Genomic DNA, 72,089 nt, shown 5'->3' with positions numbered 1-72,089 from the left:
CCACTGGATTTCCTCTCCTCTGGGCAAGCAGACATTTGATAAATTATTTCAGAGATATTGTTTTCCATATTGACTGCCTATTTGTACTAGCCCATGTCAGTAAACCCTGAGCCCAAGTGGGCACACATCAATATACCTTCATGTGTTTTCTGAGGCTATGGTAACGGAGTACCAGCAATTTGGTGGCATTCATGGCAGGAATGTATTCTTTCACAGTTTTGGAGAAGTCTGAAATGTGGCAAGGCTGTACTTGCTGGAAGGGCTCCAGGGGAGAATTCAGTCCTTGCCTCTCCCAGCTCCCAGTGGCTGCCAGCTTTCCTGTACCTGTGGCCACATCACCCCAATCTCTGCTCTCCTCTTCAGACCATCGTCACCTCGCCTTCTCCTCTCTGTGTCTTCCATTGGCTCTCACACATGTGGACACAGGCCCACCCTGATAATCCAAGGTTGTTGCTTCATCTCAAAATCCTTAATTTTTTTTTTTTTTTTGGTCTTTTTGCCTTTTTAGGGCTGCACCCGCCGCACATAGAGGTTCCCAGGCTAGAGGTCCAATCAGAGCTGTAGCTGCCGGCCTACGTCACAGCCACAGCCACGCTGGATCCGAGCCACGTCTGCAACCTACACCACAGCTCACGGCAACGCCAGATCCTTGACCCACTGAGCGAGGCCAGGGATCGAACCTGCATCCTCATGGATGCTAGTCAGGTTCGCTAACCACTGAACCATGACGGGAACACCCCCAAATCCTTAATTTAACCGCATCAGGAAAGATCCCATTTCCAAATTAGGTAAGAGTTACAAATTCCAAGGATCAGGTCTAGGTATCTTTGGGTGACCATTCGTCAACCTACTAAAACACTGGATGAGTTAGTCCCTTTCTCTCTCACACTAGAGTTATCACTGTCTAGAAAAGTCCAGCTACAGAGACCCTTAGGATAAAAGGAGGAAAATGATCTAGGGGGAGTTCCCATCATGTCTCAGTGGTTAACGGATTCGACTAGGAACCATGAGGTTGTGGGTTCAAACTCTGACCTCGCTCAGTGGGTTAAGGATCCGGCGTTGCCGTGAGCTGTGGTGTAGGTCACAGATTCGGCGTTGCCATGAGCTGTGGTGTATGTAGGTCGAAGACGCGGCTTGGATGCCACGTTGCTGTAGCTGTGGTGTAAGCCAGCGGCTACAGCTCTGATTAGACCCTACCCTGGGAACCTCCATATGTTGAGGGAGTGGCCCTAGAAAGGGCAAAAAGACAAAAAAAAAAAAAAAAGAAAAAGAAAATGATCTAGGAAAGTTCATTGAGAGAAGAAGAAAGTGGGAATTCTTTGTAGTCTATGGGAGAGGTTTATATAAACTCAATGCAACTGAAGTCCTGGGAGAGAAATACATTTTGAATTCCTCAGCACACCTCACACATTCAATGTCAGCCAGTGTATGAGATTTTCATTTCTAAAATATCCCCCAGAGGGAGGAAAAAAAGGGAGTTCCCTTTGTGGCTCAGTGGCTTAAGAACCCAACATAGTGTCCGTGAGGATGCAGCTTCAGTCCCTGGCCTTGCTCAGTGGGTTAATGATCTGGCATTGCCACAAGCAGAGGTGTAGGTAACAGATGTGGCTCAGACCCAGGTATTGCTGGGGCTGTGGCATAGGCTGGCAGCTGCAGCTCCAATAATTCAACCCCTAGCCTGGGAATTTCCAAGTGCCACAGGTGCGGCCATAAAAAGAAAAATAAATAAATAAAAATTTAAAAATCGCCCTGGATGTTAATTAAACTAATCATGGTGGTCATTTTGTAATATATGTACATATCAAATCATAATGTCATACCCTTCAAAATAATATAATGAGGTATGTCAATTACATCTCAATTTTTGCAAACATCACCATACAAGATACTTCAAGATTTTAAATGATTTTGGAGTTCCCGTCATGGCACAGCAGAAACGAATCTGACTAGGAACCACGAGGTTTCGGGTTCGATCCCTGGCCTCGCTCAGAGGGTTAAGGATCCGGCATTGCCGTGAGCTGTGGTGTACATTGCAGATGCAGCTCAGATCCTGCGTAAGCTGGTAGCTGTAGCTCTGATTGGACCCCTAGCCTGGGAACTTCCATATGCCACGGTTGAGGCCTTAAAAAGCAAAAAAAAAAAAAAAAGAAAGATTTTAAATGATGTCATCATCTCATTTTTATCCTATCACTTTATGTTGGCTTTGGAAACATTTATATTTTGGCTTTGTCTAGATGTGAACATTTTCAGGAAGACAAATCATTATGTCATGTTGACTAAAAATAAGCATAAAAAGGTTTACTTTCCTCTTTAAAAGGTCTAAAAGAGGATATTTTTAGTATGTACCAAATTCTGTTAGGCGCTAAGGAAAATAAAATCAAAATTTAAAGTGAAAACATTCTGTGATTGGAGCACTCTCAAGCCTTGATCTATGCTTTGAAGTTGGTTCTTTGACCTTGGGTGAACCACAGAAGCCTCTGAGTCTTTGTTTCTTGGTCCGTAAAGTCAGAGAGCTTGATTTTTTTTTTTTCATTTACTTAAATTTTTAATTGTGGTATAAAAAAGCACATAACATAAAATGGACCATCTCAACCACTTTTTAAAAGTTTTCTCATGTTAACTACATTCGTATTTTTATACAGCAGATCTTCAGAACTTGTTCATCTTAGAAATCTGAAATTCTGTATCCATTGAACAATCCCACCCCTTTCACCCCTCCTTTCAGCTCCTGGCAACCACCATTCCATTTCTGTTTTTAAGAGTCTGAGTACTTTAGATGCCTTATATTATTGGAATCATACAGTATTTACCCTTTTGCGACTGGCTTTTCTCACTTAATATAATATCTTCGAGGTTCATCCATGTTGTAGCATGGGTCAGGATTTCCTTCTTTTTTATGGCTGAATAATATTCCATTGTACGTATAGACCACATTTCGTTTATCCATTCATCTGTCAATGGAAAACTTAGGTCACTTCCACCTCTTGGTTATTATAAATAACATTGCAATGAACATGAGCGTGCAAATTCCTTTTTGAGATCCTGCTTAGGTTGGATATAAACCCAAAAGTAAGATTGTTGGATTGTTTTTAATTTTTTGAGAACTCTCCATACTGTTTTCCTTTGTGGTGCCACCATTTTACATTCCTATAGACAGAGAACTAGGATTTCAATTTTTCTGCATCCTTACCAACACTCGTTAGTTTCTGGGGTTTTGTTGTTATTGTTTTGTTGTTGTTGTTGTTGTTGCTATTTCTTGGGCCGCTCCCGCGGCATATGGAGGTTCCCAGGCTAGGGGTTGAATCGGAGCTGTAGCCACCGGCCTACACCAGAGCCACAGCAACGCAGGATCCGAGCCGCCTCTGCAACCTACACCTCAGCTCACGGCAACGCCGGATCATTAACCCACTGAGCAAGCGCAGGGACTGAACCCACAACCTCATGGTTCCTAGTCGGATTCGTTAACCACTGCGCCACGACGGGAACTCCTGTTATTGTTTTTTTAATAGTGGCCATCCTAATGGGTGTGGGATGATATTTCTTTGTGGTTTTGATTTAAGAGGGCCTGATTTTTCAAAAGTAATTATCATCACAACAAAGTTTTTGAGAATGCGCATGAAACGCTTGGCACAATACCTGGAATACAGCACTTGCTCAGTGAGCGGTGGTTGTTGATAATATCGTCTTCTGTCATGGTCCAGGCATTGTGCTGGAGGCTCAAGAGTCATAAACAGGAAGACCTGAGGCCCTTACTCTGAAGAAGCTAGGACATGGTACATAGAGAGTATACTGGGGTTCCAAAACCAAAAAAGAGAAATCCGAATACTTTGGAGATGCAACAAAATAGCTACATTAAAGACAAAATTAATTAGGCGTTCCTGATGTGGCACAGCGGGTTAAGAATGCAACTGCAGTGGCTCAGGTTGCTTCGGAGGAGTGGATTTACTTCCTGGGCCGGCAAAGTGGGGAAAGGATCCAGATTACCACAGCAGTGGTGTAGGCTGCAGGTTTAGCTCAGATTCATTCCCTGGCCCAGAACCTTCCATATGCCGAGAGTGCAGCCATTAAAACAAAAAAACAAAACAAAACAAAAAAAAGGACAAAATTGATTAAAGTAAAAACTTTAAGAGTAAAATGTGAACTATTATTAAGACAATCCACCAGTTCCCTGGTGGTTCAGTGGGTTAAGGATCTGGCAATGTTACTACTGCGGCTCTCTTCCACCTCCGGCTCGGGAACTTCCGCATGCCATGGGAACAGCCAGGAAAAAAAAAAAAAAAAGTCCAAGAAAAAGGAAGTCTTCTAATATACATACCTGCAAGTTAAAATGGCAGAATTAAATTTTTATATGCAGTGTAGGATTCATCTTTTTTTTTTTTTTTTGTCTTTTTAGGGCTGCACCCACATCATGTGGAAGTTCCCAGACTACGGGTCAAATTGGAGCAGTAGCTGCTGGCCTATGACCTACACTATAGCTCATGGCAATGCCAGATCCTTAACTCACTGAGACAGGCCAGGGATAGAACCCATGTCCTCATGGATACTAATTGGGTTTGTTAACCACTGAGCCACGACGGTAACTTCAAGATTCATCTTGAGTATAATGTATAGGTCAAATTAGAGGTTAATGTCTATAGCCAAAATAAGTTAGCAAATTCAATAATTTTATTTAAGTTTAAATTTTTTTTGGCTTTTCTGTCTTTTTAGGGCCTCACCCACGGCATATGAAGGTTCCCAGGCTAGGGGTTTAATCAGAGCTGCAGCTGCCAGCCTACACCACAGCCACAGCAATGCCAGATCTGAGCCTCACCTGCAACCTACACCACAGCTCACGGCAACGCCAGATCCTTAACCCACTGAGCAAGGCCAGGGATCAAACCTGCAACCTCATGGTTCCTAGTCGGATTCGTTTCCACTGTGCCATGACTGGAACTCCTATTTAAGTTTAAATTGTTATCCTTAAGTTTAATACTTTCTTGGCTCCAGGTAAGATACCTTTACTTGGAAAAAAAAAAGAAATATATATATATATATATATAATATCAGAAATATAGCAAGTGGTCAAATATTATGTACTCTAAGATCATACATATATAAATATATAAATATAAATACACACACACACACACACACATTTTATGGCCACACCCATGACATATGGAAGTCCAAGATCATATTTTTAAAGCTAATAGTAAATGAGCAAATAGGTCATTTGCTACACTCAACACATTAGTTACTTATGAAACTTTAAAATATTAACCAGGGGAGTTCCCATCGTGGCTCAGTGGTTAATGAATCCGACTAGGAACCATGAGGTTGCGGGTTTGATCCCTGGCCTTGTTCAGTGGGTTAAGGATCTGGCGTTGCCATGAGCTGTGGTGTAGGTTGCAGACGAGGCTCAGATCCCGCGTTTCTGTGGCTGTGGCTGTGGCTGATTAGACCCCTAGCCTGGGAACCTCCATATGCTGTGGGAAGCAGCCCAAGAAATGGCAAAAAGACAAAAAAAAAAAAATATATATATATATATATATATATATATAGACCAGGAGTTACTTTTTAATTTAGAAAACAATAATAAAGATACTGAAAAATAGGAGTTCCCATCTTGGCAAGCAGAAGGGAATCTGAGTAGGAACCATGAAGTTGTGGGTTTAATCCCTGGCCTTGCTCAGTGGGTTAACGATCCGGCGTTGCTGTGAGCTGTGGTGTAGGCCAGTAGCTACATCCCCAATTAGACCTCTAGCCTGGGAACCTCCATATACTTTGGGTGCAGCCCTAAAAAGACAAAAAGGCAAAAAAAAAAGATATTGAAAAATAAAAAAATTATTTCCTGGGAAAAAAACAGATAATATTTATATGCAAAACATGAAAAACAATTTAAAGACAAATCTACAGTAAAACTGATCCAGAAAATAATGAATGAAAGAAAATTAGATATAAAAAGTAATTATTATTAAGTTACTATAGAATTTTTAAAATAGTAAGATAATACAGTTAACAAATTTGTGCCAATAAGTTAAAGAACATATAAAATGAATAATTAAAAATATATATACACAAAGTTGATTTAAGAGGAAATAGAAAATTTGAGCAGACTACTAACCAGTTTAACTGGTAATAAATTATATCTGCCTCCACCAAAGTCCCAGGTTAAGGCAATTTTACAGGTGAGTTTTATGAAATCCTCGAAATTTATTTTATGTAAGTTCCATCAGAGAATAGAAAAAGAGAATGCTACATTATTTTTGGGGGTGTAAGACAAATTACAGACTAATCTTACGTCTAATTGTGGATTCAAAGATCCTAAATAAAATAAAAGCAACTTAAATGCCACTCTGCTTAAAGAAGTAATATATTATGACTATGTAGGCTTTATCCCAGGATTGCAAGTTATCAATAGAAAATCAGAAAATGCTATCAATAGAATTCACATCAACAAAGTGAATTGGGGAGTTCCCATCGTGGCTCAGTGATTAACAAATCTGACTAGGAACCATGAGGTTGTGGGTTCAATCCCTGGCCTTCCTCAGTGGGTTAGGGATCCGGCATTGCCGTGAGCTGTGGTGTAGGTCGAAGACGCGGCTTGGATCTTGCCGTGAGCTGTGGCTGTGGTGTAGGCCGGTGGCTACAGCTCCTATTCGACCCCTAGCCTGGGAACTTCCCTATGCTGTGGGAGCGGCCCTAAAAAGACAAAAAGACAAAAAAAAAGAGCTGCTTTAAAAAAAAAAAGTGAATTGGAAGAACTATTGGTCATGTTAGTAGAAAAGGTATATGATAAAATTTAACACTGATTCAGACTAAAATTTACAGCCAACTGGGAATATAAGGGAATGGCCTTAACGTGAAAAACCTAGAGCAAATTTCTTGTTTAATGGCAAAATTTAAGAAGCATTAACTTTTTTGTTTGTTTGTTTTTTGCCTTTTCTAGGGCCGTTCCCAAGGCATATGGAGGTTCCCAGGCTAGGGGTCTAATCGGAGCTGTAGCCGCCAGCCTACACCACAGTCACAGCCACGCGGGATCTAAGCCGTGTCTGCGACCTACACCACAGCTCACGGCAATGCCGAATCCTTAACCCACTGAGCAAGGCCAGGGATCATACCCGCAACCTTGTGGTTCCTAGTCGGATTCGTTAACCACTGAGCCACGACGGGAATTCCAAGAAGCATTAACTTTTCAACAAGACAAACATGTTCATTATAACTACATCTATTCCAAATTGTATTAGTGTCCTAACCAATGAAACAAGAAAGTAATTAGGAAGCATAGACTGCCACAGGAGAAAAATGGTACTATCATTTGTAGATAACATGATTTGCTAGATGGAAAATCTAAGGAAATCTGTAGAGTTAGTAGGAAAATGTAGAAGGTTTGCTGAATACAAAATCAGTGTCTAAAACAACAGTAATATTTCTAAACCCCAAAGCAACTATCAAGTGCAATTGTATAAACTATAGCGTTCATAATAGCAAAAAAATTATAAGAAAAAATACTAAACATTATTAAAGACAAAAAGAAAAGACACATATTAAATCTCCACTTGTGATATTTGAGAATTCTAGAAGTCTTTTTCTTTTTGGCCACACACATGGCATATGGTTTTAAGAAAACAATTCTACTACAAATACCATAATTCATCAATTATATACATATTTTTTCAAGCATCTCTAAGATTTGGATGTGTCTTACAACAACAGTTTCTTTCTTTCTTTTTTTTTTGCTTTTTAGGGCCGCACCCGTGGCATATGGAGGTTCCCAAGCTAGGGATCAAACCAGAGCTACAGCTGCTGGCTTACACCACAGTCACAGCAACGCAGGATCCCGACACAACTCACGGCAAACCCAGACCCTCAACCCACTGAGCGAGGCCAGGGATCGAACCCATAACCTCATGGTTCCTAGTCGGATTCTTTTCCGCTATACCACGACGGGAACTCCCTTACAACAGCTTCTCACATAGTGTTCCCCAGGAGAGACTGTGATGCAGCTGTCATTGCCTGAGCATGAGTAAACTTTTGTTTGTAGCCGTTCATATTCTTGTCACTTCAATTGAGATATGTGCATTTTTGAGTTTAATGGCTGTTTAAAATGTCCTAAAATGGTAATATTATTATGTAGCCTTAAAACGAAAATTTACTGTGCATGCAAAAAGGCACAGAAACCGAGCAGGGGGCATGAATCTGATATCAAGGAAGCAAACCTCTTTTATTAGAAGAATGACTGAAATTGCATATTTTCTTGCAAAGAACAATCAAAGACCTAAGAAAAGGGGATACTCACAAGTAGGTGAAGCTGAATTATGTGTTGATACTATGGCTGGAAAGAACATTTCAGAGACAGCAGCAGATGGACTATTCTTAGAACAAATACCGCATTACCAGTGTCCTTGATGGCCCAGAAACGATCATTGTGTGAAAAATGCAGATATTTAAATTTTATAGTGATTCAGAAAAGTCAGACTCTGAATGCCAAAAAGTTTTAGGGCTATCTTAGCCAATTTATTTCACTTATATTTTCATTTTTATGGACTCACAAGAAAAAGCAGACAAGAAAAGTATGCATCTAAGTCGAAGGGAGCTTTCTCAATAAATATAAAATAAAAAGTCTAAGTAATATGAAAGCATTATGACATAGTTTAATAGGCAGCAATGTTTTAATAGTGGCATGTAAAATAATGATGAGTCTTACAATCTATGGCATGGCAGAATATATGAAATCTACATATATGATGCAATTTTAACCAAAACTAAACATGAATTTACTGGGAATTTGACAACTCAATTCTAAAACTTATATGAAAGATTAGAGGTGAAAGATAGACTGTATTGGAAGACAGACCGCAGAGGGCTTTGTGGCTCAAGGTAAGGGATTTAGACATTTTTCCAGGTGTGAAGAAAACTGATCGATGCTTTTTAAGCAAGTGAGTGCTCATTTACAACCAAAGAAAATTACAATAAAGAGAATAAATTCTCCTGCCTGCAATGAATCAATTCTACAGAATACCCCCGATCTCCTGAAGAAAAAGGTGAGATTTGCCCTACCAAATATTAAGATTTACTACAAAGCTCTAGTAAAATAAACCAGTGTGTTCGTAGAGAGGTGAATAGATAGATTGAACATAGTAAACATTTAGAAACAGACCTCCAAACAATTATGGAAACTTGATATATGACAGAGGTATCATTATAAACCAAAAGTGAAAGACTGGGCTGATACTGGGGCAAGTGGGACAAATGGAAATAAAAAACCCAATTTGATCCTTAAACAAAAATGAATTCCAGGTGAATTAAAGGCTTAAATGCAAGAAGAACACTTTTGAAACTTTCAAAAGAAAACATAAGGTTTCTTCCTATCTGCAAAAGGGAAACGGACTCACAAACATAAAGAACACGTTTGTGGCCGCTAAGAGGCAGGAGGAAGGGAGTGGGATGGACTGGGAGTTTGGGCTTAGTAGATGCAAATTATTACATTTAGGATGGATAAGCAATGAGGTCCTACGGTACAGCACAGGGAACTATATCCAGTTTCTTGGAATAGAACATGATGGAAGATAATATAAGAAAGAGAATGCGTATATGTGTGTAACCGGGCCACTTTGCTGCACAGCAAAAATTGACACAACATTGTAAATCAACTGTACTTTAAAAAAAAAAAAAGGAAAAAAAGGAAAATGCAAGTTTTCTTTATTAACACATAAAAATAAATACAAACTGGGAGTTCCTGTCGTGGCTCAGTGGTTAACAAATCCAACTAGGAGCGCTGAGGTTGCCGGTTCGATCCTTGGCCTCGCTTGGTGGGTTGAGAATCAGGTGTTGCTGTGAGCTGTGGTGTAGGCCTGTGGCTACAGCTCCGATTAGACCCCTAGCCTGGGAACCTCTATATGCCGCGGGTGCGGCCCTAGAAAATATAAAAAGACCAAAAAAAATTTTTTAATTAAAAAAAAAAACCAAAAAACTGGAGTTCCCTGGTAGCCTAGCAGTTAAGGGATTTGGCATGGTCACTGTTGTGGCACAGGTTCAATCCCTGACCTGGGAACTTCCTAATGCTGAAGCCCCCCCACCCCCCCAAAAAAAGTCAAAGAAAAGATCAATAAATTTGACCTGTGTTTTATTAAAATAAAAATGTATACAAAAGGAGTCCACAAAGTGAAAAAACAAGTCAGAAACTAAGTAAAAGTTTTGACCATTTTTATAAGTGACTTTCAGTATGCAGATATACAAAGAATTCCTATAAATCCAACAAAAAAATAAGAATAAAAAAGAGCAACAGGCTTTTCACAGAAGAGGAAACTTGAAGTGTCAATAAACATGTGGAAGGGTATGAGAAGATGCTTAGTAAGTAAACTAAAATGAGATATCATATTCTTACCTATGAGGTTGATGAAAGTTAAACAACCCGACAACACCAAGTAAGGTCATGATAAAACAGGAATTCTCATTCATTGCTAATGAGTCTATAAATGAATACACTCACTTTAGCAATTTCTGCTTGAATATGTACATGCCCTCTGACCTTACCGAATCCCTTCATTGATAGAAACCTAAAGAAATACCCATTCACGATACAAGAAAAAATCCACAAGGATGTACATTTCTCATATTAGGTAAAATCGGAAACCTCGATTAACTTATCAGTCTCTCTTAAACCGTCAGATATCTGACTTTATGTAGAGTATTAGAACCTTACATTTTTCTCCCCTACAGGGAGACACATATATGTGTCTTTTACATGTTATAAATCCCACAACATACTTTTTTTTGTCTTTTGGTGGCCCCATGGTATATGGCGCTCCCGGGCCAGGGATCAGATCTGTTCTGCAGTTGTGACCTACGTGGCACCTGTGGCAATGCCGGATCCTTAACCCATTGTGCGGTGCCAGGATCAAACCCATGTCCCAGAGCTCCAGAGATGTCGCCAATCCATTGCACTGCAGTGGGAACTCCATATTGTTTTTATTTTTGCTTTAAACAATCAAGTATATATATATATATATATATATATATATATATATATATATTTTTTTTTTGTCTTTCTCTCTTTGCTAGGACCGCACCTGCGGCATATGGAGGTTCCCAGGCTAGGGGTCCAATCGAAGCTGTAGCCGCCAACCTATGCCAGGGCCACAGCAACACGGTATCCAAACCGTGTCTGTGACCTACACCATAGCTCATGGCAACACTGGATCCTTAACCCACTGAGCAAGGCCAGGGGTCGTACCTGCATCCTAATGGATGCCAGTCAGGTTCGTTAACCATTGAGCCACGATGGGAACTCCCGACAATCAAGTATCTTTTAAAGTTATTTAGATAATAAGAAAACAGTCTTTTATGTTTACCACTGTGATAGGCAGAATATTGGCCCTCCAAATATGTCTAAGTCCTAATCTCCAGAACTTGGGAATCTGTTACCTTCCATCGTGAAAGAGACCTTATAGCTATGACTAAGAATAAGAACCTTGAGGAGTTCCCGTCGTGGCTCAGCGGAAACAAATCTGACTAGTATCCATGAGGATGCAGGTTCGATCCCCAGCCCTGCCCAGTGGGTTAAGGATCTGGCATTGCCCTGAGCTGTGGTGTAGGTCACAGATGCAGCTCCGATCCCACATGGCCGTAGCTGTGGTGTAGGAGGGCAGCTGCAACTCCAATTCAACCCCTAGCCTGGAAACCTCCATATGCCGTGGTTGTGGCCCTAAAAAGACAAAAAAAAAAAAAAAAAGGATAAGAACCTTAAGATAGGAAAATTATCCTTGATTATTAGGTGGGTTCGATCTATTCACAGGCGTCTCAGAAGCAGAAGAGGGAAGCAAGAGTGAGAGAAATGTAGATGTAGAGGGGATTCTGTGCAAGGACCAGAGAACTCCAAGAGCTAAGGGAGTCCCTTGCTACTGTCAGCAAAGAAATGGATTCTTCCCTAGAGCCTGCAGAAAGGAATGCAGCCCAGCCAATGCTTTGATTTTAGCTCAGGGAGACACGAGTCAGACTTCTGATACACAGAGCTGTTAAATAACACATTTCTATTGTTTTAAGTCGAGTATATGGTAATTTGTTACAGCAACGATGGAAAATTAATACATCCCCGTCTGTGTGTGTGTGTGTGTGTGTGTGTGTGTGTGTAATCTATGTGTTTGTATATATATATGGGGTTTTTTTTAATGGCTGAACCCAAGGTATATATAAGTTCCCAGGCCAGGGATTGAATCCAGCCACAGCAGTGACCTACAAGGCAGCTGCAGCAACGTGGCATCAGCACCCCCACAGTCACATTCCTAACCCACCCAGCCACAGTAGGAACTCTACGTATACATTGTATTTATAGGGTTCTTCACTCTTTTGTGTAGATCCGAATTTTCATCTAGTATTATTGATTTCCCTTTTGCCTAAAGGACTTTCTTCAACATTTCTTGTAGTGCAAATCTGCCGGTAGTGAATTCTTTCAGGTTTTGTATGTTCAACAAAGGCTTTATTTTGCCTTAGCTTTTGACCGATATTCTCAATTGATATAATATTCCAGTACTTTAAAGATGTTCCTCCATTGTCTTCTATCTAATATATAACCAACCCCTGCCACGACAGATAAATAGGTAAAAATATTTGTGATCTTGAATAAAGGAAAGCTTTCAGAGATACAGCACTGAAAGCACAATTCAAAATCGAAAAAAAAAGATGATATACTGTACTTCATCAAAATTAAGAAGTTCTGCTCTTCAAAATACATTGTTAAGAGGATGAAAATACAAGACAGACTGGGAGAAAATATTTGGAAATCACATATCCGATAAGGACTTGTATTCCAAATATATAAAGAACTCTCAAACCCAATAGTAAGGAGACAAACGAACCAACTAAAGAATAGGCAAAAGCTGTGAACAGACATTTCACGACAAAAAAAAGCCCATATAGCTAGCAAATAAGCACATGAAGAGATGCTCAAAATCGTTAGGCATTAGAGAAATGCAACATCACAATGAGGAACCACTATTACATGTTAAATTGTGTAAAACACACAAAAACCCCCCAAACTGTCCATACCAAGTTTTGACAAGGTTGTGGAACACTGCTGATGGGAATGTTGAATTATAAAAATGCTTGGAGGCGTTCGCGTTGTGGCTCAGCAGTAAAAACCCGACTAGCATCCATGAGGATGCGGGTTCCATCCCTGGCCTCACACAGTGGGTTGCGAATCCAGCATTGCCATGAGCTGTGGCGTAGCTTGTAGACGTGGCTCGGATCTGGCGCTGCTGTGGCTGTGGTGTATGCCAGCAGCTGCAACTCTGATTTGACCCTCTATGTTGTGGGTGTGGTCCTAAAGAGACAAAATAAAACAAAACTGCTTAGAAAACACTTTGGTAATTTTTTTTTTTTTGGTTATGCCTGTGGCATGCGCAAGTTTCCGGGCCAGGAGTTGAACCTGAGTCACAGTAGTGACGATGCCAAATCCTTAACCACTAGGCCGCTGGGGAAGTCTAGCGTTTTTAAATAAAATTAAACCTATGCCTACCATAGGACCCAATAACACCGTTCTTAGGTATCAAAGCTTATGTTCACCCAAAGACTTGTGCATCGATATCAAAGCCCAAAGCTAGAAACAACCATCAGTGAACATGTGAATGGATAAACAAATGGTAGTATAACCATGCAATGGAATACTTGTTAGTGATAAAAAGACATGAATTACAAGCAACATGAACGAACCGCAAGATAACTATACTGAGTGAAAGAAGCAAAACCCAAAAAAAAAGTATGTACTGTATAATTCCATTTATATAAATTCTAGAAAATGCAAACTAATCAACAGTGATATCAAGCAGATCAGTGATTGATTGACTGGGGCTGGAGGCAGGGTTAGAGAGATGGTTACTCATCAGATTGGTTTCCACTGCGCCACAACGCGAACTCCAAGGGTTAGAGAGATGGAAGGATAACAAAGGAGCACAAGGAAGCGTTCCGTGATGACGGATGTGTTCATTATTACCTGTCACGATATAGAAATGTTTCTTTTGGGGGGGGTTGTCTTTTTTTTTTTTTTTTGGCTTTTTAGGGCTGCACGCACAGCATGTGGAAGTTCCCAGGCTAAGGGTCGAATCAGAGCTACAGCTACCAGCCTACACCACAGCCACAGTGACTCGGGATCCGAGCCGTGTCTGTGACCTACACCACAGCTCAGGGAAACTCCAGATCCTTAACCCACTGAGCAAGGCCAGGGATGGACCCCGCAACCTCATGGTTCCTAGTCGGGTTCATTAACCATTCAGCCACGACGGCAACTCCAGCTATGGTTTTATGAGTACCATGCTTATCAGTGAAAACATCCACTTACATACTTTACATAACACCATCATATGTGATATATATACATATGTGAGATATAGGTTAATTATATCTCAAAAAAGTAGTTAATTATAAAGCCAAACAATTATACCATTTCATTCCCATTAGTTTGACAAAGATAAATAGCAAATGTTGGTGAGAATTTGGAAAAAATAAACTTTTACACTAGTAGTGGGAAGATAAAATGGTATGAACATTTTCTAGGACAATTCCACAACATATAGTAAAATTTTAAATGTTAGTATTTTATTTTCTTATGTATGTATGTATGTATGTATTATGGCTGCATCTGTGGCACATGGAAGATCCTGTTCCAGGGACTGGATCTGAGCCACAGCTGTGGCAACGCCAGATCCTTTCACCCACAGCAGCGGCCCAGCAAGCAATCCAGCACCTCTGAAGTGACCCAGGCCACTGCAGTCAGACGCTTAACCCACTGTGCCACAGTGGAAACTCCAAAATGTTATTATTTTAAGATTCAAAAATTCGACTTCTAGAAGTACAACCTAGACCTGCTCACACAGGACATGCAGTAGTATGCTGGTCAATACATAACCACGGGCTGTCTGGAGGAATAAAAAGTCCTGTTTCTAACACCGCAGATTTCTCTGGGGTAAATACACTGTGATTGATTTCTAGCTCTTGACATTAGTGGCTGCAGAGTTCAGAAGGGACACATAAACCAATGAAATGTCCATCAATAACGGAATGAATAAGCAGAAGTAGTGTCCTTGTACAGTGAAGCATAAAGATGAATCTTAAACATATAATCTTTGTTTGTTTGTTTTTTTGTTTGTTTGCTTTTTAGGGCCGCACCTGCAGCATATGGAGGTTCCCAGGCTAGGGGTTGAATCGGAGCTACAGCGGCCAGCCTACACCACAGCCACAGCCATGCCAGATCTGAGCCGCGTCTGCGACCTCCACCACAGCTCACGGCAATGCCGGATCCTTAACCCACTGAGCGAGGCCAGGCATCGAACCCGCAACCTCATGGTTCCTAGTCGGATTCGTTTCTGCTGCACCATGACAGGAACTCCTCAAACATATAATCTTGAGAGAAAGATGCCAGTTGTTACACTGTACCGTTTATGTAAATCTAAAAATTCATGAAACAATAATGTCTTAGACCTTTCAGAATACGATAGACTGAATGGCTTATAAACAACGGATATTTATTTCCCACAGTTCTGGAGGCTCAGAAGTCCAAGATCAAGGCAGGGTAGATTTGGCGTCTAGCAAAATCCTACTTTACATTAGGGGTTAGGATTTCAACATATGAATCTTTGGAGGACGTAAACATTCAGTCTATAGCAAATAGAATACATTACACAGTAAGCATATGTGTGGGACAGTTACTTGAACACAGGATCAAGGACATAGCCCAAATTCACAAAGGCGCCTACACTTGGGGTGGGAGCAGATAGGATAAGAATGGCAGGTTAGTTATTTATTGCTATATGACATGATCAAACAACACGTTTTTTGTTTATTGTCTCCCAGTTTCTGTGGGTCAGAAGTCTGGGCACGATTTAGCTGGGTCCTCTACTCGGGGCCTCACAAGCTGCAATCAAGGTGCTTGCTTGCAGGGTCTGAATTGGACAGTTGACTCTGGAAGCATGCCCTCCCCACTCACCTTCCCCGTGGTGTTGACAGCATTTCTACGTGTGTGGCTGTAGGATTTGTGGCAGCTTGCTTCTTCAAATCTAGCAAAGGGAAGGAGTTCCCGATGCGGCTCAGCAGGTTATGAACCCTACTAGTATCCATGAGGATGTGGGTTTGATCCCTGGTCTCACTCAGGGGGTTAAGGATCCGGCATTGCTGTGAGCTGTGGTGTAAGTCGCAGATGCGGCTTGGATCCCATGTTGCTGTGGCTGTGGTGTAGGCCAGTGGCTACAGCTCTGATTCGACCCCTAGCTGGAGAACTTCCATATGCCATGGGTGCAGCCCTAAAAAGCAAAAATAAAATAAAATAAAATCCAGCAATGGGAGAAAGAGAGACAAGTGCAGAGAGATGGCTGCAAAATGGAATTACATGAAACAATGTCATCACGGGAGGGACGTCTCATCCCATTTGCCATAGGATGCCAGTCACAGGTCCCACCCCACCTCAGAGGCAGGGATGTGTGTAAGAGGTGTGATCACGGAGGCCCATCCTAGAGTCTGCCACAACTGGGGTGAAAAACAGAGACCTTCAACTTTCTCTGCAAAGATTCACTTCTTTTATTAAAAAAAATAAATTTGAAACACAAGAAGAAAACTGAACAGTAATATACAGTGTGCAAGCCACAGGAAGCAAAGAAATCAAATATCATAGGAATGAAAGAGTAGGAGAGCATCTAATAGAAAATGTAAACCTTTTATGTGGGCTAATTAAAAAAAAAGTCTTCCATCATAAGCTATTGCTATTTAGGAAGTGATCTTGTACAATGATAGAAGGTTCACAGTTTAATTTTCTAGCTTATTAATAAGCTAGAAAAACATTTCTGCTTACATGGCTCAGACTCTAATCCCTTCAGGGCAGAGTCCATCTCTGTTTTTGTCTTTGTTTTAATTTGGCTGGAGAGTCACATTTAGCCATCTTTCAGTAGGTGACCCCGTAAAGCACGCTTTATTTTGGATGGGTTTCTATAATTCCTTCCAGCTTCTGGATTCCCAGCTCTTGCAGCTGCTGCCTGATTTGTAGTTATAGCTCTGTGTAGGTTTATTGGCATAAAATATAGAATCAATGTTACATGTATTTTGTCGTTGTAGTTGAGCTTTAATTTCATTTTTTCTTTGGATAGGAATGAAATTCTTCATCCTAATCAACAAAGGGTTACAATTGCCTTCTCAGGAGCCAAATACAGCGTTCTTTTAATTTGTTTACAATCTGAAACTCACAATGACAAAATGGATCTTTGTATTTTCTATGTTTATTGAATCTGTTGTCACTATGCAGTCTGCGTTTATTGAAAACACCAAGCATCGTGTTGCATTAGAAGCAAAACAGGATGACACACAATGTACGTTCTGATTTAAAATTCTACTGTTGTTCAATTTGCCTTCATTAGTATGTTAGTATAATCTTGTCTTTTTAGAGAAAATAAATAAATTTTTACCTGTCCATATTTGAATTGGTTCTTATATAAATTGGATTAGACATAGAAATATAAAAGGCATCACACCACATTATAGTTAGAATATAGCTCCACTGCCCCGAAAGGAAAATTAATAAATTTATACTTCTCTGATAAAGGAAGACAACTGTGGACTGGACCAGCTAGGAGTTTCAGCAAACATCTACTTAATTAAGTACAGTATTTTCTACTGCATTAGAGGAAGGCCAGAAGGGACAAGCCAAAGGAAACACAACCTTCCTTGTAGGGAAGGCTGCTGTTACAGACTGAAGTTCGCTTGTGACACAGCAGGTTGGGGATCCCGCAGTGTCACTGATGTGGCTTGAGTCACTACTGTGGTGCAGGTTCAGTCCCTGGCCCAGGAAATTCCACCTGCTATGGGTATGACCAAAAGAAAAAAGATAATATTTGCTCACGGTATAATACTCTTTGGCCACAGAAAGTGTTATGATCAATGGCCTATTTTGCAATCATTTAACACATCAATCTGGAGAGTCAGAGTTCCCACTGCGGCTCCACAGGGTAAGGACCTGATGTTGTCTCTCAGGATGTGGATTTTTTTTTTTTTTGTCTTTTGTCATATGGAGGTTCCCAGGCTAGGGGTCGAATTGGAGCTGTAGCCGCCGGCCTACACTACAGCCACAGCAACTCGGGATCCAAGCCATGACTGTGACCTACACCACAGCTCACGGCAACACTGTATCCTTAATCCACTGAGTGAGGCCTGGGATCGAACCTGTGTCCTCATGGATGATAGTTGACCTCATTAACCCCTGAGCCACGACAAGAACTCCCAGGATGCTGATTTGATACCTGGTCTTGCTCAATGCATTAACGATCCAGTGTTGCCGCAAGCTGTGGTGTAGGTGGCAGATGTGGCTTGGATCTGGTGTTACCATGGCTGTGGTGTAGGCTGCAGCTGCAGCTCTGATTTGACTCCTAGCTTGGGAACCTCCATGTGCCATTGGTTCAGCCCTAAAAAGACAAACAAAAATTAAAAATTTTAAAAATAAAATGTCATAAATATAATCTACACGTTCCAATTTAATTTTTACTGTGAGGCTGTAAATGCCAGTACAAAGGATGCTGCTAGTGATGATTTCCAACAAGTAGTTGCAAAAGAAAAGTTTGAACTGGAAGTATTGGAAGATTGGGCAGTATCTCAAAATTGGATTTTATTGATCCCATGATCCGTTTAACCCCTGGCCTCAACCAGAGCACAATCTATTACTCAACTTGATTAAATAATGGAAAAGAAGACATTGAAACTCTGTCATTTTCAAATCAGCGTGACCTCCCTGTAAATGTACTGTATTTATTCAAAACAAGCATAAAATAATGCTTCCTATTATGTAAATAATGAATTTTATACCTCAAGAGCGAAAAGACCAACCTTAAAGAGACATCATTCAAAGTTGCCCTTCTTCTGCTGGGTGGCACTAGGAACTATGTCTAGTCACTTACAATGGAGCAGGATAATGTGAGAAAAAAAGAATGTATACATGTAAGCGTAACTGGATCACCATGCTGTACAGTAGAAAATGAATAGAACACTGTAAACCAGCTATCATGGAAAAAATAAAAATCATTATAAAAAATAAAAATAAACAAACAAACAAAACAACCTTGCCCTTCTTGTGGCCAACACGCACAGGAATCGCATTACTTCTGGAAGCTCGTAAGAGCAAATTCAAAATTGGTGATATATATGATGCTCAAAGAAAAAGCAAATTTGAGACTACTGGCAAAACTAATATCATGTACCAGGTTGCTATTTTGCTTGAAAGTGAGGTGAAACCACTGAAGTGTCAAGTATGACTCAGTGCTGAGCGAATATGTAGCCCACACAGGAAGAGAAAGGGCTGGCTGACAGCCTGCTCGGGTTCTAGCTGAGAAGTCACCCTATCAGAGGAGGGAGGTTTTGTGCACTCGTGGTTACTGGATAAGCCACGATGTAGCCTGGCAAAGCGAGAGGTGTGCCTGGAGCAGGTGCAGCCTGATGCCAATCCACACCCTGCTGTATTTCCAGAAAATAATCCCCAGGAAGCCACCAAAGCCCCTGACTTTGGTTGTGTGTTTGTAAAAAAATCGAAAGATCTGCATGTGATTAAGTTATGGGTTTTTTTGGTTTTTTTGTTTGTTTTTTGTTTTTGTTTTTGTTTTTCCCATCCTGTGGGAAAAAACGAGCAGCATGGAAAAAAACCAGAAGCCTGCTTTCCCAGGCGGAATTACACTCCCTTGTGAGGGGAAAATTCCCCACATGAGTTTGGGAAAGAAGGAAGGTGATTACCAAAAAAAAGTCTTTGGCACATTGATAATGTCAATCAAAGGCTATTCTGATGACGTCAAACGGCTCGTACACGTAGTGTACTTTGCTCAAATAATCAGGGTCCTAAATAGACAGAACTTGTCACTTGAAAGCCTGTGCTTAAATCATTCATTCTACAGCTGCATGTGAGTAGGGAGCGCTAGCACCGTGCCCGGGTGGATGGTCTGTCTCAAATTCCCAGTCTTTGAGTAAACAGCGTGTATAGATGAACTCCCTACATTTCCAAAATGTAGGCCAGTGTAAACATTTTTTTCCCCTCAAATCGTAAAACAAAGAATATCAGTTTTCTATATACCAGTAACACACAAAAGAGCATGCTCAAGGGTCACCGGGATTTATATAGTCACAGGCATGTACATACCGAAATGGATCTAGCCTAAATGACAATGTGACTATATTAAGAGAATGACCATAGGGGGGTGTGGAAGTCGTGCCTGCGTGAAAGAGGTAAATCCTCTTCTACTATAGAGGGTAGTTAAGAGATAGGGCCTGAAACCACAACATCAAGAATCTTTGGGAGTTCCCGTCATGGCGCAGTGGTTAACAAATCTGACTAGGAACCATGAGGTTGCGGGTTCGATCCCTGGCCTTGCTCAGTGGGTTAACGATCTGGCGTTGCCGTGAGCTGTGGTGTAGGTCGCAGACGTGGCTTGGATCCCACATTGCTGTGGCTCTGGCGTAGACTGGCAGCTACAGCTCTGATTTGACTCCTAGCCTGGGAACCTCCATATGCTGCGGGAGCGGCCCAAGAAATGGCAAAAAGACAAAAAAAAAAAAAAGAATCTTTGGAGAGGAGTTCCTGTTGTCAGCAAGTTGAGAGCAGACATGTCAGTGAGGATGCGGGTTCGATCGCTGGCCTCGTTCAGTGGGTTAAGGATCCGGCATTGCTGCAACCTGTGATGTAGGTGGAAGATGCAGCTCGTGGCTGTGGCATAGACCAGCAGCTGCAGCTCAGATTCGACTCCTGGCCCTGGAGCATCTACCCGCCACAGGTGCAGCCCGAGGAAAAGAAAAAAAAAAAAAGAAAGAATATTTGGAGTTCCCGCCATGGCTCAGTGGTTAACAAATCTGTCTAGGAACCATGAGGTTGCGGGTTCGATCCTTGGCCTAGATTAGTGGGTTATGCCTCTGGCGTTGCCGTGAGCTGTGGTGTAGGTCACAAACACAGCTTGGATCTGATGTGGCTGTGGCTGTGGTGTGGGCCAGCAATTGTAGCTCGGATTGGACCCCTAGCCTGGGAACCTCCATATGCCGCAGATGTGGTCCAAGAAAAGACAAAAAAAAAAAAACCCAAAACTCAGAATATTTGGAGATATTGAGGTAAATTCTTAAACCATCAGTTAAAAGAGTTAAAAATTGTTGCCTCTGGAGATATGAGGATTGCTGTTCTTTACAACGATCTTTATGTAACTATTAAATTATAGGAATGTAAGCTTTGCTTTAAAATTTTTTTAAAAAGCAATGTCACAGCAAATTTGAAAAATAGAGAAAATCATAAATAAGATAAAAATCCCACTTCACCCAATCATTTAAATCCCATACAATAGCTTCAAAATGGTATTAAAACAACTTTAAAATTGCTTTCAAACAGCTTTTTAAAATCAGCAGATTGGTATGTTTATCTTTTTCATTTTTCAATGATAACAAGAATGATAACTTGCATGGCAACATTTGAAATTTTTTTAATACAAAAAGAATCATAAAGCTGCCTCATCATCAAAGTACAGTTTATCTGTTAAAAAGAAGCGCTAAGTATCCTCTTATGTGAAAGTAAAACATAACAGCACCGTTAGTTTTTTTAATGCTTGCAATGATTTTTTTAAATTAATTAATATTTCTTTATTTTTGGCCATGCCCGAGGCATACATAAGTTCCTGGGCCAGCAATCAAACCCATGCCACAGCAGTGACCCAAGCCACAGCAGTGACAATGCCAGATCCTTATCCACTAGGCCACCAGGGAACTCCTTGCAATGATTTTAAAAATTCATCAATACTAGAATGAGCATGAGACAATAGAAGTGAACTCTACTAACTGCATCTTGCAGAACTGAGGGATCTGTGTTTCTTCCAATATGATTTTTCAACTGGGAGAATAAACATGTACAGCTCTGTTCCTCCCCACCCCTCCCCGCCTCCCCACCTCCATTTGCAGAATGTTTGGATCCAACCAAAAGTGAAACAAAGACTCTGAGTTTGTTTCACTTTTGTCTTTAGGCAAACCTCCTTAATAGCTGGTTTTCCAAGTGTAGATAACAATGGCTTGAAATACACAAACACAGGAATGAACCCACCAATTTGGGGAAGGATTCAAATTCAGAGGAAGTGAATTGGCTGCCTGCCATGGTTGGGGTGTGATCCCATTTAGCACCTAGCCTTGGAGATACGGCCAGGTGGTTATGGCACAGCAGACTGCCGAAAAGACTGGTCCTTTTCTGTTTCGTCTTACGTTTGTGTGTGTTTTTGTTTGTTCTGTTGTTGTTTGTTTGTTTTTGGCCATGCTCATGGCATGCAAAAGTTCCCAGGCCAGGGATCAAACCCATGCCACAGCAGTAACCCCAGCCACAGCAGTGACAACCCCAGATCCTTAACCTGCTATGCCACCAGGGAACTCCTTATATGTTTGTTTTTCATGGTCGGATGTTCCAGATGATTCTCCATTGAATGCAGGGTCTCAAAACTTTTGCAAGACATGTGCTCTCAAAACACCCTCAAAGAACAGACCCACTTGTACCATTCCATGAACTATCAGAATGAACTAGAGATTCTGGAGTGAGAAATGTTATTTTGAAATCTGCTTCTGAGCAGGAAGACTTCCATCAGGGAATGGGGCTTTTGGCAGTCTTCCCATCTCCTGACATGTTCAGGGCTGACTGCGCCGTCACATGCTTGCTTTTAGTCCCCTCAGGAAGTGTGTTGAGTTATAGAGAAAACCAGCCAGAAAAGCTAAAGCCGCAGAAGGAGTTTTCCTGGGACCCACAAACAAGCTTTGGGCAGCAGCCTCTGGTTAGCCCGGCGCACGGCAGCCAATTTTGTCTGTGACTTAAAGGATTCGCATCTGATGGAGCATTTTTTCCTTACTCCACCATCCCGGCGTCATGTGAAAAGCGTTCTCTGCTGTACACGCCTTAACAATAGCGTGTTTACTGATCTGGGAAGAGTTCGGCTTTCATTTGCCTTTTGTTAAATAATTGGGTGACATGATGACGAAACTTGTCCTCTTTCTGTGCCTTTCTTTGACCAATGAACCATTCCTCTCTTGCTGGAAGCCTTTCTGGTTACAAGAAAGGATGGTTTTTCCCAGTCGCCTTTCTCTGGTCCCGGGCCATTAGAACCTGACATTTTTGGAAGGAGGTTTGAGTCGGTGTGAGGTTTAATTTCTCCAGCAAGGCTATCTACTCCAGACAGAACCAGGGAAATTCAGCTGTACGTTTTATTTCATTTATTTCCTTGGGCAATTGGCTCTCGTCAACCCCTGTTCTCCTCCTACGGAGATTTAATTTTCCGTCCTGGGATCCCGTCACTTGCAAAAGAGCTAGATAACATTGTTAGAGAGGAAAACCATAGGTCCAAAATGGCATCACTTGTGCTCAAGTCCATGAAACCGAACCTGGATTTAATACCTAAACTAATTGCACTTTCCACCTTCCCCACCAATGTAATCTTAATCAACCAGTCCGTAATTTTCTGGTCCTCACCAATGAGGTAGTCCGCCAGCTGGGCCCTCTCCATCTCCCAGAGGAAAAAGAGGCAGTCTGCAGGATAAAACCCTTGCCATTCCCCCCTCCCCAAAGAAGTCCCGGCCTAAAAATAATCCTTTCTTTTCTTTTGCTAATAGCTCCCTTGCCCCACCCTTCTTACTATGAAAACCTCCCATTTTGAACAATCCCTCTGAGCATGCTCCTAATTGCTAGGAGGGAAGAATCATTAAACAAAGCCAATTAGATCTTCCAATGTACTTGGTTCGATTTTGGTTGTTGTTTTTTTTTTTTTTTCCCCACACTATTCTTAGCAATGCCGCCAGTACTGTTTACAAGTATCATTGTTTTAATATAAACATGAGAGGTACAAATAATCAGCATCATTTGTCATTCCTGCCCTTCGCATAAAGGAAAAACAGTAAACATGGTTGGCATGAATTATTTAACTAAATGATCCTTTACTCAATTTCAACTTTGTAGGAATAGTTCTCTAACTGGAGAGTGGATAACTTGACCATAGGGTGACTTCCCCATATTTAGGTTTCTACCATATTGATGGGTCTCTTGGTGTTAGTAACTTCAGAAGGTCAGAAGATTTGAATTTTTTGCTTTGGCCATATATCTTACATAGTTGAAACTCAAAAACAATATAAAAAATGTACCTAATGAGAAGTGTCACTCTCCATATCTAGCTACCCTTTTCCACACTCTCACCACTTTTATTACATATGTAATAAGATACCACCAGCAGAATGTACCACCTCAGACTATGCCTCTTTAGCCTACGGATTATTTTAATCTGATTATTTTTGGGAAACTGCAGACACAGAAGCAGCTCTGAAAACAAAGCAGAATTCACCCTTTTGTAAAGGAAATTTACATTTAGGAGGAATATCTCCATGTGTAAGGGTGTCTCACTCTCTGTACCTAGAAGAGAAGGATGACTATGAAATTACAAGAAACTCAATGGAGGAGTTCCCATTGTGGCACAGTGGTTAACGAATCCAACTAGGAACCATGAGGTGGTGGGTTCGATCCCTGGCCTTGCTCAGTGGGTTAAGGATCCAGCGTTGTCATGAGCTGTGGTGTAGGTTGCAGACATGGCTTGGATCCGGCATTGCTGTGGCTGTGGTGTAGGCCAGCAGCTACAGCTCTGATTCGACCCCTAGCCTGGGAACTTCCATATGCCGTGGGAGCGGCCCTAGAAAAGGCAAAAAGACAAACAAAAACAAAAACAAGACAACAAAAAATAAACTTCTACTTTTCTCTTAATCTTTTTATCATGGGGGGGTTGTCACCCAAGAACCTAGAAAGCTAGAGAAAAATTATTCACACACATACCCCTACAGTTGTGGCAACCCAGGTGGGACTCACCAAGATATCCTACTTGCTCCAGAGCCTGCAGATGGAGTCCAAGAAAACTGGAAAATGCCAGGGAAGGGTAAGAATTCTTACAATAGTCAGCTCTCTCTCTAGTGCCCAGTCAAGAGAGGAAGGTAAACATTTGCCTTCCTCTCCAAATTCAGGTTAGCAGGAGAACTACATTTGTAAGAATTAATCCTTTGGATTTTGATTCTGGTTGATGTTTAGTTTGGGGGTACCCATTCGTTATGGAGTCTTTCCCTCTCGGGAGCAGCCATGTCTCTCCTGTTAGTCTCATTGGATGTTCTGAGAATTTGGCTTGGCTTTCTGCCTGCCCGGGGCATGGAGATTTTTGGTTCTGTGTCTCTAAGTGGCTCGACGGTCAGGTTGGGTGTTCTGAAAAGTTGGCCAGACAGAAGGTGGGGTGCACCACCTTTGCAGCTAGCATGTTACTGACTTGCTAGCTCTCGGGGGTTTGGTAATCTTTGGGAATGGCCCTAGATCTTGGGAGGGTGGGTATCTTTTCCACTCTCACTGGGGGATACCTCTTGCATGGGTGAGCCACACAAAGCTAATTGGTTTCAGGGTTGAGTCATTTTGATGGGATGGAGTAGTTGTCCAAGTCCCAATAAGGGACCAGAGATAGAGCTGGAAACCTAGGGGCCTTCGGGAGATCACTGTAAGTTCATGACTGCTCCAGCGGGCCATCAGAACAAGGCAGGCTTTCTGGACTAGTGGAGGCATGAGCTATGCCTCAGGTCATTGGGTAGGGGGTGGGGGGAGGCCTGCATTCAGGGTCAGACCAAGGGCAGGGGTTTGCGGACCACCCTTCTGCTGATTTGAATAAGCACCAAGCCAGTCCTAGTCTGACCTTATGGGGTCAAATACTCTCTTACCAGATACCAAGGAGCAGCTACTACGGAAGAAGGAGGAAGAGGTGGTCTTTTCCCAGCCCCACTCCCCTTGGTTGATAAAACTGTAGCTCACCTGATCCTGGGGGCAGAGCCTCCTTGCTGCCCGCTTGCATCTCTCGCAAGCGTCCTATCCTAATAAATCTATTTCTTGCCTATCCCTTGTCTCTGGATGAATTCCTTCTGCACAGAGACATAAAGAACCTGAACCTCAGTAACTCCAGACACCAGGTGAGTGATTCTAATTTAAAACTGTGGATTCAAGACCCAATCTGGGTTTTGGCCAGGTTCGAGTCCCAGCATGTGGGTTCAATTCCCAATCTGGGTTCTGGATAGGTTCAAGCCATTAATGCTGTCCCTTTCAACTTGATAGTTATGCCTTTGGTTTAAAAGAAAAAGGGAAAAAAAGAAAAAAAAAGGGAAAAGAAATTGTTCAGTAAATATCCTAGTACTGCTAGAGATATTTAATGTTTGTCCTGATGGAAGTGTGATAAGATGTTTGGTAGGTTTTTGGTTTCTGTTTTTTTTTTAAATAGCTCTAGGGTCAGAAGTTGGCCATATTGGAAACTGATACTCAGAGTTTGATAGGAACCGTTTTTTGGTGTTTTTTTTTTTAGACCTTCTACCCTAGGATAAGAATCTTTTGATTTCCATCCTAGTTGGAAGTCTCCCTGATGTAAAGAAGCAAATTGAAGAGAATGTAGTAGTATCAGTCCCTTATATCGCTCAGATTGCAATCCAATTCTTCTTTGAGGAATTAAAAACAACTCTTTCTGTCTTACAAATTGAGTCTCTCCAAGAACAGAAATGCAGCTCTTAAAGCCCATCTTAAAGCCCCTTTCTACCAAACCCCCAAACCTCCCCTATTCATCTGAAAATGCTTGTAGATACTGTGAAAGATCTGGACTTTGGAAACAAAATCTTTCTTGGCAAAAACGAACACCCTTCTTCTGTGCCTTTGAGATGTAAATATTCTACCTGGTTTTATCAGGGAACTCAGAGCCGTCTCTTTGAAACGGAAACTCAGGGAGGCAATTCTTATGGGAAGGGGGAGAAAAAAGGAGCTGTTTGGATATCAGGGAATGAAAAAAAACTTAATGTAGTTTTTTTAACCATTAATGTAGTAAAAAACTTTAACCATCTGAGTAGGTAAACTCAACTTAAGCCATCTGCCATAAACACAATTTGGATCCAACTCTTCTTTTATAAACGAGTGACTTTTGGATTATTGGACATGTCCAATGGCTAAAAGTTTACAGCAAGAACTATATGATCTCTGTTTGCATCTGTCTTTATGTTTCTGTGTGTCTTTATGGGTGTATGTGATTTCCCCCCTCTGGATGGTATTGCCAAAATTACTTTGTAAAGAGCTTTGCTTTACGGCTTAAAGAAAAAGAAGCACTTATATAAATCAAGTACGCCTAAAGCTCTCAAAAATACAGAAACTGGAGTTCCCATCGTGGCGCAGTGGTTGGCGAATCCGACAAGGAACCATGAGGTTGCGGGTTCGATCCCTGCCCTTGCTCAGTGGGTTGAGGATCCGGCGTTGCCGTGAGCTGTGGTGTAGGTTGCAGATGCGGCTCAGATCCCGCGTTGCTGTGGCTCTGGCGTAGGCCGGTGGCTACAGCTCCGATTCAACCCCTAGCCTGGGAACCTCCATATGCCACGGGAGTGGCCCAAGAAATGGCAAAAAAAAAAGACAAAAAAAACCAGAAACTAACCCCAATTTTTTTTTTTAAAGTTTAGGTGATTTAGGACAATCTCAGGTAAATAAATGCTGGTTTAAGTTTGTCAGTCCAATTAAAATAGGCATGTCTTCAGATGTATCAGCATTTAATATAATGCAAACACAGAACTTTGATTCTACCTGAATTTACTAGTAAAATAATTTCATTTTATCCCTGTTACAGAATTTATTAGCAAGAAACAAAAAACCTTAAGATGCTAGTTACCTGTTCGATGTCTCATGAAATTTTCATGAGTGATCTAAATATAATTGTGAAGAACAAGTGAATTAGAGGTAAGATAAATGTTTATAAAGAATTTAATAATAATTATGCTTTACGTCTACTTCAAAATAATTTCTAGGAGTTCCTGCTGTGGTGCAGCGGGATAGGCATCTGGTGTTGCCTCTGCAGTGGCTTGGGCTGCTGCTGAGCTACAGGTTCCATCCCTGGCCCAGTGAAGTGGGTTAAGGATCTGGCATTGCTGCAGCTGTGGCATGGGTTGCAGCTGCTGGTCCAGGAAAGTCCATATGCCAAAGGTGTGGCTAAAAAAAAAATGTTTAATCTTTTTGGTAACTTGAAATGGTACTGAGGCAGAATGCTAACTCAGGTAGTCAGTGGAGGAGCATGGGCTTCGATGCTTTCTTTGATATGGCTATTGATTCACACGTGGGGCTTAAGGGCTCCAGAGAGTAACATCCCCACAGGCCTTGTTTAATATAGGGATGGACATTAATCTCTGACCCCCTGTGACTCAGTTTACAGGAAGAAAGGGGCAAAGAAACCATGAGACCTACGGGACATTTCACCCCTAAGACCCTATTGGATAAGAACTGATATAGATAACTGAGCAAGGCCAATGGGAGAAAACTACATCTTTCGGGACCCCATGTTGCTACCCCCCCATCTTTAAGGGATTAAAAATCCCCATAAGACAATAGAGAAGGGGGCTCTTCTCCCCCCTCCCAGCTGTCCCGGGAGCTATTTGCTTTCCTGTAATAAAGACTTTGCTTGTTTGCTGCCTGTGTGTTCCCGAAGTTCATTCTTCAGCTGCGTGAACAAGAACCCAGATTCCAGTAACATCTTTCCGGTATCAGTACTAAGTTAAGTTAAATGATGGCTGTTCATTGAGTTTATAGATTATTTCCATATAAGATGAAATATCGAAACATCATTATTGTTCAATGATGTTGAACATGTTTATTTACTTTTGGCTTTTTACAAAGGAACTAAAGATAATTTGAGTCTGTAAACGTGTTTTGTAACTAATTGAAAAATTTACGGAGTTCCCGACGTGGCACAGTGGAAACGAATCCCACTAGGAACCATAAGGTTGCGGGTTGGATCCCTGGCCTCGCTCAGTCGGTTAAGGATCCAGCGTTGCCCTGAGCTGTGGCATAGGTCGAAGACACGGCTCGGGTCTGGCATTGCTGTGGCTGTGGCGTAGGCTGGCAGCTGTAGCTCCGATTAGACCCCTAACCTGGAAATCTCCATATGCTGCAGGTGCAGCCCTAAAAAGACAAAAGATCAAAAAAAAAAAATTTACTAGGAGGAAAACATGCTTCTAAAAATTATGAAATGTATTTGTAAATTTGCCAATCTATAGAATGCTGGTATAACAGACAGTTCACAAGTGCTTACTTAGTTTTCATTAGCAATTAAGTTTTCTAAAGGTTAAGAACTAATTAGCATTTGTAATTAAAACTACTAGAAATAAAGGCATAACTTATTTTATTGTGCTTCACTGTTATGGCTTCTTCTTCTTTTTTTTTTTTTTGTCTTTTTGAGGCTGCATGTGGAGGTTCCCAGGCTAGGGGTCCAAGTGGAGCTGCAGCTGCTGGCCTACACCACAGCCAGATCTGAGCCACATCTGTGACCTACACCACAGTTCATGTCAATGCCAGGTCCTTAACCCACTGAGCGAGGCCAGGGATCAAGCCCACATCTTCATGGATACTAGTTGGGTTCGTTAACCACTGACCCACAACGGGAACTCTTTGTTTTTGTTTTTGTTTTTTTTTTTGCAAATTGAAATTTTTTGGCAATCCTGCATCGGGCAAGTGTATTGGTGCCATTTTTCCAACAACATTTCCTCACTTCATATCTGAGTCAATATTTCAATCTTCTTCATTATTATTATGTTTCTTAGGGTGATCTGCGAACAATGATCTTTGATGTTACTATTGTAATTGTTCTGGGAGCCACAAATCAACAATGAACTTAATCCATAATCATTGTGTATGTTCTGACTGTTCCATTAAATGGCTGTTCCACATTTTAAGTGAAAGGAAGAGTCATACCTTTCTCACTTTTTTTTTTTTTTGTCTGTCTTTTGTCTTTTTTAGGGCCGCACCTGCGGCATATGTAGGTTCCCAGGCCAGGGGTCTAATCAGAGCTATAGCTGCCGGCCTATGCCAGAACCACAGCAATGTCAGATCCAAGCCTTGTCTGCGATCTACCCCACAGCTCATGGCAACGCTGGATCCTTAACCCACTGAGCGAGGCCGGGGATCGAACCCGCAACCTCATGGTTCCTAGTCGGATTCGTTTCCGCTGCGCCACAACGGGAACTCCCCTTTCTCACTTTAAATCAAAAGCTAGAAATGCTTAAGCTTAGTGAGGAAGGCATGTCAAAAGCTCAGATAGGCTGAAAGCTAGGCTTCTTGCACCAAACAGCTAGCCACGTTGCGAATGCAAAGGAAAGGTCCTTGAAGGAAATGAAAAGTGCTATTCCTGTTAACATGCAAATGACAGGACAGCTACGCAGGCTTATCACTGATAGGAGAATGCTTGGGTGGTCTGAAGAGAAGCTGAAACCAGCCACAACATTCTGGTAAGCCAAAGCCTGACCCGGAGAAGGCTCTACCTCTCTTCACCCCCTACAGAGCTGACAAGGGATAAGAAAGCTGCCGAAGAAAAGTGTGAAGCCAGCAGAGGTTGGTTCATGAAGTTTAAGGAATGAAGCCATCCCCATAATATAAAAGTGTAAGGTGAGAAACCAAGCGCTGATGCAAAAGATGCAGCAAGTTATTCAGAAAATCCAGCTAAAATAATTCGTAAAGGTGGCTGCAGTAAACAACAGATTTTCAATGTATAAGAAGCAGCTTTATTTTGGAAGAGGATGCCGTCTAGGACTTTCATAGCTTGAGAGGAGAAGTCACGTATATCCATACAATGGAATATTACTCAGCCATGCAAAGAAATGAACTTTTGACATGTGATACGAAGTGGATAAACCTAGAAAACATTATGCTGAGGGAAATAAGGCAGATACGAAAGGTCAAATACTGTATGACTCCGCTTATGAGGTATCCAGAATAGGCAAATTCATACAGATAGAAAGTAGAATAGAGGTGACCAGGGGCTGTGGGGCGGAAGAATGAGAAATTATTGCTTGATGATTACAGAGTTTCTGTGTCGGGAGATGAAACCGTTTTGGAAACACATCATGATGATAACTGTACAACCTTGTGAAGCTAATTAATGCCATTGAATTATACCCTTCCCTCCCCTTTTATTTTTGGCCGTGCCCATGGCCTGCAGAAGTTTCCCGGCCAGGGATCAAACCTGCACTATAGCAGTGACCCGAGGCACAGTGATGAAAATGCCAGATCCCCAAACCACTGAGCCACCAGGGAACTCCTGACTTATACTCTTAAAATGGCTAAAATGGAAATTTTAATTTATATATATATATTTACCACAATTTAAAAAATGAATAATGTAATATACTAAAAACACTGAATTGTAAAATTTACATGGGTAATTTGTATGATATATGAATTACATCTCAATAAAACTGTTTTTGCAAAAAATCAGCACATCGTTCTGCATCTTGCTGTTTTACTTTAACAACACATCTTAGGCAACTTTCCAAATCAGAACATAGATAAATCCCTTCTTATTTTTTTCTCTTTTTTTAACTTTTTAAAATTATTTTTTAATAGTTATTTCCCCATACAATTTTTTTTTCTCTGAACAGCATGGTGACCCAGTTACACACACATGTGCACATTCTATTTTCTCCCATTATCATGCTCCATCATAAGCGACTAGACAGAGTTCCCAGTGCTACACAGCAGGAGCTCATTGCTTATCCATTCCAAAGGCAACAGTCTGATCTATGAACCCCGAGCTCCCAGTCCATCCCACTCTCTCCCCCACCCTTGGCAACCACAAGTCTATTCTGCAAGTCCATGATTTTTTCTGTGGAAAGATTCATGTGTGCCTTATATTACATTCCAGATATAAGTGATATCATCCTTATTTTTTTAAATTTACTTATTTATTACAGCTGCAGTTGTATGGATCTACTGTGGTTCATTAAGCAGTCCCTTAATGCTGGACACTTGGGTTGCTTCCAATCTTTTGCGTTGCCAGACAGTGCTACAATGAGTAACCTTGCACACTTGTGAAAATATCAGGTGAACATATCAAGTCTGTTGTCACACTTACGGATTTTAGTTAATTTGTTAAGTAAGAATTATTAACTGGAATCTAATATACAGCACAAATGAACCTTTCCACAGAAAAGAAAATCATGGACTTGGAGAATAGACTTGTGGTTGTTGGGGGGGAATGTGGAGGGATAGGGAGGGAGCTTTTGGAGTGGATTTACAATGAGATCCTGCTGGGTAGCATTGAGAACTATGTCTAGATACTTAGATCGCAACACTACAATGGGAGGAAAAATTATGTATACATGTATGTGTAACTTGGTCCCCATGCTATACAGTGGGAAAAAAAAAGAATTACTATGTTCAATTATTATAATTGGGATTGAGAGATTTTTGTGTGTTTTAGGGCCATTTGTATTTTTTCTGTGAATTGTTTATATGTCTCTTGCTGTTCTATTAGGGTGGTTGGTCTTTTTTTAAGTTCTCTTTTTTTGTTTTTTTGCTTTTTAGGGCTACACCCAAGGCATATGGAGGTTCTCAGGCTAGGGGTCGAATTGGAGTTACAGCCACCATTCTACACCACAGCTCACGGCAACACCGGATCCTTAACCCAAGGATCGAGGCCAGGGATTGAACCCACAACCTCATGGTTCCTAGTTGGATTCCTTAACCACTGAGGCATGATGGGAACCCCTAAGTTCTCTTTTTAAGGAGCTTTTATATATTAGGGAGGTTAGTCCTTTGCCTTTGATAAGAATTGCAAACGTTCTCAGTTTGGAATTTGTTGACTTGGCTTGTGTTTTTTATGCTTAGGTTTTAAGTTTCATGAAATCAAACTCATGGGTTTTTTGAGTCATTGATAAAAGGTCATCCCTGCTGCAGTTATAAAGGAATTTGCCCAGTTTTCTTCAATGAGTTTTAATATTTTAATTCCTAAATCTGGGTATTTGAGCTATTTAGAATTTATATGGGTACATGTTGTTAAGGTCTGAATTCAGTTGTACATTTCTCCAGATGGCTGATATCAGCCTTGGGTAATTCAACAACAATTTTAAAAATAAAGTTCATATTAACCTGACTTGAGATTCCACTTTTATCATGTACTCCATTCTGGTATATATTGTTTTTATTTCTAGACGTTCTATTCCAGTCCCTTTGTCTGTCTGTTCATGTACCGGTATCACACTGTTTTAATGGGTAGCTTTGAAAAAAACTATATTTTCACATGTGGTCAGGGTACTTCTCTTTTTTTCCAGAGTTTTCCTGGCTATCTTTGCTTATTTTTCCATCCAGCAGTCATCTATCACTACTGTAGGCAAGCAGAACCCCAAGCAAACCTATGGGGTCTTCTCGGGACAGACCCCTTCTTCATATCCTCTTTTTTAGCTGTTCTCCTAAGTACCTGGATAACAGTATCTGATGCACATTTCCCAAGTTGTTTTACAGATGCAAACCCCCCACCAAATGAAGACGTTAACTGCCTGACGACCATGAGCACACAGCTCCCTGACCTATAGGCACCCAACGATTCATGTTAACCCCTGTGACCACACCCTGTGACCTCGCTATCAACCAATCAGAGAAGTGCGTATGAGCTGATGTTATAGCCTGGGATTCCTCTGCCCTCACCGGGCCTTTAAAAATGCTTTGCTGAGGAGTTCTCGTTGTGGTACAACAGAAACGAATCCGACTAGGAACCATGAGGTTGCGGGTTCGATCCCTGGCCTTGCTCAGTGGGTTAAGGATCCAGCGTTGCCGTGAGCTATGGTGTAGGTCGCAGACACAGCTTAGACCCCGAGTTTCCTCTGTGAGTTAGTCCGGCAGCTGTAGCTCCGATTCGACCCTTAGCCTGGGAACCTCCATATACCACGGGAGTGGCCCTAAAAAAGCAAAAAAAAAAAAAAGTGCTTTGCTGAAACCCATTGAGGAGTTTGGGCATTTTTTTTTTTTTTTCCATTTTTGGCCACCCCTTGGCATATGGAGCTCCCGGGCCAGGAATCAGCTCCAAGCAATAGTTGAGACTTAAGCTGTAGCTGTGGCAACACCAGATCCTTAACCCACTGTGCCAGGCTGGGGATGGAACCCTCACCCCAGAGCTCACAAAATGCCGCTGATCCCATTGCGCCACAGCAGGAGCTCTGAGTTTGGACTTTCTGAGCATTAGCTGTGCTAGACCCTTTGTATGGTGCCTTACAATAATCAGCTACACTTGCCTTCACCAAAACCTGGTGTCAGTAGATTGGCTTTACTGTGCGGGGGCAAGCCGACTCAAGTTTGGTTCAGTAACAATACCTTATAAACTGTTGAGTTCAGCAGAACACAGAGATAAATGCCAGTGGGCTAGAATCAAGTCTGTAACATAATCCATTTCAGTTTATCAAGTCTTAATGCATTTTTAGCAGAAACTGAATCAATCATTTGCAATAAAACCGTAAATACACTTGGGTAAACAATATTTTTCACTTAAGCACTTTCCTGTTATTACAGTCTTTTTAAACGTAACATTCAGTCATTTCCATAACTAATCATCTGCTGTTGGACGCCTTCCACTTTCCTCTATTGTTTCTATTCCTTTTCATTATGAAAAACCAAACCAAACCAAACAACAACTCTGTAGTGAACATCGGTAAGAATAAGAACTCTTTATATTGTCTTTGGCACTGATTTTTAGTGAAGTGGCCTCTTTAAGATTGTGGATCCACATTATCAAAACTTGTACCTGTTTACACTCCCGCCAGCTCGTGCACAAAACATCACCTTTGCCACATTTTTCTCATCAGCAACTGATACTCTCAGTACTTGGAAAGGTCACTGAGACCATTTTAAGTGTGTGAATGTGGGGTGAGTGGGCTCCATTGTGTTGGGATTAGTTTTAGCCAGGGGGGAGGGTTATCTTGTCCAGGGAGTGTGAATTGTTCGTTTGTTATTTTGTCTGCCTTTTGTTTTTCTCAATTCTGACGAAATTGTTTTTAACAAATGAGGTTTTCAACGACAATGAGGAAAGATGGCGACGAGGAAGGACTAGTTTCATTACAGTTTCATTATGGATGAAATAGAAAATGTTCTCTGTTTCAAGTAAGTTACTCATAAACTTTTGGAACCCTACCCATTGAAAAGCTGGAGACTACCTGAATTATGTTTTGGTACAGCCGTAGATAAGATATCGGTGTTCACAATGAAAATGTTTATTAGGACTAACTGAAAAAAAAAAAAAACCGCATCACTATTCACTATTCAAAATGGGAATTAAAAAATCACCCTCTTGAACCCACCAGGAGGATCCATAGCTCCGTTTAAACTCTGTGTACACAATTCACACGTTCAGCTGTTCATCACCGAGCCAACAAAATGACAGCTTTTTCAATACTGGGAAAGAAAAAACCTCACACTAGAAAAATATGTTATACAACCAACTTCCTTGGGCAAGGGCGTACTGCAAGAAAAAGGGGAGAGCATTAAAACGTTCATTCTAGCCCTCAAGTCCTTCAGAGAAATGACTGCCTTTTAATTCATTTTTGGACAGGTTTCAGATACGTTTTGGATACAGAGATCTCTTCTTGGGCATCATAAGAGCAGTGCTTTGTTTCCATTTTCTCCCTCATTTCTCCATAATCATTTAATTCGAAATACCATTGCTTTGATAGGAAAGCTGCTTCTTCCTGTAGTTGGTAGCTACTGCTAGAAGCATGTGACAGTGTCATTTGGACGTCATTGGCCCAGTCAACCCTCTTCCAATTTGTAATTTTTTTCCTTTCTTCTCCTTTCTGTTCTTTCAGTGGCCCATCACTTGCAATTTCTCTTATTTGTTAGCACCTCATGAGGCATAGATGGGCAATGAGGAGGAAGGCGTGTATGAACTCAAATCTGTTAACTCTTGGAAGAAAATATTTCAGTGGGGACTTCTGAAGTTACGTCCCTTAAAGTGATTTTGTTTCCAAAAAGAGTCATCTTCCACAAAGTGATCACAAACATCTCCAGGCAGTCTTAGAATTGCATTTTGAGTGGCACAATCAGAGGAGCTTGAGAGAATCAACCTTTGCATTTAGAGCACCAGGATTTGAAAAGCCAAGTGCAATTATGTAAGTCAATATTTTAAGGAAAGCAACTTCTACCAGAATTTCTTGTTTTTTCCTTCATATTCATATTCTCGGAATAGGAATACTGATAGGGCTGTGTTAATTGTACAACGAATGGCGGTGCAAAGCAAATTCAAAACAAGTTTGGGGTTGAGTTAGTGACTGGGTGATTAACACAGCTTTTCATTCAACCGAAACCCGTAGGGCTTCTGGGAGAAGAACTTGACCTCGTTCCTCTGTCAGATTCAAATAATAAAAATGATGCTCAAAAATTATGTCCTCTTGAATAACGCGTGTCAGGTCAGTTCCTAGGCCTTCCTCTTCCTCCCTTGGGTTCCTGGCAGGAAACGTGTGGAGAAGGGGAGGATGAAAAGGTTCCAATTCCCAGCAGCAGCGCGTTAGAAAAATTTTCCATCTGTTAGCCCTTGACTCAGAAAAGTGTGGCTTGAAACGGGGTTTCTCTTACCTCTTTTCAAAAGCCTCTTTCTGGTACAGCGCTACAAACGGCAAGCTGCTTTTCGACGTAACCGCCCTGTGACACCCCCTCCCCTCCAGACCTGAGGCCCTTTAAAACAAAATAACAAGATTCTTGTTCTGGAAATTCTAGAGGGGGAGGGGTGGGAAACCAGGTTTGTAGACGGCAACGGACTACAACTCCCACAAGCCCTCGCGGGCTGCTAGCCGCGCCCCCTCCCCTCCCCTCCCCCCTCCCCGCACCCCCTGAGCCTGACGCTTGCGCAGAAGGCCCTGCGCTTGGAGGAGGAGGCGGGGACAGGACAACGCGCCAGGAGGAAGAGGAGGAGGAGGAGGAGGAGGAGAAGGAGAAGGAGGAGGCGCAGGCGGAGGAGGGAAAAAAAGAGACCATAGACTTCCACCTGGGTCTAGAGCGGCTCTTAAAGTGGTAGGGAGAGGAGGGAGGGCTGGGACCACCTTCAGTACAGGCCGCCGGCGGTATCATGGCGACCCGGAACCCCCCTCCCCAAGGTGAGCGGCCGGGCCCCGAAGTAGTATTTTAGACGCGGCTCACAGCTCTCGACCTTGCTTTGGGGGCGCCTCTTCCTTCCCCTGACCTAGGGTTCCTGGGAGCTCTGTGTTTTTTTTTTTTTTTTTTTTGGAGGTAGCCTCTCTGAGTACCCCCTCCCCGCAGGCGAAGAGGGGCTCCCTCCCCTCCCCCAACACAGCCCCACCTCCCGCCTTACCTTCACCTACGGCCCTTTCTAGCTGTCTTCTAATGGTTTTAAAAATCTTGGCTCTGACGTGATTAATGCTCCACTGACAGACCCGACTCTGTCAGTGGAGGACCCCCCTTTTTTTCTCCCACTGAGAAGAATGGACCCTGCGCTGACCCTGAACCTGAGACTTGAGGGTAACCCTTCCTGCTGTGGAACTCTGACCGGACCCTATTGAGACTGGGGTGGGGGTGGACCCGGCTGTGAAACTCCGACCTGACCCTACTGAGATTTGGGGGCGGGTGACCCCTCTGCTGTGTAACTGACGTTGCCCCGACTCCCCGGGCTGGTTCCTGAGCCTTTGGAAGCGAGATGCTCTCGAGGCCCTAGTCTCAGGGATTGGGTTTAACAAAGTTTGTTACCATCTGGGCGTTTTTAGCTGTTTGCCAAAAGTAGCAATGAGTTGTAACAGATGAAAAAATGTATAGGGCATTTTTAACTTTCGGTTGACTGTAAATGTGTTGCTTTCGTTTTCCGTTTTGAAGACTATGAAAGTGATGATGACTCTTACGAAGTGTTGGATTTAACTGAGTATGCCAGAAGACACCACTGGTGGAATCGAGTGTTTGGCCACAGTTCCGGACCTATGGTAGAAAAATACTCAGTGGCCACCCAGATTGTAATGGGTGGAGTGAGTGGCTGGTGAGAACATCTTTTTTCCTTGAATTTCATTGGGAGCCTGACTACTGTCCTTTTGTATCTGGGCCAATTCTGTGCTCAGTCAGTGGCTTTACACTGTTAATCCCTAAAGAGCTGTACCTTGAGGCTTTTCTCTGCCCTAAGATGAGTGTAATCTACCCTCACAGACTCTTGGGTTTTGATGATCCTCCTCCTCCATGCCCTTCCCTGTGCCCCCTCCTCACCCTTCCTTTGGTTCTTTGTAGATTTCCCCCCTTCTCAGCTTTAGCAGATGTTACTAGATCCGATTCAGTGACAGTGGCTAAAGAGAGAAAAACATAAAGGAGAAGAATTCATTATATGTAAATAATTTCTTCCTTGTGCTCACATCTGGAAAACGCTCTGAACTCCCACAGTAAAACTGATCCTCAGGAGTATCAGCCCCTTAGAGAGCAGTGTAAAATTCTCAGTAAAAATGACTGATTCTGTCCATTTTTAGGGGCTAGTTTGGATTGTGCTAATACGCTGAGGAAGAGCTGTAGAGCATTGGGTCTACATTGTTGGGAATAAAGGACTGATTGCTTACACAGTAGTAATGTTATGGAGGACGTTAAGGGGGAGAGGTTAATAAGCATTAACCTAACATTAATTAGGTTAACATTTCAGACCACATGATTGTATCATTGCCACTACGGATCCAATTCTGTTAGTCTTAGACTAAAAGATTAGCCAAATAACACAGGTCAGAAACAAGTTTGACCCTTTGTTTTGAAAATGTTTATGACCTTGAGAGAATCTTTGAAATTAGTGTGGGTGCGTAACTTGTGAATAGTCACTTTTTTTCTTACATTCCAAGTCAAATTCATCTTACATGAATTTAAATATGTACAAACTTGATAAGTATAAAAGGAAATGTTTTGATTTGTGTTGTACACTCACCTTGGAATAATGGGGCACTTATGCTTTTTTTAATAAATGTCATTTTATGGTAGAAACACTCGTGAAGATTCTGTAATGAAGAGACGCTGTTTTTATTCATAATGTGTACTTATTAATGCTGCTTATGAACAAAGCCTACAGTTCGAGAGATGCCTAGTCAGAGCCCTGGTTCTTCAGATGATCCTTCACAGGCTGGTTGTACCTCGATGCCCACAATTCAGGACCTGGCCTTCTGCTTAAATAAGGCTTTGGTGCCATAGGCTGATTGGTTAATGTGAGTCACGGTCTGAAGCCCCATCTTAAAAGAGACTGAAAAAAATAATTGAACACTAGAATTATATCATTGTGTATTTTCTTTTTGTAGGCCAAACTGGGTGAGAAGCCCTGTAATTGACAGAAGTTTGCTGGGAAAGCCTAGAGACAGAACAGGGAAATTAGTAGGTTTCCTGCAGTGGCTTGTATGCCATAGCAGGCAAAGGATAGACATGCTTGTGGAGCATACTCTCTGGGATATAGTTAAGACCTGGCTGTTGCTTCTCTCCTCTGCTCCCTTTTCGGAGTCTTTGCTGCCGTCTCCTCTACTGAGGGCCACATGTGTTTGGACTAGAGCCAGATGTCCATCCAGGAGCTGTGTAATAGACCTATAATGTTAAACAGGTGATTTGTTGTGATGACTCTAGATTCAGTGTAATCTGGTTTTGCAGTTTTCTTAGGGTATGGAACTGTTGAACTGTTGTGGCATAAGTTAAGGAAGAATGGCTAACAGACTAATCCGTTAACAATTCAGACCAATTCAGGACATGAATGGGAAGCTAAGGAGATTATATTTAGCTGTTGGTAGCTATAGGTTCTTGAGCATGATGAGAAATTAAAACTGACAGCGGCATGGGTAGCTGCCGGGTGAGCTGGGAGGTGTGAAGATTAGTTAGAGGGCCCTTAGTGTGATCTGGAGGCAAGGCAGTGACACCCTTCAGGATGGAAAGAAGACAGAATCAAATACTGTTTTGGAGATCCCCGAGTGTAGAGAACTGGCAGTCAGTTGGACCCCAAAGGCGATGAAGAAGGTGATCTGAGATGAGCGAGAGGAGGTGAGCCTAGAGAACGGTGCTGTCGCTTATACACCGGCACCTTAGCAGCAGTTTTCTTGGTTGGAAAGATGGTGTTTGCTTTGGGACACTTTGAACATGTGGATCTGGGTGCAAGAGAAGCTCATCAGGTAATTGGAAATGTGAGATTTCCATTTATGAAGGTGTATTAGTTTCCCAGGGCTATTGTGACAAAGCATCATGACTGGGTGGCTTAAAATGAAACTCATTCTTTCACGGGTCTGGAGGCCAGAAGTTTGAAAGGTGTCACCAGGGTTGGTTCCTTCATGGAGGCTCAGGGAGACTTTGTTCCATGCTTTTCTCCAGGCTTCTCTTGGTTGCCAGCAATCCTTGGCATTCCTTAAGTTGTAGACACATCCCTCCAATTCTGCCTCTGTCATCACATGGCCGCCTTCCCTCTGTGTGTCTCTGTGACATATGGGATTTGGGGCCCATCCTACTCCAGTTTGGCCTCATCTGAACTAATTACATCTGCAATGACCTTAGTCCAAAGGTTCGGGGAAGGTCAAGGACTTGGGGAAAATCCAGTACAGAAGGCTAGAGTTAGAAATTTGAGATTCTTTTGCACACTGTGGATCTGGAACACTGAAGGGAATAATGAGCTCACAAGAAGTATGGGTTGACATCCTTACGGGATAAATGAGACAAAACAGGTTTAATATAGACATAGAAATGGACAGGGAACCCATGAGAAATGAGGTATAGTCCTGAAGGTGGAACTCCAGCTGGACCTTAAAGGGTAGAAAAGTTTAAGACAGGTAGAGCTAGGTCAAAACCTCTAGAAACAGGGAGATGAATAGCTTGAGCAACAGTGGTGTGACCTGTATGGAAACTAATTGGGTTGGAGCAGAAGGTTTGGGTAGAGAGAGGTGAGGGTCGGCCAGGTGTGCAGAACGCCTTGACCATGTTAAAAAAAAAAAAAAAACGAAACAGAACAAATCACTTTTATGATGGGGAATTCGGACTTAACACGTAAGTGTAGAAGGAAGAGTACAGTCAGTAGCTAGTTCTTTTCCTATAAATTCCCCTCTCCTGCTCTCCATCCCTTGTTTTGAAACACATCTCGGGTAGTTGAGATTGTGCCCTTTTGACTAGTCTAACTGAAGGGAAACACGGAGCATTTCTGAGCAGCTAAGGGACATGATCAAGAGAAATGGGAAGACATTACGATTTTGATTAGAAAAGCAATGAAAGTAGAAGGGAGAGGTTTAGTATGTTATTGGTTGTTCTCATCCTTTGTCATTTCTTTCATTAAAGGTGTGCAGGATTTTTGTTCCAGAAAGTTGGAAAACTTGCAGCAACTGCAGTAGGTGGTGGCTTTCTTCTTCTTCAGGTATGTCAGAGCTTTAGGTCAGGTTTTTTTAAAGCACGGTTTGATTCCAGCTATTAAAAAGACAACTATTAAAATTTGAGGTGCTGCATTTTTTTGGTTACTGCTTTACCCAGATTTCCCTTGAAGCATCTTCCTAGCAAAATAAACATTTCATCAATGATGTACTTAATCATCGTGACCATTTAAAATAAATTTAAGGAGTTCCCGTTGTGGCGCTGTGGAAATGAATCTGACTAGTAACCATGAGGTTGCGGGTTCGATCCCTGGCCTTGCTCAGTGGGTTAACGATCTGGCTGTGGCTGTGGCTGTGGCGTGGGCCGGCAGCTGTAGCTCCGATTTTGACCCCTAGCCTGGGAACCTCCATGTGCTGCGGGCGTGACCCTAAAAAGCAACAAATAAAAATAAATAAATTTAAAGTTCATACGCAATACATACAAAGTTCAAAAACTCTCTTTCCTTCCCTACTTAGTCATAGAGTTTTCCTTCCCAGAGGAAATTGCTGTTAGCAATTTCTGACTTTTTTTTTTAAACTAGGGAACCAAAATAATGTAGAAAGTGGAAAATCGAGTTTAAAAAATCATTCACGGAGTTCCTGTTGTGGCGCAGTGGTTAACGAATCCGACTAGGAACCGTGAGGTTGCGGGTTCAGTCCCTGCCCTTGCTCAGTGGGTTAAGGATCCGGCGTTTCCGTGAGCTGTGGTGTAGGTTGCAGACGCGGCTCGGATCCCGCGTTGCTGTGGCTCTGGCATAGGCCGGTGGCTACAGCTCCGATTCAACCCCTAGCCTGGGAACCTCCATATGCTGCGGGAGTGGCCCAAGAAATAGCAATAACAACAAAAGACAAAAGACAAAAATAAATAAATAAATAAATAAAAATGCCTTGCTGTTGGAGGATGTTTATCAGGATATTATCTGGCATTCATGTCTGTTTGGCATATATTTCCCCCCAAATAACATTCCCTGAAGATTAAATATAGTAAATCCTAAGATTGAAAATCTCTGGGAATGAATGTTCATAACAATTTAAAGATACAGAGAACTGTCAGATTTTAAAAATGATTAATGGTCATAGCAACCAAAATCTGACTTCAGCACCTAAGCCATTGATCATGTAATAACCAGTGTCATTGCCTGAAGTACAAAGGAACTGGATTCATATGTGTTAAGCAGATTTTGAGTTGTTTACTCAATAATTTAAAAAGTATATATATATTTTTCTTTCTATTGATGGCATTATTAGGAGTAATTGCTTCTTACCTGTGGTAAGATGTAAAAAAAGAATATGGTTTGTATCAGTTTAGTCTTGTGGATGAATATGCCAGTATTTCTACAAAGGAGAATTTTATTTAAGCTGATTTTGACTTGGGTTTATATAGAACCAAGAATTTAAGTTATTTATATAGTTATCAAGAATCAAAATATTTAATTTTGTAACTGTTTTGAAAACTCTTGTCATTTCTGTTTAATAGAAAAGGATACTAGACTGAAGCAGTTCCCTAAAATGTTTTCAGAATTATACATTTCAATCTACTTTGCATGTCCTGGAGTTTGCTGATGTTTTGATTTTAGTAGGCAGTTAACTTGGTTAGACTCAAATTGCAAACACCATTTCCCTGTGGTGGGTAGTGGCTCAGATCTCAGTTTATTTATGGTTTTTTTAGCCTTAGCCAGGGTGCCTCATTATGCCACATGAATATGTGGTTCAGGACCTGGGTAGAGTTTACACATAGAATTTGGGGCTCCCCTTCTCTAGCTCTGTTCTTTCTGGCAGCTGTTGCTGTCCTGGGCTCTGTCCTTGGGTTCTTCAGGCTAGAAAAAAGGCTTATTTCCTATTGAACTTGTAGCCACCCTGTAACTGCATCTTGTCCTCAGGATAAAGCCAAAAAAAAAAAGACCACTCACCTTATGTTGGTCCCTTCAAAATCCGCTTGCTTTTGTTAATTTGGGAGCCCTTGTATTTTAACTCCTCTTCAAAATCTGCTTGCCTTTGTTAATTCTTGCCCTTGTATTTTAACCTCGGTTTATAGTTGCTGTCTATGGGAGGGCCCTTAAGGCTCATCACCACCTCCATGTCTGCGACCCAAATTAGTCTTGTCAGGAAAAGCTTTCACTTGCCATTTGGTTTGATCACCACTCTGTTTTGCTGAGGCTGGACTTTGAAGTGATAGTAGGTGAATAAATACAGGAAGAAATGCAGATAAATGCGTTCTTCTATGGGGTCATTCACATGAAAATGAAACCTAAGATTCCCAACCTATTTATATAAAATCAGATATTTTTATTATTTGAAGTATCTTGTATATGGTTCATAGTTAAAATGATGTATTAAAAGATTCAAAGAAAGCATAAGCTTGGTAGAAGTGATTTATAATGATATATAATGATATACTTGGCCTAATTGTTTACTACTGTTGTGATTCTTTATATGTTAATTGTGTTATTCAGAGGGACTGACCTTACTGGATTACACACACACACTATTCCCGTTCAGACTTTGTAATGTCTCAGTAGCACCATATGAGAGTTTTTCTTAGGGTAGCAGGCATTTAGCTGTAGTTTTATTAAAAGGGTTTATGGCATGAAGCTTGTGTAGAACGTATTCCACTTTCAGAAGCAATTACCAGAAAATATTCTTTTTTTTTTTTTTTTTGTCCTTTTGTGATTTCTTGGGCCGCTCCCACGGCATATGGAGGTTCCCAGGCTAGGGGTTGAATCGGAGCTGTAGCCGCTGGCCTACACCACAGCCACAGCCATGCGGGATCCGAGCCGTGTCTGCAACCTACACCACAGCTCATGGCAGCACCGGATCCTTAACCCACTGAGCAAGGCCAGGGATCAAACCCGCAATCTCATGTTTCCTAGTCGGATTCGTTAACCACTGCGCCACGACCAGAACTCCCAGAAAGTATTTTTAATTTAACTAAAGAGTCAGAGTTAGTGAAGAGCCTTTATCAAGCTACTTTAGTGACCTAACAACTAATTGGCTATTGATCTCTCATAATTGAATGTCTCTTTAATTAAAAGGTACTATTTTATTAACTAATTTCAGTAGTCTCTGTCCTTTTAGCTAATTGTCAAATTCCAAAACTTATGATACAATTATAGAATAGTTATAGTAAAAAAAAAAAAAAAAAGAAGAAGAAGGAAAAAAAGGAGTTTCCATTATGGCACAGTGGAAACGAATCCAACTAGGAACCATGAGGTTGTCGATTCCATCCCAGGCCTCGCTCAGTGGGTTAAGGATCTGGCGTTGCCGTGAGCTGTGGTGTAGGTCGCAGACACGGCTCAGATCTGGCAGTGCTGTGGCTGTGGCGTAGGCTGGCGGCTACAGCTCTCGTTCGACCCCTGGGAACCTGGGAACCTCCATATGCCAGGGATGTGGCCCTTTAAAAAAAAAAAAAAAAAGATTAGTTATAGTATGATTTCTGAAATCTTTCCCCATTAAGTACTATTCTTTTCTTAACATAGTGTTCATCACATCTAAGTAATTATTTATGCTTACATCTCTTTTCCCTAATGGACTGTAAGCTCTCTAAGGGTCAGGACTTCTGTTTCCCTTGTCCTTGGCCGTAGCTTGGAGCCTTAAAACAATGCTTGGTGCAGCATCAGCACTCAGTATCTGTAAATGAATAAATTTGAATAAATTGTGATTTCTTTCCTATAAGCTTCATACATTTCTTGAACTCTAAATGTTCATAAATTGTATTAGCAACCTAGTTGGTTTAGAATTAACCGTTTTTATTACATGTTTGCAGATTGCCAGTCACAGTGGCTATGTGCAGATCGACTGGAAGAGAGTTGAAAAAGATGTAAACAAAGCAAAAAGACAGATTAAGAAACGAGCAAATAAGGCAGCACCTGAAATCAACAACATAATTGAAGAAGTAAGACATTGTACATTTTTTTGTTCCTTTTTTTTTTTTTAATTTCAGCAGAAAATGTGACTAGGGACATCTTATTTTTAAAAAAGAATTGGTGTTTCTGATCATGTCTAGAGTGTTAAGTAAAATTTGGGACCAAGCTACCATTTAAATCATTTTTTTTAAGTTGTTAATGAAAACCACCTGTTTTTTATGGTGAACTAGTTTGAAAATGTGTGTATTTTATTAACAGATTAGGTTCATCAATGTTTTTATGTGTGTTTTGTCTATTTTCTTCTTGTATTCTGTTTAGAATTGAATCGAATGCTCCTTTGCCTTTGTTTTTTTCCTGTCCTTTTACTTCTCCCAGCTTTTATTTTGAAAAAATTTCAAATCAGGTGAAAAGTTGAAAGACAAAAACAATGAATGCCCAGATACCCTTCCCTTCTTTTGCAAATTGTTCATGCTTCGCAACATTTGCTCTATGTGTGTTTTATACTTTGTTTTTGAACTGTTTAAGACATCATGTTTTTTTGTTCTTAAATACTTTAGCACATATCTCCTAAAAATATGGATATTCTCCTATACGATTAGTTACCCTTATCGATTCCCCAAATTTAACTTGATACAGTAATATTTCCTAATACACAGTTCATATTAAAATTTTTTCACAAAATAGCTTTTACGCCCCCCCCACCGCCAATTAAGAATTAAGTATTGCATTTGGTTGTCATGTCTAAAGTCTCCTTTAATCTTAAATGGTTCCCCATCTGTTTTTTTGTTTTTGTTTTTCTGTCTTTCATGACGTTAACGTTTTTTGAAGCATTTAGGCAGAATATCCCGTAGTCTGGCTCTGTCTAATTGCTTCTTGATGATTTTATTTGATTTAAACATTTCGTCAGGGTATTATTTTTTTGATGCTTTATGTTTCCTACTGGTTGAGTGGACTGTTAATAAATATCATTGGGAGTTCCCTGGTGGCCTAGTGGTTAAGGATCTGGTGTTGTCACTGCAGTGGCTCAGGTCACTGTTGTGGCGTGGGTTCAATCCCTGGCCCAGGAAGTGCCGCATGCTGTGGACATGGCCAATAAATCATCCTTGTGCGTGCTGCAGGAATTTATTAAATCATCTATGTTAACCACTTGCTGAATGGACCATTTATGCCTACATTACAGGGAGATTTCTTTGTACCTGTGAGAATTTTGCTTCCCATGTGCCTGTTATCTCAGTAGCAAGAAGCTTACCGGGCCTGTCTGGGGCTTCTAGGCTCCCTTGGTTTGTGATGGACGGCCTTGGCATCTTGCATGGTGCTTGGCACCTGCAATAGTACGTACACAAGAATATTTGCTGAATACTGAATTGAGGAAAACATCTGAAAATGATACTTAGCTCTGGATTTAATAATTAGGAATATTTTAAAAATTTTGCATCTTTTTTTCTTACTATAAAATATACATAACATAAAATTTACGATTTTAACTATTTTTAAGTGCACAATTCACTGGCATTAAGTACATTCACACTTTCGTGAAGCCGTTACCACTATCCACTTCGAGAACTTTTTCATCCTCCCAAATAGAAACTCTTAACCATTAAGCAGTAAATCCCACAGTTAACCCCTCTCCCTGGTCCTTGGTAACATCAGTTCTGCCTCTGGTAACCTCTTGGTAACCTCTGTTGATGAATTTGACTATTTCTCTATGTGGAAATCATAACAACATTGGGGTTTTTTTGTCTGTCTTATTTCACCTAGTATAAAGTATTCAAGATTCATCCATGTTGTAGCATAATTAAGAGTATTTTTGTTTAAACTTTGTTTCAGGCAACAGAATTTGTCAAACAGAACATTGTCATATCCAGTGGATTTGTGGGAGGCTTTTTGCTAGGCCTTGCATCTTAAGGATATGAATGATCTATCCCAGTGGAGTCACCTATGAGAAGAGAAGTGGTGACAAGATGCTGTCAACATCACATACTAGCAGATTCTCCAGGATGACAAGAAACAACTAGCTGGACGATACCAAACTCACTGCTTAGCATTTTGCCATCTGAAATTTGGCAGACTACTATCTGCTATAAAACAACCTATATGGTATATGTATAATAGTATTCCTAAGCAAAACATGGCTTTTATTATTTTTTAAAAATTTGCATTTGTTTAAAATTTGCCTATAAAACACCATCATTGGAAGTAGAAAGGGAGAGAGAAGCAAAATCTGTTGGATCTATTCCCCAGTGAAATATTTTCCTCATTTTATTTTAATAAGATGTTCTCCATTGTGCTTTTTAGTATAGTGCCAATAATTAAAAATTTGTACTATAGCTTCAACATTAGGGCTGACTTTTTTTTGTCTAAAGCTATGTTTGCAATAAACTGAAGAACTGTGATGCCCTTTTGTGGAAGGCTTTACAAATAATAGAGTTATTAAAGATATTAAATTTAATACCGATTTTTAGGTGGTTTTTTCCCTGCAACTCTTTCTTTGCTTATGTAGTAAACATTTTCAAGGAATGCTCTTCTAAGGAAATACTACACATCTAAAGCTCTTTTTCTTTTTTTGAAGTCTGTAGTTGTAAAACTGTCTCCTTGTATATAAGCTAAATTTTTTTTATTCATTTATTTAGCCTGACAGCCCGGGTAGAACTAATTATTTGGAGGGTACATGTAGTTGGGTCACTGATTCATTTTATTAACTCTGAGTGAAACTCGTTTTCTTTTTTAAAAATCCGAATTATTTTTACCCCCTTTGTCACAAAGAGGTAAAAATCACTTGAAAATACGTAGTCGTATAGTATTGTCTGAGAAGCAGTGATATTCTATAAAATCATGAGATTGTAGCTTAAAGAGATCCATCTCTTTCCTCCACTCTGAGATATAAGGGCTAAGCCTTCAGGTTTTTAGGTAGCATTATATTGGTTGACTTGCTTCTCAGGGCTGATGTCACACTCCCTCAGAGGCTCCTTTGCCCGGAAAGCTTTCGGTATTGTTTGTTTTGTCCATAGAGTTGTGGAGCAGTATTGGGGAAAAAGAGCAGAACAACGCGTATCAGTGTCTTCAGATCGGAACTACTTTGCAGATATCAGACCACCTCCTGTTGATAGGAAGTCACCATAGTATATTTTGTGTATTGTAAGCATAAGGCATTTCATACTTTCAAGATTCTTATGGTCTGTGTGCTTTCACTATCGTTAACACTCCTTAAAATTAAATGTGAGATTGGTCTTTGTTTTTTTCCTTTCCTCTCATTAGTGCGTCGGATAAAATGCTAAATAAAACTCCAACTTTCTCAATATGAAGTGATTTTGCTTACAAATAATTATTTTTTCTTCTTTGAGCTTCTCTATGTTTCTGCCTTGCCAAACTTTTCATTACTGTGGAATTAAAAGGGAAAAATATTCTCTGCTAGGGAAAACCTTGGCCGTGCTTGTATGTGCCGTATCTGCCTGATAGCATTCGTCTGATACAGTGAGGCAGGGTACTGTGGGGAGCTCAAGTAGCTGGCTCTGTTTGTTCATTTTGGAAATATTTATAGTGTCTGTTCTGTGTGTGATACATGGGGGGGGGGCACAAAAATGTCCGCCCTCAAGTAGAGACCAGATATTCCTCTATGAGAAGTTTGATCATAATGTTGGAGAAGCTGGCCTACGATTTGGTGGCAAATGAGTTGTAGGGATAACTACTTTGAGAGCGCAAGCATGAATGAAAAAGTGAAAAAGACAGCGCGGTATTTGTTTGAAGATACTTGTATCCAAAATGCAAACTATTATCAGCACTCTTCATACCGTCTCCTCTCTGTTAGCGCCCTTGCTCTGCCTCAGGTCTCCACCGTTTTTCCCCTCGAGGTTGTATGCTGCTTGAGGCAGTCGTGTGTCGTTCATCTTTAACGGGTGACAAATCCTGTGTCGTGCTTTGCTCATGGTAGGTATTCAGCCGATGTGAATGAATGGGTGGAAAACAGGTGACTGTGCTAGAGTTGGTGTCAACCTGTAGGAAACCTTCCCTGTATGGCAGTCCAGGGAATCAGAAGCTCCAACAGAAGTGCCTTGGTGGGGCTTGGCACAAACGAAAAGCCTCTAGCCCACCTCTGCCTAAAATGGGGATTTTTATGTCTGAGGGCATAAAGGTGGTTTGCAAGATTTATTAAAACAAGTGTAAGGAGTATTAGTGTTTTGTGGCTTAGACTCTGACAGATCTATAAGGACATTCTGACTGATTTTTATTTTTAGAGCCCTCCCAAACTGCCTTCACAAAAAAAGATGAGTTTTAATGTTTTCTTAGTTCACATGCAATATGCATGAAATGTTCGTTATAGAAAAATACAGCATAAAGAATATATAGGATGGTGAACATATGATATATGTAGAGATAATAATTGTCTATTTTGGTACATAGACTTTGGAATTTTTCCTACATATATATGAATACATGTGTGTACTTTGTATAAAAATTGAGTCATAGTTGATGTACTCTTATAAATAGCCATTTTCACTTCTATGTTATGAATATATTTTAATAATAGGTACCTTTATAACTGAAAGGTATAAATGCCCACCTTCATCCCCCTTTATGAGACAACCATTGTGGAAAGTTTTATATATATATATATATATATTTGAATACATTTATGCTTATATTATTTGTATTGTCCAAGTTTGAATAGGAATTATTGAATGTTCACTCTGAAAGGTAAGGAATTTTGTGCACATCCACCGCTGTTTCCTCTTTTTTTTTTGGCTGTGCCCTCGGCATGCAGAAGTTCCCGAGCCAGGAATCAAACCTGCGCCACTGCAGTGATAATGCCAGATCCTTAACCCACTGAACCACTAGGGAACTCCACCCCCCTCTCTTTTTTTGGGGGGGATTGTTAATATATTTTTAATTTTTCTAGTGTCTACTAGAAAAACATTATTACTTTTTCTGTCCCTTAGTTACCAGCTTTAGATGATATCTGCTAACTCCCTATAATGAAAGATGAGGAAAATGAGCATACCTCTTTGCTGTCATCCTCTGGCCTCCTGATTTTTGTTAAATTATGATTACTTTTAATGGTTCATTCAAATGATAGACTTCTTTACAGTTATTAAGAGGAATGTAGGGCTATGTAAATTGATCTAGAGAGATCCACATGTTAATGATAAAAATCAGGTTACAAAAAATAATGACCCCCACATTTTTAAAACTATGCAATTAAGCATAATTGTGTGTACAAATATTCATAGTGGCTATCTCTGAGCTGTTACTATAAAGGATTTTCATGTTGACCATTTTTGTGTCATCTGAAGCTTTTACAATGAGCACACATTATAGGTAGCAAACGTTATTTTTTTAGAATCACGAATAGGAATGAAAAATTAATAGATTATTGCTATTTTATTTTTATCTCTGCTTTATTCAGTGAATTTATTTTTTAAGAGGTTTTTGTCAAAATAATGCACGTAGTTCAAGAAGTCAACTAGTATTTGACTACAAATAAGGCTTCAAAGGAAAGGAGCACTTCTCTGTTGTGCCTTTCTTCGACTTAGTGACTTTTTCCCCCACAGAATTTTCAACTAGTTGTTTTCTCGGTATTTACTACAACCATATTTCTTGGACTTCCTATTATGGCAAATGACTTGACTTGGACTTCCTATTATAGTAGCTGTGGATTTAGCTGTGTAACACCTTCCTTTTCACATCTTTGTAGTAACAACTTACTACATTTCTATAGAGTTTTATATGTTATTATGACAAATATCGGACACAACTTCCTATAGGTCCCTTTACGTGGGTTCAGCTAGACTCTAGCCTTAGCGTGATCCTGCAGATAGCTCTAGAGCATGAAGGGCACTGTGGCTGGCAGAATAATCCCCCCTCCGTCCCCCAAAGACGTTCACATCCGAATCCCCTGAACCTGTGAATAGCCAGGTTACATGGCAAAGGAGAATGAAGGTTTGCAGATGGAGTTAAAAGTTGCTAATCAACTGATCTCAAAGAGGTTATTCTGGAGTATTTTGGTGGGCCCAGGGTGATCGCTAGTCTTTAAAAGAGGAAGAAGGAGGCAGAGGAGAGAGTCAGAGAAAGAGATGTGACTATGGAAGAAGAATGTTCAGGAAGGTGCTGTGTTGCGGCTTTGACGATTGAGGAAGGGGGCTGTGAGCCAAGGAAAGCTGGTGGCATCTCAAAGCGAGAAAGCAGACTACCCTATTGCTTCCAGAAAGGAGCCCAGCCCTGCTGACACCTTGATTTTAGCTCAGTGAGACCCATGTTGGACATCTGTAAGATAAATTTGTGTTATTTTCAGCCAGTGTATTTGTGATAGTTTGTTAACAGCAGCAATAGAAAACAGATACTGGCTCCACTGAGTTGTGTCCCCTTGGGGCAAGAGAGCTGGCTTTTTGTATTCCCCTAGCAATATATTGGGCACTGACTGCAGTCTGCTCTTAGGGCGCTGGGGTGGGTAAACTCCAGGCTAGGGAGGCATTCTCCTGCTGAGAGCAACTCTTATAGGAGAGTGGGGTGATTGTCAGCAATCTGCAGTTAATATACAGCTGCCTGGTGGGCACACTGGCCCAATAAAAGGGATGTGGGTGGGACACCAACAGTCTCCACCACGGTGGGTAAATGTAAGCCGGTATTGCACTTGTAAAATGATAGTTAGGTCTACAGGAGTTGGGGTCGTAGTGGTGGAAGGGCAATAAAACAAATGTCGAACTGAAATATTTGGAATCTTAAAAGTCCTTGTGTTCCAAAGCACATGGGTTAGTTAACCTCACACTAAATTGAGTACGCACACATGGTAAAACCTTAAGAGCAATCCCTAAATGAATGACTGTTAGTTGTGAACAGATACATTTCAAATATACAAATAAACCATTCAGTCTAAATGAAGGCAGGAAAGGAAGAAGAAAGCATAGAGAAGGCAGCGTAAATAGGAAGCATAAGAAGTGGTAAAAATAGGAGTTCCCGTTGTGGTGCAGCGGAAACGAATCCGACTGGGAACCATCAGGTGGTGGGTTCGATCCCTCCTGGCCTTGCCCTGTGGGTTAAGGACCTGGCGTTGCCGTGAGGTGTGGTGTGGGATCACAGATGCAGCTGGGATCCTGCGTTGCTGTGGCTGCAGCATAGGCCAGGGGCTGCAGCTCTGATTCGACCCCTAGCCTGGCAACCTCCATATGCCGAGAGTGCGACCCTGAAAAGCAAAAAAAAAAAAAAAAAAAAAAAAAATTAAAAATGGTAAAAATAAATCCAAATATATCAGTAATCACCCTTCAAAAGGCACAATGAACAGAATTCACAATGTGATTCTGCCTAAACCTCATCCTCTGTAGACTCAAACGGTGGTCGGCATTAGAGCCACAGAAAAGGAAATGTTTGTAAAACGTCATCCTCCGAGCTTCATGATAGAATAAAACCTCTTTTAATTTGCCTTCTAATCCTCCACCCTCACCCCAACCTGGGAGAAACTCAGCACCTACTGCTTCTTTTACCTCATGTGCTCTTTCCTGGATTACTTATATTTTTGGTTAAACTATTTTCTTGAGTAATTCTTATAGGTGTGGGAGGTAAATTTTCCAAGTTCTTGTTGGCTTAAAATGTCTTTTGTTCTCATACAATTCGAGACTGACAATACTTTTCCTTTAGACTTTTGAAGACATTTCTCCATTGTAGTCTACTATCTGGTGTCAGATCTGATTTTGCACCTTTCTAGGTAACCTTTTCTTTTGTATTTTTTTTTTCCTTTGAAAGCCTTGTAGTTTGTCTTCTTTTAGCTTGGAGTTTTGAAATATCCTAAGTTTTTCTCTAAATGTGAGTTTTTAAGAACAATTAGAGAACTTGAAAAATGCATGTTAGGGTCCTCTTGCTACGTGTTTTTGTCATTACAGAGAAGATACACAATAGCTAACGTCAAAAAAACCAAAGCCAGTGGGAGGGTCTAAACTCTAGATTGGGAGATGGATGGAGAGCCCCCAAGTAAGTGCTCAGTAAATATGAGACGGAGGGATTCAGAATCATGGAAATGAAACATAATATTTTTCTCTCATTATACACAGCATTCTTTAGGTCCTTTCATTCCGAAGATTCATGTTTTTGCCTCAAGCTAGTTGTGATTTTTAAATAGACTTGATTTTTTTAGAAAAAAATTTTTTTTTTTTTTTCCGGACTACACCTGTGGCACGTGGAAGTCCCCATGCCAGGGATCAAACCTGAGCCACAGCAGTGACCCGAGCTGCTACAGTGACACCACCAGATCCTTAACTCACTAGGCTACCAGGGAACTCCAAGAACAGATTTAAGTTTCTTTTCTTTTCTTTTCTTTTTTTTTTTTTCTTTTATAGGGCCAAACCCACGGCATATGGAGGTTCCCAGGCTAAGAGTCCAATTGGAGCTGTAGCCGCTGTCCTACACCAGGGCCACAGCAACTCGGGGTCGGAGCTGCATCTGTAACCTACACCACAGCTGCAACCTACACCACAGCTCATGGCAACACCAGATCCTTAACCCACTGAGCAAGGCCAGGGAATCAAACCCTCAACCTCATGGTTCCTAGTTGGATTTGTTAACCACTGAGCCACGATGGGAACTCCAGATTTAAGTTTCAAAATTGAGCAGACAGCACAGAGAATTCCGAGATATCTTCCCCAGACCCACACCAGTTTTCCCTATTAACATCTTGCATAGGTGTGGTACATTTGTTACAATTAATGAAGCAGTCCTGATATATTGTTATTAACTAAATTCTATATTCAGATTCAGATTTAGTTTCGTTTTATTTTTTAATGCTTTTTTTTTTCTTTTTTCCTTTTTATGGCTGCACCTGCAGCATATGGAAGTTCCCAGGCTAGGTGTCAAATCAGAACTGCAGCTGCTGGCCTACGGCACAGCCACAGCAATGCAAGATCCGAGCCGCATCTGCAACCTACATTGCAGCTTGTGACCGTGTGGGATCCTTAACCCACTGAGTGAGGCTAGGGATCAAACCTGCATCCTCATGGACACTATGTCGGGTTCTTAACCTGCTGAGCCACAACGAGAACTCCCAGATTTGGTTTTTACCTAATGTTCCTTTTTTTTTTTTTAAATCCGGGGTCCCATCCAGGATATCATGTGACATTTAGTTGTCATGTCTCCTTAGGCTCCTCTTGGTGTGACAGCTTCTCAGACTTGCCTTGTTTTTGATGTCATTGAGAGTTTCGAGGAGTAGCGATCAGGTATATTGCAGAAGGCCCCTGTATTGAACTTGTTCTGATGTGTTTTCATGATTAGACCAGAATTACGGGCTTTGGGGAAGAAGATCACAGAGGTAAGGTACCATTTTCATCCTCTCCCATCATGGTACATACCATCCACACGACTTTGCACTGTGGATGTTCCCCCGATCACCTGGCTGAGCTATTTCTCTTTTTTGTTGAGTTCCTCTTTCTCTCCACTTTCCAGTACTGCACTTTGGGAAGGAAGTCATTATGTACAGCCCATACTTAAGGAGGGAGGAATGACACTCCCTCCTTAGCTACATAAATTATTCGGAATTCCACACAGGAGAGACTGTGTTTTTTCCTTCATTTACTCATATATTCAGTCATCTCTATCAGTAAGGACTCATGGAAATTTATTTTGTGCTCTGGGCTATAATCCAATATGACTTTCTCTTTTTTTTTTGTTGCCCTTATTGTTCCAGCTTTGTCCTTTGGAAGCTCTGTCTCTTGGCTCCTGTGTCCCTTTAACATATTCCCATCCATGTGTTTAGCAAACTGTATTTTAGTAATCATTTTTATTACTTCTTCCCTGACATTGTGTCTATCCTCTGCTTCTGGACCATTGATTAGTGAGATGTTGGAGCGTCTAGGTTTTTCCTTTATAACTTTTTAATATTTTTCATCTGGCTTTTTTTTTTTTCTTCTCTATATCGTAGCATAGTTCCTTAGTTTTACTTCCGGCCCATGAATTTGGTGTCTTAGGCTGCTTTTTTTTTATTCAGCCTATTACTTAAAATACTTAGGTCAATAATGATACTCATTCATTCATTTATTTGCTAAGAACCTTTTTTTTTTTTTTAATCCCTGTTGTTTCTCTTTCACTATAATCTGTTTTCCTTTTTTGTATTTTACTTTGCTGTTGTGGGATTGGTTTATCTCCAAGATCTAGCAACTCTTGGCTTGCAGTTTATATTTATGAATAAAAGGATTGTTTTAGTTAACATAGATACTTGGAGTGGGTTTTCTTGGCAGCCCTGCAGGTCTGCTTTCCTGACCGGCGGCTCCTTTGAAGAAGAGGGCTGCGTACAGGTTCAAAGTGAGGACAGGCTGTAGCAACAGGAGGCCTTCCTTATAGACAGGAGGTCGTAGGCAAGGGCCCTTTCAGGGAGGACTTACCGGAAAGCTGGAAAGATGGAACTTATTTTGTTTTCTATTCCCTGGAGCTGGGATAGTGCCATTGCTACTTTCGTGAGATTTTATGTCCTCCTGGGGGCTGGTTTTTCTCTAGAGAACATTCTTGGACTTTATCTACCATCCGTTCTGTTCAAGTGAGGGGGAAAAAGGGCCAGTGGAGAGAAAGGACCTTAACTGTCCCCATTCATGCCCATGCATTTTGAAAATACATGCCTCTGGGAAGCTCGACGTCCTCACCTCCTTTTCTCAAGGCTGCTTTGGCAAGAGCCCTTGTGAGGACTTGATCCGGAGTTTCCCGTCCTCTGACTTCCCTTCCAATCCTATCTGCTTTCAGAGGTCTCAAATTTCACAAAATGTTTGCTCTGTGAATGGTACCTTTGTTTTCCAGCACTGTTATGATTTAAAAAGAAATGTTTTATTATGGGAATTTATAAATACAAATAAAAGTAGAGGGAATAATATAACAAAACCCCATGTACCCATTCCTCAGCTTACACAGTGATCAACAAATGGCCAATCTTATTTCAGCTACACTCCCCCACTATCTTTAACCACCTCCCCCAATTATTTTGAAATATATCCCAGAGGTATAATTTTACAAGTAAATACTTCTATATGCATCTCTAAAAGATAAGGACTCTTTAAAGACAGCTATGTTGACACATGTAAAAGAATGAACTTGGAACACTCTCTATCACCATACCCCAAAATAAACCCAGAACAGATAAAAGACTGAAGCAAAAGACCAGATACTATAAAACTCTTAGAGGAAAACATAGCCAGAACACTCTGTAACATAAATCTCAGCAGTATCTTTTTTGATCCACCTCCGAGAGTAATGAAAATAAAACAAAAATAAATAGGCCCTAATTAAACTTAAAAGCTTTTACACAACAAAAGAAACCATGAAAAAAAAAAAAGACAACCACAGAGTGGGAGAAAATTTTTGCAAATGAAGCGACTGACAGGAGATTAATCTTCAAAATATACAAACATTTCATACAGCTTTAAATTAAAAAGAAAACCAATTAAAAAACAGAAGATAAATAGACAGTTCTCCAAAGAAGACAGGCGGATGGCCAAAAAGCACATGAAAAGATGCTCACCATCACTAATTATTAGAGAAATGCAAAACAAACCTACAATGAGTTATCACCTCACACCAGTCAGAATAGCCATCATCAAAAAGTCTGCAAAAAATAAATGCTGGAGAGGGTGCAGAGAAAAGGGAACCTTCCTACACTGTTGGTGGGAATGTGAATTTGGTGCAACCACTATGGAGAACAGTATGGAGGCTCCTTAAAAAACTAAATATAGACCCACCATGTGATCCAACAATCCTCCTGGGCATCTATATGGAGAAAACCATAATTCTGAAAGATACATGCACCCCAATGTTCACTGCAGCCCTACTTACAATAGCCAAGACATGCAAGCAACCTAAATATCCATCTACATTTAGGAATGGATAAAGAAGGTGTGGCACCTGTATACAACGGACTATTACTCAGCCATAAAAAAGAATGAAGTAATGCCATTTGCAGCACCATGGATAGACCAGGATAATCATACTGAGTGAAGTCAGACAGAGACAAATATCATATGTGATCACTAATATGTGAACTCTAATAAAGAATTATGCAAAAGAACTTACAAAACAAAAACGGACTAAAAAATTTCAAAACCAAACTTATGGTTACCAAAGAGGAAACTTGGAGGGATAAATTAGGAGGTTGAGATTGACGACTGTAGGTAAAATAGGTAAGTAACAAGGACCTACTGTACAGCCCAGGGAAATCTCAATACAGTGTAATAACTTATATGGGAAAAGAATCTGAAAAGGAATGGATATATGTATGTATAACTGATTCACTTTGCTGTACACCTGAAACTAACACAACTTTATAAGTCAACTACATGCCAATACAATTTTTTAAAAATGGAAGCTATAGGAGTTCCCGTTGTGGCGCAGTGGTTAACGAATCTGACTAGGTACCTTGAGGTTGTGGGTTCGGTCCCTGGCCTTGCTCAGTGGGTTAAGGATCCGGCGTTGCCGTGAGCTGTGGTGTAGGTCACAGATGCGGCTCAGATCCCGCGTTGCTGTGGCTCTGGCATAGGCCGGTAGCTACAGCTCTGATTAGACCCCTAGCCTGGGAACTTCCATATGCCGTGGAAGTGGCCCTGAAAAGGCAAAAAGACAAAAAAAAAAAAGAAAGCTATATTACTATTATCACACCAAAGAAATTAATAATGATTCCATAATAGTACGAAATATCTTCTTAGTATTCAAATTTCCCCAATTTTCTCAAGTTTTTTTTCTTTTTATTACGGTAGGTTTTTTCAAATCAGTGTCTAAGCAGGCTCTATACATTATATATGGTTGCTGCTAAATTTGTTAATTCTGTTAATTTATTGGACACGCTTCCATTTTTTTTTCCTTGTAATTCATTGAAGAAGCCAGATTATTTTCCTATAGGGCTTAACTATGTTTTGAATGTTGCTTATTTTCTCCTTATGGGGTCATTTAATACATTCTTTTGGCCCCTATGTTATCTGTCAACTGATAGTTAAATCAACAGACACAGATTTGGGTTTGATTTTTTTTTTCAAGAAAGTTTCATAGGTAAAGGTATATACTTTGTGTTTTGGTTTGGTTTGGTTTGGTTTTTTGTCTTTTGTCTTTTTAGGGCTGCACCTGAAGCATATGGAGGTTCCCAGGCCAGGGGTCGAGTAGGAGTTGCAGCTGCCGGCCTACACCACAGCCACAGCCACGCAGCCACGCGGGATCCGAGCCTTGTCTGCGACCTACACCACAGCTCACGGCAACGCCGGATCCTTAACCCATGGAGCAAGGCCAGGGATCGAACCCGCAACCTCATGGTTCCTAGTCAGATTCGTTAACCACTGAGCCACGACAGGAACTCCTAGAGGTATATACTTTATACGGTATCGCAAGAGGTGACACATAATGTCTGAGTATTTCTCTTTGGAAAACATTAAAACTGATCAGTGGGTTCAAGTGGTGTCAGCATAAATCAACCATCATCAAAATTTACATCGGCTTCTCACCTGATGTTTTGAGCAGCTATTAACAATGACTCCCTGGATCCATGATTTCATTGGGGGTTACAAAATAGTGATGGTCTAAGTTAATTATTTGTTCTTAAATAATTTATAAGCTTGAATTCTTTCAGAAAAAAAGAATATTTTCCCATTAACTCTCTTTATTTTATTTTTGGATTCAGTTAGTTATAAGAAAGGCAGGATAGGAAAATTTACATGAAATGGAAAAAGTTTTCAAAGTACACAATTTATCAAAACATAATAAGATATAAAGAATCTGAATAAAACCCGAAGATTCTTATACCTATTAAAGAAATTGAATCCACAATTTAAAGACTCTCATAATGAAAACTACAGGCCCAGGTCACTTCAATGGTGAATTCTTTAAAAATTTAGAGGAGTTCCTGTCATGGAGCAGTGGAAACGAGTCCAGCTAGGAACCATGAAGTTGTGGGTTCGCTCCCTGGCCTCGCTCAGCGGGTTAAGGATCCAGTGTTGCCGTGAGCTGTGGGGTAGGTCGCAGACATGGCTCGATTTGGTGTTGCTATGGCTGTGGCTGTGGCGTAGGCCGGTGGCTACAGCTCCGATTGGACCCCTAGCCTGGGAACTTCTATATGCCATGGGTACAGCCCTAAAAAGGAAAAAAAAATTTTGGAGAAGAAATAATGCCATTCTTACCCAAGCTTTTCCAAAGAATAAATATGGCAGAAACACTACCAGACAGTATGTAAAAATCCAGCAGTATGTAAAAAAGACGGTATATCATGCCTAAGTGGGATTTATTTCAGGAATGCAAGATCAGTTTAGCATTGCAAAATCAATGTATTTCACCTCATTAACAGATTAGAAAGGGGAAAAAAACTACATTATCACTTCATCAGATGCTGAAAAATCATTTAATAAAATTAAACAATTATAAAAAACAGACTTTCAGCGAACTTAGATGGGAACTTTCTCAGTTTGGTAAAGCGTATCTACAAAAAATCGACATCACACTCAGTGGTGAAATATGGAGATCGCAGGACTAGAAAGTTGATTTTAACCACTTCCTTTCAACTTTGTACTGGGGCTCCAGCCAATATGTCATCAAACTTTTGAATTTTGCCGATCTGATAGGTGAGAAATGTATTTCTGTGCAACTTAATTTGCATTTCTTTTATTACCAGCCAGGCCGAGCATCTTTTCATGTTTAAAGACTATTTGCATTTCTTTTTCTTGAAAATGTGTTCTTTTCTCTTTCCCATTTTTCTATGGGGCAGATGGCCTTTTAGTTCTCTACTGTTAAACAAAAGTTAAAGGAAATTAAACCTTTATCTGTGATGCAAGTTGCAAATATTTATTGGCATGCAGTTTTCCTTTTTCAATTCTGTGTGGTCAAACTTAGCAATATTTTTCTCTTATTGCTTCTGGATTTCGACTCCCAGTTAGGAAGGATTTTTACATCTCTGAGTTGTAGAAGAATTCACATATGATTTCTTCTAGACATGTGTGGTTTGATTTTTTTACTTTTAAATCTTTGCTCTATTTGGAGTTTGTCAAGTCCCATTTTATCTTTTTCTACATAGCTAACAAGTTACCCCAGTACCATTTATTAAAAGTCCATCTTTTCTCCATTGTATTGAGATGCCACTTTTATATGCCAAGTTTCCATATGCTGATGGGTCCATTTCTGAATACTCTGCTCATGTGCCAATACCCCACTTTAAAATCTTGAGGCTTTATAACATGCTTTTGAAAATATACTTACTTCATTTATTTTTTCAGATGGAAATATAGGATAATGCCTTATTATCTCAATAGGATAGATTTTTTTTTTTTTTGTCTTTTGTCTTTTGTCCTTTTAGGGCCGCACCTGTGGCATATGGAGGTTCCCAGGCTAGGGGTTGAATCAGAGATACAGCTGCCGGTCTACACCGGAGCCACAGCAACGCCAGATCTGAACCAAGTCTGCAAACTACACCACAGCTCACAGCAGGGCCGGATACTTAACCCACTGGGCAAGGCCAGGGATTGAACCCACAACCTCATGGTTCCTAGTTGGATTCATTTCCGCTGCGCCACAATGGGAACTCCTCAATAGGGTAGATTCTTTAAAGGAACAACCGAATGTATATACCAATAAAGAAAAAAAAGATAAATTTAGCTATGTCGACATTTAAGTTTGCTGTCATGAAAGACACCATTAAACAGGTTTAAAAACATTCGACACACATATAATATACAACGTAAAAGACAACAGCAACTCACTAAATAGGAACCTGGTCAAAGTTAATAAACATGAATATACAGAAGGGAAAAAGCCTAATGGCCAAAAAACAGGAAAAGGTAATTGATCTCACCAGCAAGCACAGAAATACAAGTTGTTATTTTTTTTTAATTATTTTATTTTATTTATTTATTTTTTTGTCTTTTTGCCATGTCTTGTGCCACTCCCACAGCATATGGAGGTTCCCAGGCTAGGGGTCTAATCGGAGCTGTAGCTGCCAGCCTGCGCCAGAGCCAGAGCAACACAAGATCCGAGCCACGTCTCTGACTTACACCACAGCTCACGGCATCGCCGGGTCGTTAACCCACTGAGCAAGGGCAGGAATCGAACTCACAACCTCATGGTTCCTAGTCGGATTCGTTAACCACTACGCCACGACGGGAACTCCACAAGTTGTTATTACAACGATTCACGTCATGTTTCCACTCAGGCAATTGTAAAACATTAAGTCTGAAAATATAAAAATCAAAGAGGGCACAAGTGCTACTGGGGAAAAGGGGGTGGAATTAGATTTCTGATACACTGAGGATGGGGATAAAAATTGACTTAAGCATTTTGAGATCAATTTGACACTCTCTAGCAAAGCTGAATTCCATGACCCAGCAATGTCACGTCTAGGCGTATTCTCCAGTTAACCTATGGCCAAGGCCCCAAGGTGACATCTACAAAACTCTTTTGTGCAGCATTTTTAAAAATAGCCTCTTTTTAAAAGACACTTTCAGATTTACTAAAAAACTGAGACGATTGGATACCCTCCACCCAGTTTTTCCTATTCTTCACATCTTCCATTAGGAAGGTACCTTTGTTACAATTAATGAACCATTCCTGATACATTATTATTAACTATAGTGCATACTTCACTCACATCTCTTTAGTTTTTACCTAATGTCCTTTCTCCATTCCAGGATCTCATCCAAAATATCACATTGGATTTAGTGGTCTTGTCTCCTTACGTTTCTTCTGGGTGTGACAGTTTCTCAGACTTTCCTTGTTTTTGATGAGCGCAGCAGTTTTGCGGAGCACCAGTCAGGTGTACCGTAGAATACCTCTCTATGGGGGCATTTGAGGTTTTTCTCATGATTAGGTTGAGGTTATGAGCGTTTGGGTGGAAGGGCACAGGTAAAGTGCCAATTTCTTTTTTGTTTGTTTGGTTTTTATTTTGTCTTTTTGCCTTTTGTAGGACCGCACCCACGGTATATGAAGGTTCCCAGGCTAGGGGTTCAATCGGAGCTGTAGCCACCAGCCTATGCCAGGGCCACAGCAACACCAAATCCAAGCCGTATCTTCGACTTACACCACAGCTCACGGCAACACCAGATCCTTAACCCATGGAGCAAGGCCAGGGATCGAACCTGCAACCTCATGGTTCCTAGTCGGATTTGTTTACCACTGAGCCACAATGGGAACTCCAAAGTGCCCATTTCATCACATTATGTCAACAGCACATTTCAACAGGATTTGCCACTGTTGATGTTGACCTTGATCACTTGGCTAAGGTGGAGTTTGTCAGATTTTTTTCACTGTAAATTTATTCCTTTTCCAACCTGTTTTCTATTTTGTCCTCTTTGGAAGGAAGTCACTATGTGTGGCCCACGCTTTAAAGAGTGGGGAAGCTCTACTTCCTTGAAGTCAGAGTATCTACATCAATTAAACGGAATAATGCATGAGTGATTTGATTCTTTCCCATTTATTTATTTATTCAATCCCTTATTATATCACCATGAGCTCTTGGATGTTTATTTGCTGCTTTGCTAGAGCAAGGGCCCATCATTGTCTATCTTTCTCAAGTGTTTCCTGGCTACTCTTACTTTTTTGTCCTCCCTAAAGTGCTTTATAATCAACTTTAGGAAACAAAAATCTGATGATATTTTTTATTCGATTGTATTAAACATATATGCAGTTGACTCAAATAATGCAAGGATTAAGGGTGCCAACCCCTCTCAGAGTTGAAAATTTGTGTGTAACTTTTTTTTTTTTTTGTCTTTTTGCCATTTCTTTGGGCCGCTCCTGCGGCATATGGAGGTTCCCAGGCCAGGGGTTGAATTGGAGCTGCAGCCACCGGCCTACACCAGAGCCACAGCAACGCGGGATCCGAGCCGCGTCTGCAACCTACACCACAGCTCACGGCAATGTCGGATCCTTAACCCACTGAGCAAGGGCAGGGATCGAACCTGCAACCTCATGGTTCCTAGTTGGATTCGTTAACCACTGCGCCACGACGGGAATGCCCTGTGTGTAACTTTTGACTCTCCCTGAACGTAATGACTAATAGACCACTGTTGACTGGGAGCCTTTTCAATAACATAGTCAATTAACACATATTTTGTATGTTATACGTATTAGATATTGTATTCTTTTTTTGGCCACGCCCACAGCATGTGGAAGTTCCTGGGCCAGGAATCGAACCTGTGCCACTGCAGTGACTGGAGCCACAGCAGTGACAATGCCAGCTCCTTAACCACTAGGCCACCAGGGAACTCTGAGATATTGTATTCTTTTTTTTTTTTTTTTGCTATTTTGGGTTACACCCGCAGCACACGGAAGTTCCCAGGCTAGGTGTCAAATCAGCTGCAGCTGGCAGCCTATGCCACAGCCACAGCAGCGCAGGATCCTAGCCATGCGCTGTACCACAACTCACAGCAACCCTGGATCCTTAACCCATTGAGCAAGGCCAGGGATCAAACCCGCAACCTCATGTTTTCTAGTCAGGTTCATTAACCACTGAGCCATGACAGGAACTCCCGAGATATTGTATTCTTAAAGTAAGCTAAAGAAAAGAAAAATGTTATTAAGAAAATCTTAGGAAGAAAAAAATACATTCAAAGTAGTGTACTATCTCTATATCATCTGCCTATAAGATGTCTGCCTGTCAGTACTTAAATCAATATTATCATATACAGTATGAAACACTGAGCTGTAATTTGTATTACTAATGCCGAACATCAAAAATGAAAAGGTAACATAAAAAAGAAACTGATATTTTTACAGGTAAAATAATTCATGCATTGATAACAAAGAAGCACTGAGCTTATAGGCTAATGAAGGAATCATTATAAAATTTTATGGCATACAATATTAGAGTCATATTCCTGATACGCTATTGGGAAAATCATTAACGCTTTTTAAAAAATCACTTATCTCTGATGATAGGCTGATATGAAGTTTCTCCCATTATGAGAGGGAGAGCTATACTGTCCAATAATGTGCTTCTTTGAGAGCAAAGTTAAACAATTAGAAAACTAACATATTATTAATTTTATATTCAATATCACTCACCTTCATGGCTGTGTAGGGGTAGGCTGTCCACTGCAATACACCTTTTGCAAATGATGTTCTACCCGTGTATTTTGTTTGTTTCTTGAAAAAAAAAAACCCAGTTATAAGTAGACGTGTGCATTCAAGCTTGTGTCGTCAGCTGTACTTAGAATTAGTTGACATCTTTTATGATGACAGGTCTGTCTATCCCCAAATAATGGCCTTTTCCATTGCTTGAAGTCTTCGTTTGGTCTTTTGGGAGTTGTGTTATTTTCCTGATGTAAGTTTTGAAGCTTTCTTGTTAAGTTTATGCCCAGCATTCTTATTTATTCTTTCAAAAAATATCATTTCTGTCATATCAATGGAATTTGGGTGTGATGGGATGTAGTGTTACGTGTGTGCTCAGTCTTTCCCACTGGACCAAAAGTCCTGATGCATTTTTTTCCTTGCCTTTTAAAATTTTATTTATTTATTTGTCTTTCTGTCTTTTTAGGGCCGCACCTATGGCATATGGAAGTTCCCAGGCTAGGAATCCAATCAGAGCTGTAGCTGCCAGCCTACGCCAGAGCCACAGCAATGCCAGATCCTTAAGCCACTGTGCAAGGTCGGGGATTGAACCTGCATCCTCATGGATGCCAGTCAGGTTTGTTAACCGCTGAGCCACAACGGGTACTCCTTCCTTGCCTTTTCTTAACATTAAGTTTTTTATTGTGATAAAATATACATAACATTTATTATTTTAGCCATTTGTAAGCATACACTTCAGAGGCATTTAATACGTGCACAATATTGAATACCCACCACCACCGTCTATACCCTAAACATTTTCATTTTTACCTACTCAACAATAACTTTCCCCTTCTCCCGCCCCTGGTAACTTTTATTTGTTGGTTTGGTTTTTGTCTTTTTAGGGCCACACCCGCAGCATATGGAGGTTCCAGGCTAGGGGTTGAATTGGAGCCGCAGCCGCCAGCCTACACCACAGCCACAGCCAACGCCGGATCCTTAACCCACTGATCAAGGCCAGGAATTGAATCCACGTCCTCATGGATACTACTTAGGTTCATTAACAAACTGAACCACGATGGGAATTCCAGCCCCTGGTAACTTCTCTTCTACTTTCTGGCTCTATGAATTTGGAATCATACATTATTTGTCTTGTTTCTGGCTTATTTCACTACACAAAATGTTTTCAAGATTCATCCATGCTGTAGCATATATCAAAACTTCATGCCTTTTTATGGCCTATGTATAGTGTTCTCTGATGCATTTTTATCATAAAATATGTTCATCATTCTTTTACTTGGTGAATAGCCGTTCCCGTTTCACTCAAATCCTTACCTGAGCTTTTCTCTTTTTTAAGACTGTCATCTAACACTGGGGATTCTCAGTCAATGTGGACTGGGGCCGTGTTTGAGTGTAATGAAAGTATTGCAGCATAAAACAAGTGAAAAGTTAGGGATGAGGAAGAAAAAGAGCCTTCTCGGTTTATGAATTTTCAAATCTTTATAATGTATCAGATAATTCAGAAATAAAATAGAATGTCCTTTCTGTTTCTTTTGATTGTTGAACCCAAGGAAACTTACTGTGTTGCTTTTCTTGAAAAATTTCATAATGATTTTTATTTTTTCCATTAACTGTTTTTGGGGGGTTTTTTGTTTGTTTTTTTTTGTGGGTTTTTTTTTTTTTTTTTTTTTTGCTTTTTAGGGCCTCACCTGCGGCATATGGAGGTTCCAAGGCTAGGGGTCCAATCAGAGCTGCAGCTGCTGGCCTACACCAGAGCCACAGAAATGCCAGATCCGAGCCACGTCTGTGACCTACAGCACAGGTCAGGGATCCTTAACCCACCGAGGGAGGCCAGGGATCGAATGCACAACCTCGTGGTTCCTAGTCGGATTCATTTCCACTGCACCACAACAGGAACTCCCATTATTACTGTGTTTTTCATAAGTGAAACTTGAGTGTAGGAAAATGCAGTCTATTACTGGTCACCATTCTTCAAAATCTTCACATTATGAAACAAAGGGTACTTATGAATATGAAGTGATATTTAAAAAGAGAACAAAAAGAAATGATTTAGCAATGTCAAGGCCTGTTATGGAGTGACAAGCGTGCCTCAGCTTAATTTGTCCACAGCACTGCTTTTGGTTTGATCAATAAACATCTAAAAGCAAATTTTGGAGTTCCTGTCGTGGCTAAGTGGTTAATGAATCCGACTAGGAACTGTGAGGTTGCAGATTCAATCCCTGGCCTCTCTCAGTGGGTTAAGGATCCAGCATTGCTGTGGCTGTGGTGTAGGCTGGTGGCCACAGCTCCGATTAGACCCCTAGCCTGGGAACCTCCATATGCTGCCAGTGCGGCCCTAAAAAGACCAAAAAAAAAAAAAGTAATATATGTTCATTGTAAGTTTAGAAATGGAGAAAAGGATAATGAAAACAAATTCACAATATTAGTTCCCAGAGATAAGACAATTGCTGTTATATTTTCTTGGCATATATATCAGGTTATTTATTACAGCACTGTTTATAATAGCAGAAGGTTGGAAACAGCCCAAGTGTCCATTAATCAGAGATTAATTAAAGAAATTATGATATATTCATACAGGGGAATATCATTTAGTTATAAAAGTGTTTCGTGTTCGGAGCTAAACATCAACAGGCTCTATTATTAAGTGAGAAAAGCAAAGAGTAGTGGATGCTACCTTTTCTGAAAGAGGACTATATGAAATATATTCATATTGGTGTGGAGGTATTCAGAAAAGGAAAAGAGATAAGAAATAAATAGAAGTGGTTATCTATATAAAGTGGGAGAGGAAATACGTTTAAGGAATCACATTCGGAGTGAGATTCAATATCCACACTTTTATTTTGACTTTTGAATCATGGGAATGTATAGCTTTTTTCCATTTTTTAAAGTTTTAGTAAAGCGTAGTTGATTTTCAAGGCTGTGATCATTTCTGCTGTACGACAAAGTGCTTCATTATATGTGCACACACATCCATTAAGCCTTTTTTTTCTTAAGCTAAAAGAATGCTAGCTATAGAGCTGAAACACAGCCTCGCATTGCTGTTCAGATTGAGGAAGTGCAATAATTTATTACAGCCAACACTGGAGAAATTTCATCTTTTTGAATGGATACTTTTATTTTTAATCTTATGTATTTATTTGTATTTGTATTTTTTTGGGTTTTTTTAGAGCCATACCTGTGGCATATGGAGGTTCCCAGGCTAGAGGTCGAATCGGAGCTGTAGCCACAGTCTACGCCGCAGCCACAGCCACGCAGGATCCGAGCCGTGTCTGAGACCTACACCACAGCTCAGGGCAACGCCGGATCCTTAACCCACTGAGCGAGGCCAGGGATCGAACCTGCGTCCTCATGGATGCTAGTCAGATTCGTTTCTGCTGAGCCACGACGGGAACTCCAGGATACCTTTATTTTTTAACAAAGACAGGGTGGTGGGGTGTAGAACATTCTATCCCAAAATATATTGCCTTGCCAGATTGAATATTTTAAGTTGAGGGAGTTGGAGAAACTCTGACGGCTCCCCCCAACCCTGCCAGGCCACACCCCCCCTTGGAGCAGGTCATAAAACCTCCTGTGAGCGGTACCCTCCCACATCTGGAGAAAGGGAGCATCCTTATCTCTGAAAACAGAGACCCTGAAAGAATCTGAACAAACCGGCCTTGCCCAGGTTCCCCCAGGAAACCACAAGAAGGAGTTCCCGTTGTAGCTCAGCAAGTTCAGAACCCGACTAGTATCCATAAGAATGCGGGTTTGATCCCTGGCCTCGCTCAGTGGGTTGGGGATCCGGCGTTGCCGTGAGTGGTGGTGTCGGTGCAGGATTCTACGTGTACCTCACACTTCTTGCCTCCCCTATTTCTGCACAACGGTCCACTCTTCACCCAACCTAGTGTGAAAGTCCTCAGGGCTGACTACTTCTTTGGGTCTTCATTTCCTTATGGACGCTTCTTGTCATGTAAAACTTACAGCAAAGAAATTTGTATGCGTTTCTCCTGTTAGTCTGTCTTGCTCAGTTTAATTCTCAGACCCAGCCAGGGACCCTAAGAGGGTGGAGGAAAGCTTTTTCCTCCCCCACACTGGAGAGTGTCTGGTTTATGGTAGTCCAAGAAACAGATTACCTGTTCATCTTTATTTTATTGTACTTTATTTGGCCTTTTATTAGGGCCTCACTCGCGGCATATGGAGGTTCCCAGGCTAGGGGTTGAATCAGAGCTGCAGCTGCCGGCCTACACCACAGCCACAGCCATGCCACATCTGAGCCACATCTGCGACCTACACCATGGCTCATGGCAACACGGGATCCTTAACCCACTGAGGAAGACCAAGGATCGAACCTGTATCTTCATGGATCCTAGCTGGGCTCCTTAACTGCTGAGCCATGAAGGGAAGTCCAGCTTAATGTTTTGGAGATGAATCAATGTTGTGAGTATTAGTGAGTTTGTTCATCTTCGTTGTTGACTAATGGTCCGTTGTATGAATATACCCACAGTTGGTCCATTTGCCAGTGGATAGATATGGACTATTTCTGGGTTTTGGCTGCCAGGTTAAGGTGGCTAAGATCATTTGCATACAGTTCACTGTGTAGACAGATTTTCATTTCTCTTGGGCCAATACCTAGGAATGGAATTTCTGGGTTGTGTTTTGTTACGTATAACTCTAGAACAAAATGCCATGCTGTTTTCCAAAGCGCTTTTACCATTGTGCATTCCTATCAGCTGTGGATGAATCTTCCGGTTGTACCGCATCCTTGCCAGCACCCTGAATTATCATGTGTTTGAATTTTAGACATTCTGGGAGGGGGGACTATATAGTAATCTCTTATTGTGTTTTTATTATCTTTATTTTTTTTTTTTTTTAAGGCTGCACCTGCGGCATATGGAAGTTCCCAGGCTAGGGCTCTAATTGGAGCTACAGCTGCTGGCCTCCACCACAGCTCAGGGCAATGCCAGATCCCCAACCCACTGAGCGAGGGCCGGGATCAAACCCACATCCTCACGGATACTAGTCGGGTTCTGAACCTGCTGAGCCACAACGGGAACTCCTTCTTGTGGTTTTAATTGGCATTTTTCTGATGACTTCTGAGTTTGAGCATCTTTCATTCCATGCCTGCTTTTTAAAAATTTGCCAAATACTAAACTCAAAGACCCTAGTCTATACCTATGGAGTCGTCTGATTCCAGAGTCTTAGGATAGCGCGACCACAGTACTGCCTTTTTACATCGGTATGACTCTACGAATCACAACGCTCTCAGGGTCCGTGCGGTACATACACCCAGTTCCTGACATACGAGAGTTTGAATAAACATTGGCTGAATGATGGTCTAAGGAAATGCTTAAGGCAACAGTCACCATAAGTAAGGGTAGGAAGGGTTTTTCAGAAGGTGAAGTATCTGATTTAGCTTGAATATTTCAGTATCTCTTATCTTATTAGACCATGAGGCTCCTAAGGGAAAACCATGTTTCAGATTATTTCAAAGTAAATGTTCAGAATAATGACAGAATCCTTGAAAGGGGAAGACTAGAAAAAGACTCCTGTGTGAAGCAGTTGTTTAAAAATACAGGGTGTGGAGTTCCCACTGTGGCTCAGCGGTAACAAACCTGACTGGTATCCATGAGGATGTGGGTTCGAGCCCTGGCCTCGCTCAGTGGGTCGGGGATCCGGTGTTGCCATGAGCTGTGGTGTAGGTCACAGAAACAGCTTAGATCCCACGTGGCTGTGGCTGTGGTGGAGGCCGGCGGCTGCAGCTCCAATTCGACCCCGAGCCTGGGAACCTCCATATGCTATGGGTGTGGCCCTAAAAAGCAAAAAACAAACAAACAAACAAAAATACAGGGCGTGCTCTCTCCTGGACTTAGTTTCTTCATCTACAAAATTTGACAGCTAGTTACAAACTATTGCCTTCAGAAGGGATTAGCAATGAGATCCTGCTGTATGGCACTGGGAACTCTGTCTCCTCACTTAGGATGGAGCCCGATAATGTGTGAAAATAGAATGTCTACATGTATGTGTAACTGGGTCACCATGCTGTACAGTAGAAAAAAAATTGTATTGGGGAAATAACTATTAAAAAATAATAATAATAAAAAGTCAGACAGACAAAATTAGACAGTGAATCTGAGTCCTCGTTCAGTTATAATCAATGCTTACTATTTGGACTGCCCCACGACTATTAGGTAGGTGGTTAGATTTCTCAGATCTTACGACATGGTTTGGAGGAGAAAGAATACTCCTGTAAGTACTGACAGTGAGATGCTTTCCTTTTTTTCTAAGATAATTAAGTAAAAGGAACCTCTTGATTTTCTAGCTGTGATCATCAGATATTTGTAAAATCTTTTCCTTCAACATTTTATTAGGGGAGTTCCTGTCACAGCTCAGCGGAAATGAATCTGACTAGTATCCATGAGGACACAGGTTCCGTCCCAGGCCTCACTCAGTGGGTTAAGGATCCGGTGTTGCCGTGAGCTGTGGTGTAGGTCACAGACGCAGCTCGGATCTGGTGTGGCTGTGGCTGTGGTGTAGACTGGCAGCTACAGCTCTGATTCAACCCCTAGCCTGGGAACCTCCATATGCCTCGGGTGTGGCCCTAAAAAAAAAAAAACCCACACATTTTATTGTGGCAAAATTTCAAAGATATGGAAAAGCTGAAAGAATATTATGATGACTACTCATATACCTACTGCCTGGATTCTACAAATAAGATTTTACTGTGCTTGTTTTATCACTTATCTGTGCATCTATTACTCAGATCCATCTCTCTTTTTTTGACATATTTCAAAATAAATGGCAGACACCAGTCCACTTCCTCTTAAAAGCTGACAAATTCTTGTTTAAAGATGCAGTCTGTGGGAGTTCCCATCGTCACTCAGGGGAAAAGAATCTGATTAGTATCCAGGGGAAAGTAGGTTCGATCCCCGGCCTCGCTCAGTGGGTTAAAGCTCTGGCGTTGCCGTGAGCTGGGGTGTAGGTCGAAGACACGCCTCAAATCCTGCGTTGCTGTGGCTGTGGTATAGGCCAGCAGCTACAGCTCTGATTTGACCCCTAGCCTGGGAACCTCCACAGGTGCGGCCCTAAACACACACACACACACACACACACACACACACACACACACAAAGCATGATCCAGACCAAAATGTCAGTAGTGCTGAGGCTGACAAACCTGTTTTAGGAAATGGTAAATTTATCTCTAGAGATACCTAGAAACAAATTGGAGTATAAAGTTCCTTTGACATACTGTGGGGCAACTCAGTAAAATTAAGAGGAAACAGGGGCTTGAAGAAAGTTGTTTTTTTTTTTTTGTCTTTTGTCTTTGTTGTTGTTGTTGTTGTTGCTATTTCTTGGGCCACTCCCGCGGCATATGGAGGTTCCCAGGCTAGGGGTTGAATCGGAGCTGTAGCCGCCAGCCTACGCCAGAGCCACAGCAACGCAGGATCCGAGCCTCGTCTGCAACCTACACCACAGCTCACGGCAACGCCGGATCGTTAACCCCCTGAGCAAGGGCAGGGACCGAACCCGCAACCTCATGGTTCCTAGTCGGATTCGTTAACCACTGCGCCACGACGGGAATTCCCCAATAAAAATTTTAAAAAGAGTATTCTGGAGTGGAAAGAAACAGTAGTTTAGCTCTTTGGAATTTTGGTATCATACTGCTATTAACCCACAATGTTTGTGTCCCTGCTTCCCCCCCCCCTCACGAACTCCCTGCACATTCGTATATTGAAATCCTAATCCCCAGTGTGACTAGGAGGTGAGGCTTAGTCCGTAGCCTTAAGGGCTCTGAATTATGTACCCCCCACCCACCGAATGAGAGAGCTTGCTTCCCCCCCGGGGCTCTGAGCCCCTTGAAGATACAAGGAGAAGAGAGCAAAGCAGGAAGTGGGTTCTCAGCACACACCGGATATGCCGGCACCTTCGTCTTGCCTCCAACACTGTGAGAAAGACCTATTTGTTGTTTAAGTCATCCAGTCCGTGCACTTAGCAGCCCAAACTAAGGCACGGACTTTTCCAAATGTGACAGAAGTATCTGACTACGGGGAGACGAATCCGACTAGGAACCACGAGGTTGCGGGTTCAATCCCTGGCTTTGCTCAGT

The 72,089-nt window shown here is 41.2% G+C and overlaps 1 protein-coding gene across 1 annotated transcript; it reads left to right on the top strand.

Annotated features, from left to right (window-relative positions):
- Positions 1 to 36,742: 36,742 nt before the first annotated feature.
- FUNDC1 (FUN14 domain containing 1) lies at positions 36,743 to 47,469 on the top strand. Its single transcript, XM_047765196.1, has 5 exons — positions 36,743 to 36,924; positions 37,655 to 37,811; positions 41,090 to 41,165; positions 44,921 to 45,049; positions 46,848 to 47,469. Exons 1-5 carry the CDS (start codon positions 36,897 to 36,899, stop codon positions 46,923 to 46,925), a joined length of 468 nt encoding a protein of 155 aa, XP_047621152.1. The 5' UTR covers positions 36,743 to 36,896; the 3' UTR covers positions 46,926 to 47,469.
- Positions 47,470 to 72,089: the final 24,620 nt, after the last annotated feature.

Source organism: Phacochoerus africanus, chromosome X (assembly GCF_016906955.1).
Source record: "Phacochoerus africanus isolate WHEZ1 chromosome X, ROS_Pafr_v1, whole genome shotgun sequence".
Lineage (NCBI taxonomy): Eukaryota > Metazoa > Chordata > Mammalia > Artiodactyla > Suidae > Phacochoerus > Phacochoerus africanus.
The sequence above is the reverse complement of the archived record's forward strand: the minus strand, read 5'-3'. Positions and strand labels throughout refer to the sequence as shown.

Coding starts and splice junctions, on each gene's coding strand:
- FUNDC1 (XM_047765196.1), top strand. CDS start 36,897: ATGGCGACCCGGAACCCCCCTCCCCAAG. Junction 36,925..37,654: donor CCGGAACCCCCCTCCCCAAG/GTGAGCGGCCGG, acceptor TCCGTTTTGAAG/ACTATGAAAGTGATGATGAC. Junction 45,050..46,847: donor TCAACAACATAATTGAAGAA/GTAAGACATTGT, acceptor ACTTTGTTTCAG/GCAACAGAATTTGTCAAACA.